Source organism: Hyaena hyaena, unplaced genomic scaffold (assembly GCF_003009895.1).
Source record: "Hyaena hyaena isolate Hyena2069 unplaced genomic scaffold, ASM300989v1 scaffold_115, whole genome shotgun sequence".
NCBI lineage: Eukaryota > Metazoa > Chordata > Mammalia > Carnivora > Hyaenidae > Hyaena > Hyaena hyaena.
The window spans coordinates 903,951-976,039 of record NW_024080747.1 but is presented as its reverse complement, the minus strand read 5'-3'; the positions used below and the strand labels follow the sequence as shown (position 1 = coordinate 976,039).

Here is a 72,089-nt window from a genome sequence, read left to right as displayed (position 1 = left end):
TATTAAGTTCCCAGAGGGTGTTTTGTTTTGTTTTTGTGTTTTTGTTTTTGTTTTTTTTTTTTTTTTAACATGGATGACTGTTCATTTACAGGCTGGGAACATTTACTGAACATCTCCTCTCCCCAGCACCGCAGAAACAGGAATAGCTGTTTCAAATGGAAGGTTTTAACAATGATAGCAAGAATTCACAACTATCACAAACCTTCATTTTCAGCTGAACCAAACACACTGTATTTTGGGTGTTTCATTCACCTCCATGGGCAGAAGCTCTAGCAGTGGCCTCAGCCAATGAAGATTTTATTCAGTCATTTTATTCAGTTTATACCTAGGACCTCCTATCCTTTTGCTTAGGCACCTGACCGGTGTGGTTCTGTCTGCATCCAAGCTGAGAGCTCTGTTTTACAGTCCACTTTTTATCTTATTATTTTATTCTGTGTGTGCAATATGATGCTCTGTTTATAAAAGATGCCTCAAGAAATTCTTGCTAAAGAGGATAGATGAATGAAAATCACACACTATTAAGGCAAAAAGGATCTTGAAAATTTATCTACCCTTTTCTGAGACCTTCAGGCAGGCCATACGCTCAAGCCAATCTAAATAAATGAGAACCCACTCAATATTTTTAGACCTCCAGCAAAAACTTCTAAATCCATTTTCATAAAGTAGTATTAATACGGCTTTGAACAACTCTGTCTAAAACTCCCCCACCAAATCTAACATGAATGTGACAGAGAGAAAACACACCAGACTGAGGACCAGAAGGTCTGCAATGGGGCCTGGTCCTGGGACCCAGAGGGCTTGACCTTGACAGCATCATTTACCCCCCAGGGACTTTATGTGCTTCATCTATAAAATTACAGGGGTTGATGAGAGGATCTTTAAGCTCACTTAGACTCAAATTCTATTAAACCTTTTCATTTGTGTGCCAGGATATGAATAGTGAGGCTCTTTTCATACAGAAACTTAACCGTATGTATTTCTCCCTTCCTCGGTTTGCCACTTTAAAGGATAGAACACAAATGTTTTCTCTTATTCTCCTGGGAAGACTTGGAGATTAGCAGCCCTGTTTGTCATAATGTTTGATCAGTCTTCATTAGAATTATTTTATAAAGTTTAAAATGCAAAAGATTTCCTCTAGGGAAAATAGAAAGATACATCAGTCTTTCCTCTGTATGGTTGATCAAAATATTTTTTTGATAGCCGGGTTACATAAAACAGGCCTTCATACATGGATATCATCTATGTTTTGTATTTTGCAGTACTGCTATCGGTTTGTGCTTGTGAGTACAGGAATTCTGATAGATTCTATGTTGTGCAATTCCTATCAAAAAAGAAAAAGACCATATGTGGAGTTTTTGCAAGTGCACGTACTGCATTTAAAAATATTCCTTATAGGAGAGAACTTCCATTTTAACTAGGCATCAATGAGAACATAATCCTCCACTTAAAATTTTTCATATCAGGTGCATCCCAAAGAATTGAAAGCAAGGTCTTGAAGAGGTATTTGCATCCATGTTCACAGCAACATTATTCCAAAGAGCCAAGAGGTGGAAGCAAGCCAAGTGTCCATCGAAAGATGAACAGATAAAGTGTGGCGAATCCGTACAATGGAATATTATTCAGCATTTAAAAATGAATGAAATTCTGACACATGCTATAACATGGATGAACCTTAATGACATTGTACTAAATGAAATACGTCAGTCACAGAAGGACAAATGTATGATTCCACTGACATGAGGCTACCTAGAGCAGTCACATTCAAAGAGACAGAAAGTAGAATAATGGTTGCAGGGACGATGGTGGCAGCGGGAAATGGGGAGACCTACTGTTTGATGGCTCCAGAGTTTCAGTTTTACAGGATGAAGAGTCCTGTGGATGCTTGGTGGTGATGGCAGCAGAAAAACGTAAATGCACTTAATGCCATTGAACTTCAAACTGGTGAAGGTGGTAAATTACGGCATGTCTATTTTGCCATGATTTAAAAAAAAAATAAAAAAGTATACACATGATTGAGGGGTGCCTAGGTGGTTCAGTCAGTTTAGCATCTGACTTCAGCTCGGGTCAGGATATCAGGGTTCGTGAGTTCAAGCCCCACCTTGGGCTTGCTGCTGACAGCATGGAGCCTGCTTCCAATCATCTGTCCCCCCCCTCCAACCTTCCTCCCCTTCTCAAAAATAAAACATTACAAAAATTTTTTAAGCATATAAACGATTGAAAGAATCATCCGGAGTAGCTTCTGGCTCTATACATTTCACACATGGTTCTCCTCTGCTGCTCAAATACTTCTAGTGTTGCTATCACTCTCTGTGAGCTCGGGCTCCACACCTTCAGGTCATGATGCCACTATGGTGGGAGGATGGCTAGGAATCACGTAACTACACAGGGAAGTCCTTGTGGTCCCCATAACTGTGTCCCGCTAAATGCAAACTAAAGGCACCCTGGGTCCAATTTACTCTTACTTGGATCCCAGAGATGCCCCACCTGTTTCACCACCATCCAACAGAAGTGGCAGCATGACACAGGGAAGTCAGACGGGAAAGAAACAGTGATCTGAACCGATTCCAATTAAAATTAGTTGCTTTTGCACACGTTAGAAACACAGAAGAACACGGAACATGTGTCTAGCCCATCTCCCGAGACGTTAGAAGGAGCCCATGCCGATGAGGGCCTCGAAGGAAGGGTACGTGTCCCTGGCTCCTTGGTGAATTCACCTCTGAAATCCCATTTCACTAAAAATCCTTTCTAGATCAGTATCTTTGCCACTGGTTTTGCTCTCACATGATATGTGAACTGCCAGGTCAACATTCTCTGCACAATAATCCTCTCGGAGAGACATTTTATATCACTTTTTATATTCTCCCCAAATATGTCTAGTCTTTTTAACTTGACTTTGCACCTATTGCCTTTCAAATATTTTATCATGCTTGTATCTGTGTGATCTGTCACAGATTGTGAACAACTTGAAAACAAGGCATATTTCTATCAGGAGGCTCAGTGGCATACTACAGACAAACACATGTCTGATAAATGTATGTGGACAAGGTAAGACATGTATGTGGGGGGCGGGGGGGAAGTGTCTCTTCTGAAAGCTTACCAAGTGTTCATATCCATCTTTGGGTGGAGAATCCAGGAAAAGACACGGAAATCTGCCCAGGGTTTTAAAATTTTGTTTTATTTTAGTGTCTGTGTGTGGGGGTGTGTGTTTACTACAAAATGTATCTACATCTGCATCACTTAGGAATTGACTTCAGCCATGAGAAGGCAGGGACCTGAGAAAAGGATGGCTTTACTTTTCTTTCTTTCTTGTGTAATAAGAAATCCAAAGGTGAGGTGCCCAGGGCTGCTGTGAGAACTCCCTGTTGTTATGGGAAACTGAGGTCACATTCAGCTCTCTGTTCTGATAGTGCTGTTCCTTCTTATACTTTTAAGATGGCTGCTAGAGCACCAGCTCTTTGTGGGTCGTCGTATCTGTATTCTGAGCAGAACGAAGGATAAATGAGGTAGGATGGCAAAAAATGCTTCTTCGAGGCCTGTCCCATTTTCAAGGAGTGTTCTTGAGACTTACACTAAGTAACTTCTGCCTGTGTCTGATTGGCAACCCTTGCTGGAAGGAGTGAGATGGGGGAAATTTAGAAACGTGTCTTTTGCGGGACACTGGTTTACCCACAGTGAAATCTGGGCTCTTGGACCACAGACAAGGATGGGTACGGGGTAAATCACCACCACCTCTGTCATAACACCTCAGGCTGCCCTGGTCCCGGGCAAACTGTGAAGAGAATCTCTCACTGCCCTTTTTGCCTTGCCTCCTACTTAGGAATACACATCCTACTTCAGAGAAAAAAACAGAAACTCATTCACATGCGGGGATAACGATCAAAGGTTTTAAATGCTACTTTTCCCAATAATGTGTGTTTTAACCATGAACAGAGCCTTGGATTCGATAAAGTTATCTTCATACATAGTCAGGTACCAATAGGTAAGATACAGAGAAGTTTGGGTTTGGGATTGGGTTTGGGAAAGAATGACTGGGGTTGGATTCTCTTGTCTCTACAAATCAGACCACACAAGGCAATGCTCTTATTGGGTTTTTTTTTTTTTTTTCCTAAGTAATCTCTATATCCAACGTGGGGCTTGAACTCCGAACCCTGAGATCAAAACTAACATGCTCTATCAACTGAGCCAGCCACGTGACCCTGCTTTTTTTTTTTTTTTCTAATATTCCTGTTTTTACTTCAGTGCCTTTCTAAGCACTAACGGTGAATGTGTTACCAACCATGAGTCCTAATGGGCTTCTTTTTTGTTATTTGCCCATATATTGCTCATCATTCCCCTGATTATAACTCAGTACTATATATATTTTTCCCTGAAATGGATGAAAGTCTTTTCCACACTAATACCAATTGGGCTTTAGCGCTGTGATGTTTATTGGCTGTTTATTATTCACACAGCCGTCAAGGAGGCATGGTGGAGAAGTGCTTTTCATATAGTGTTGTGGTTACTCGATAACAGACCTGCTTCAACACACACTTACGCGGTACACAAGAGATGGTCGGAGATTTCTTATTCCACCACGTCTGTCAAGTGGGCATTAAGCAGAAAATGAAGTTTAGTTTCCTATGCCGCGATAAAACACATGCTTTAAAAAGGAATACAATTGCCTTTGAGTTACTGTGGGGTCTTTGGGCAAATATTTCTGCAGACAGCTTTCAGAAAGGAAGGTAATAACTGACATTTGTCGAGCATGTTCTGGTTTATAAAGCATTGTCGCATTTATCGTCCATGCCAACTTTTCTCTGCTCTCAGCTGCTAGCAAACGGGATCTCAGTGTCACAGCTTTGAGATGGCTTCTGGGAGCTTTTGAGCTCCTTTGCCTCTGGAATGGATACCGGCAGTTTCAATAACGGCCTCAATCACAGGTTTCCAGAGGCAAGAGCAAACTGACCATTTCCTAGTTTTTTTCTACCCGAAAATAATGCTATTCCCATTGAAGCCAACAGCTCCCTGCCAGCTGAGTCCAGGAGGAAGTGAGGATTACAGAAAGACAGGGATATCGAAGGTAAGAATATTCCTTTCTACCTCCTATTATTCTTTCTCTGTTCTCACTCTAGGCTGACTCAGGACCGCCATAGGCCAACAAACACACTTAGGTTTCTCTGGGCCATCAATAAATCAATCACTGAACCTGCGAGTTGACTGAAAACATAAGAGATCTGAAGGCCAAACAGACAGACCTATATTCTCCAAATGGGAAAGGGACAAATTTCATCTTTTGGAAGGAGAAATAGTACCCAGAGCTGGGAGTTCCCAGGGAAGTCGGGCAGCCAGGGTCACAGATAACAGCACCTTGTTTCATCCCACCTTCTGAATATTTACATCTCTGGCTGTACACAGGCTCAAGCATCTCCCATCTTAAAAGAGAGAGAGAGAGAGAGAGAGAGTGAGAGAGAGGGAGAGAGAGAAATGCTGAAGTTATCTTCCATCTTTAAAAAAAAAAAAGTACCCTTGGATTCTAGTCAGTGGAGCCAATCACAGCCCAATACCTCTGAACCTTTTCTCTTCCAAAACTCTGCCTACAATGTCCCTAGCATCGCTACTTCCTCGCCTCTCACCCAGTCCGCAGACTATTGAAATCTGGCTTATTCGCACCATGACCTCATACCGAAGGTGCATTCGTGATCTTTTTACTGCAAGACTACAGCATTCAGCATATTGGTGTTGGTTTTTTGGTTTGGGTTTTTGGGGTTTTTTTGCTGCCATGACACCGGACTCCCCTGTCCTCATACCGCCCCGTGATTTATTCCAACACCTTCCAAGCTGCCTTTCCAGGTTCCTGCCTTTCCTTCTCTCCACACCTCCTGGGGTAGCTCATTCATTCCCTTGCTCTCAATTACCTCCCATGTATGGATCCTTCTTTAATTGGCACTGAGTGCCCATACCTCTCCCCCAGCATCAGACTCAACATCATTTTTCTAAGTGAGTTGCCCTAAAGCTAAACATACTGTCTCCCTCTAAACCGTCTTCTGTCTCTACCTCCGTTCTCATCTGATGATCCGCTCACTGGCCCAGGTTAGAAAGCCTATGCTTCCTCTCTCCCCTCCATCAGCCCTACAGCTCATCTCTGTATTTCTGGACCCATCTCTTCTCTTTACTCCTGCTGTTATGACTATAGTTCACAGCTCTGTCACCTGTTGTCGGAACATGCGGCAACAATATCCTAATGATATCCACATGTGCATATGTTCTTGCCAGAGCGGTCTGTGTGAGATGAAAATCTAAGTAAAAATAAAAGCCCAAGATCCTGACTGTGACGTCGATGTTCATGGCTTTAGTAACAGCTTCCTTCTCCAGCCTCACAGTTTTATTCTACCTGTTACATCCTTTACACTCCAGCAAAATGACATTGCTGGCTGCACCCAGGACTCCCTACATGCTGGACCCTCTGCATGGATGTGCTGTCTGCCTCTTTCTCCTTCCCCTGCCCATCATCTAGTTAAACCATACTCAGCCTTTAAAAGTGATTAGAAATAGGGGTGCCTGGGTGACTCAGTTGGTTAAGTGTGTGACTTTGGCTCAGGTCATGATCTCACGGTTCATGGGTTCGAGCCCTGTGTTGGGCTCTGTGCTGACAGCTCAGAGCCTGGAGCCTGCTTCACATTCTGTGTCTCCCTCTCTCTCTGACCGTCCACTGCTCACACTCCCTCTCTCTTTCTCTCTCTCAAAAATAAATAAAAAACATTAAAAAAAATTTTTTTAATATTTACCTTTGTGTCAACAACACACCTCAGACATTTAATAGTTGGTTGCTAAATGAATGAATGAATGAATGAATGGACAGAAATTAAGGCAAGATTAAGAAGGGAAGAAGAGGGGCGCCTGGGTGGCTTAGTCGGTTAAGCGTCTGACTTTCGCTTAGGTCATGATCTCGCTGTTCGTGGGTTCGAGCCCTGCGTCGGGCTCTGTGCTGACTGCCTGCTCAGAGCCTGGAGCCTGGTTCAGAGTCTGTGACTCCCTCTCTCTCTGACTCTCCCCTGCTCACGCTGTCTCTCTCTCCTAGAAATAATTAAAACATTAAAAAAAAAAAAGAAGGGATGAAGAGATGGGGCGTCTGGGTGGCTCAGCTGGTTAAGTGTCCTACTCTTGATTTCACCTCAGGTCGTGATCTCACAGTTCGTGAGATTGAGCATGGGGCCTGCTTGGGATTTTCTCTCCCTCTCTCTCTTTGCTCCTTCTCTGCTCATGCACATGTGTGCTCTCTCAAAATAAATAAATAAATTTTCTTTGAACACGTATTCATTTTTTAGAAGCAGAGAAAGACAGAGTGTGAGTGGAGGAGGGGCAGAGAAAAGGAGACACATATCTAAAACAGGCTCCAGGCTCTGAGCTGTCAGCACAGAGCCCAGCGTGGGGCTTGAACCCACAAATCGCGAGGTCATGTCCCAAGCTGAAGTCGGACTCTTAACCGACTGAGCCAACCAGGTACCCCAAATAAATATTAAAAAAAAAAAAAAAAAAAAAAAAGCGGTGAAGAGACAAGCCATGAATGCAGGCTGATGCAAGCTGTGGAAGGAGAAGTTGAGGACAAGGAGCTTCCTGGTTCCCTGGACAGCCAGGAGAGGGACATTAGCCAGGATACCAGCATTAGAACAAGACCATGAATCAAACTCACACAGAGAGCAACGGTCAGAAGCCAGGAGGACAAACACAGGCCTGAAGTGTGCCAAGCCCAGTGGGTAGAGCAGAGCAAAAAGTACAAGGCCGGGCCAGTGACCGTGCAACAGAGGAGCAAGACAAGCTAGCAGGAAGACAGAAACAAACAGCAAGGACAAGCAAGCACTTCCTGCTCAGCCCGCTATGGCTCTTTAGCTACAGACACCACTCCAGGGCCCAGGGCAGGGAATCAGAGCAGCCCGCCAAGGGATGGGACGCGAAGGTACACTGAGGCCGATGTTCTTCTCATTTGCACTGGTGTCCAGGGTTATCTGATTCCAAACCTGGGCATCTACCAAACATGAAATGATGACATTCTGCTGAATTCACAAAGCCCTCTTGAAAAAAAAAAAAAAAGGCATAAAAAAATTTGGATATACCCCATTTTGAGGTATTCCTTTAAAGATTTGCTTTCAATGATGTGACAATGAATGGTTATGCTGTAGTATGAAATCGGGACAGCAGTTATGTAAAGGAGGCAAAAACTGCTTCATTAAAATGCATGCAGGGAGAAGCAATGGATTATAGTATAGATCACGCTACAGATGAGCAGATTACTGAGCACCAGGCACACAAGGGAGACAGATTAATGAAAAATAAATAAAGGGGCTTCAGAAAAAAACAGCATGAAACTGAACACTGGTCTGCTGCTTATCACAGACTATCAGCCCCAACGTGTGTGGCAAATCATTTCTTTTCATTTGGAATGTTGATTTAAAAGTTAATGTTATTTGCTTCTTTCCCTATTCCTCCAGTCTATTTATTTATCTTTTGGATAATTGAAGATAACTTTAAAAACTAGGAAGCATCAACATGGTAGAATAGCGAATGCAGGTCGCTCACCCTGGAAAAATGTCAAGGACATGGTGCTGATTTCCTAATAGTGCAGATAATCACTGAAAATCATATATGAAATAATTGATCCCTCTCGTCATGGCTTTACTGTGTATTTTGCCTGAAAAACTTCCTGGGTGTTACTTTGAAGGGAAAATCACTTAAAGTATCAGGAGAAGAATGGGATTTGGAGTCAGATGACCCAGGGCTGTGAAAGCAACTCTAACATTTATATTGTGTGATTTGGACAAATCACCAAGTCTGTTCGAGCTTCAATTTTTGGCAAGAAAAATGAAACCTGCTTTAATTAACTCAGAGTTTTCAGCGCATCTCAAATGATATATTATTTTAAAAAACCAATTTGTAAAAAGCTGTACCAACATCAATTATCAATTTCATATACAAACTCCACTTAGATTTCAGCTGGGCCTGGGTTATACATAATCACCCTAGCAGATGAAGAAGAAAGCACCCAGCAATCGCCAGAAAGTCACACCTTCCATTTATAACGTCGATACTGACAGTGAAAGACAGGTAGTGATGATTTTTAAGAATGGCGTTAGATGCCAATATTTACAAAATTTGGCTAATGATTTCTACAATGTGTGAGGTTAAACAAGTCATTTCTTTTGAGTTTAATAAGCTATGTTAAGTATTTATGATAATTATATATACTTCTGAGCAAAGATATGCTTAATTAGAAGCTTGAAAGTTTTCAGGAGAGGAAAAAGAGGTGGAAAAAGAGTTGAACTCTATCTGAGAAAATGGTGATATGTCTAAGAAGATCCAAGTGGAGATGTGGGGCAGTGGGTTGCTTACACAAGGCAGGAGTTCAGGACGATGGGGTTCAAGACATATGTTATGGAGTCATCAGTCAGTAGATGGTTTTTGAGTCATGAAAGTGAGAGTAAGTATAGCTAGAGAAGGGGTCTAAGGCCTGAGCTGCAGGACTCAGGAACGTTTCAGGGCTGTGGAGACAACAATAATTCAGCGAAGGAGACTGAAGAAATCAGCCAGTGAGGTAGGAGGAGACAAGTGTTCTGAAAGACAATGGGAGGAGGTAACATCAATTGTGCCAAATACTGCTGAACAGTCAAGTAAGGTACAGAGTGAAAAGCCAGTGGATCCAGCCACTTGGAGGTCGTGGCGACCTTAACAAGAGCACCTTCAGGAGACAGGGAAGCAAATGTAAGTGGAAATAGGGACATGCTGACCTTTACATGCTCTTCCTCTTGACACTCTCATTTCCTTGTTAACCTGAGCACTTGTGTTTTAGTAAGTGGGGAGGAAACAAGAGAGAGCTGGCAGAGCCTGAAATTAAGTTAGCCCTGGTGTGGCCAACAAACCCAATCTCAAGTTTACAAAGTATCTGTAAGATAATAAAATAATTTATAACATTATCAATTCCCCCAACAGAAGGGACCTTGATAGACCCCACAATTACAATCTCCACATTTTCTGCAGCTTTTCTTTGAGTTCTGAACTTTGTTACAAAATCTTAGTCTTACACTTAAACATGTATTGAAAATAGCAAAGTTACTTAAAACCATAGATGTTCTAGGGCTGCCTGGGTGGCTTAGTCAGTTGATCATCTGACTCTTGATATCAGCTCCCGTCTTGATCTCAGGGTCATGAGTTCAAGCCCCACCTTAGGCTCCAGCGTGGAGCTTACTTAAAAAAAAAAAAAAAAAGAAAGAAAGAAAAGATGTTCTGGAAAATCTGAAGGGTATAATGGCTGTACACAGAGCTCATTTTCTTGCCTGTAGGCAGATATACATCTGAAACTTTGTGAATATTTAATAGTTAATACTGGTTTTTAACCCAGCAGCATTCAACCTAACAGCTACTGTGTGTAAAGGAGTATGTTAGGCAAACGTCCTTATCAGGACCGCCTTCAGTCACTGATCCCATGGTACAATCAGAAAGCTCCAACTCATATCCCCTGGAGAGATCTCAGTGTGGAACATTTTAATGAGTTGGGGCTTTTTGTTGAACCTAAAACTAAACCATTAAATGTTCACTTTATTTTATTCCCATGAAATGTGTCCAGATGAAATCCTGCCTCCATCCTCAGGTCTCACCGCATCCTTCACACTATCCTTTGCATTAAACTGACTGCTTGGATTTGCCCATATTCTCTTTCACCGTGTTCCCCAATATGATGGGTGATGAGGGAGCATGAGGCAAGCTGACGGGCCACAAACAGCGCCCCCCCCCCCCAAGGTAGGATATGTGTGATATTCCTCGGGCACCCCTGGCTGTCCAAGAACAAAGAAAAGGAGTAAACAAATGGTTAATCGAGAGAGATCATAGTCCTTCAGGGCCTAAGTCTCCATCACTCCTCCATAGTGATGTGGGAAACAAAGGCAGAAGGAAATGGCAGGTAGAACTGAGTTTCCTTATAACCTGCAGCCGATTGATAAATACATGAGGCTGGCAGAGTAAAACTGTTTCTCTGTGAACTCCCTACTGTCTTAATGTTAATGCTTTGCTAGAGGGAAAACAACCTTAGCTAGTCAATAGCTAGGCCTCCAGTATCCAGTGAGTCTTCTTTAACATATGAAAATCTCACTGGAAACTTCCCCTGGACTTCACCTCCCCCAACTTCGTAGTATATAACCAGCATCTGCTCATGGTCCCAGGGCAGCTCTTCCTGCCCACGGGTCCTGTCCCTGTGCTCCAATAAAATCACCTTTTTGCACCAAAGACAACTTCAAGAATTGTTTCCTGATGTTGGCTCCAGACCCCATGAACCCCACTATCACCCCAAAAAATACCCCTCATCAATGGGGACTGACAAAACAAAAGCAGTTCGCCATCCATCTATTCTCAGGGTGAAACTGCTGAAGGAGCATAAGGTTAACTGAAGGTCCAGCACAAGCTGGCACACCCACCCCCCACCCCCTCAGGTGAGATGTGTGTGATATTCCTCAGGCACTCCTGGCTGCTCAAGAACAAAGGAAAGGAAAGAAAACAAATGGTTAACTGAAAGCAATCACAGTCAAGCAGGACTGAGTCTACATCAGTTTACAAATATCTTAGTAAATTACAAGAAAAAGGCAAGCTTATCAGTAGTCCAATCTCCAGAGACCTATAGACTCAGTTTCCTGGAGCCCTAATATCACCCCTCCCTCCACAGTGATGTGGGGAACAAAGGCGAGAAGGAAATGGCAGGTAACATAAAATGTCCTTATAACCTGCAGCCCATTGACAAATACTTGAGGCAAATACAGAATCTAACATTTCCCCCAGAATCCCCTACCGTCCTACAGTCAATGCCTTACTAGAGGAGAAATAACCTAAGCTTGATGATATCAAGGCCTCGGGGATCTTATGAGTCTTCTTTAGCACATGAAAGTTCTTCTGGAGGCCTCCCTTTTGCCCTTACCTCCTCTAACTCCACAGTACATAATCAGTCAGCCGCCACAACTGCCCATGGGTCTTGTCCCCATGCTTTAATAAAATCACCTTTTTTGCACCAAAGCATTCTTTCTTGGCCATCAGCTCCGAACCCCATCACTCCAAAATTCCATCAAAATGAGTATCATTCCTGTAATTTGTCTCCATTAGTCCTTTTCTCCAACCAAACAGCCATTTTCCCCTCTCTTGTCAAATCCAGTGGGCTACCAAATTCTTGTAAAAGTCTCGCCCAACTCCTCAATGATTCGATTATTCTATAGTTCTTACAAATTCATTGTCTCCTAAAAACTTCTAAGATGTTACTTTTTAAAGTTATCATTATTTCTCTTAAAATAGAGGAATATTGCCTTTCAAGATGTCCTCAGCAAACATATTATTTGTTCCATGTACAGTTAGAACTTTTATGCTCATTTTCCTCTTCAGTGAACTACTTTCCAGAATTTCCTTTCCTCTTCCCTATAATTAGTGCCACATACCACTGATAAAGGACCCACATTATCAGAAAGAATAAAGTCATAGAAACATATTGAATATCCTCAGAGGAAAATATTCCAAACACATGAGTTTACAATATTTAAATAAGTGGCTGCTTTCCGCACAAGAAAGTAGAAACAAATATACTGGAAAGCTTGCTTCCTTTATAGACATTCATCTATTCAAGTTATTTAAGAAGCAGCCATTACATGCAAGATATGGAGACTGTTGAATGCAGAGATGACTGGTACGAAGCCCACCCGGGAGGAACTCACAGTCTACAGAGGAGGAAGTAGGACAAATCTTGTTACCCTGAAGTGGACTATAGATTAGGGATAAAAAGCCTAAAGGAGAGCAGTGAGGAGGTGGTATCTGTATGGCTCTTGGAGATTAGGTAACCCTGAGAGTAGGGTTTAGAGAGCTGAATGAGGGGAGTAATCTTCCAGAAAAAAAAAATGTGTATGAGCTTAAGTCAGATCAGGGAACTAGGATCTGTGGCTCAGGAGTGTGCGTGAAGGTGAGTAAGACACGATAAAGTTGGAAAGACAGGTTGGAGCCCGGCCTTGCCATGCTGAGGACACCAGGTGGAAGCATACAGACTCCATCCTTCGGGCAGTGAGAATCCCCCAGGGATTCTTGGAGAAGAAGAAAAGGAAGATGAGAGCATTAATGTATAGGATGGATTGGAATGAGGCAATACTGGAAAAGGGAGGCCAATTACAGGGTTTCTGTCATCATAGGCGGGGCCTTGATGAAGTCGTAGGATAGCAGGGCTGTGGAATTACACAGGAGGGGGAAGATGTGAAGATACTTCATGGAATTGACAGAATCTGGCAGTTCATAGAATGTGGAAGGTGTGGGGCAGGGAGATGTCAGAGTTCACCTCAACAACAGTGGGAACAAGCTGAAATGAGGGTTATAGAAGAAGGGCAGATTTGTGAGGGAAACTGTGTCGGGCAGAGGCTGTAGAAGATGCCTGGTGGCTGTGCTGGACAAATAAAAGTCTTTTTAGAAAGAATTCAGAGATGGAGGTAGGAGCAAATGTGGAAATCATCTGCACAGATGTGACAACCAAAGTCACGACTTTGGATGAGATTTTTAATTGGGAAACAGTCACAATTACAGTCACAATTACTATACATCACAAAGTCAAATGGGGTTTTGCTAATTATCCACTTAGGTTGATGAATGTAGACAGCCAATATCAGATCATTACAGCCTAGATATTTTGCAGACTGAATGGCCCAGTTCTGCAGTCCACATCAATCAAATTAAACAAATCATTGTCAAATCTGCCCTTGGCTTTCTGCTGTGTCAATACAGCCAGTGGGCACCTGTTCAAATTGAAATTGAAAACCCGATTCAAGACCCTCAAGTGCCAGTGCCGGATCTCCAGATCCCTGTCATGTCGACTGTCATTTGGCCATAACGCCTTACAGCAAGGGCCCACTGTGCAGTGCACAGACAACTTCATCAACAGTACACCCTTTAACTGAGGGTTCAATGCAACAGATAGGTTGGCCTCCATTTCACAGATGCAGAACTGAGACGCTCAGAAAGGTTGTAAATAACCTAGGCTAATAACAAGTGGAGGTAAAACTAAACAAGGTCTCAGACTCTAAGTGGATGGCAGGGAAGATTTTGTCGGGTGTTTGTTTTACTAAACTGTGCTGCCTGACCTTTTTTTTTTTTTTTTTTTAAAAAAATCAGTATTATGTCCTAATTAGCACAGCTGAATGGAGCAGGAGTTTATCTGTGCCCAGTGTCCACTTTTCTCCCTCATGCTTACTTCTGCCTTCAATGTATTACCTCACTGAAATTGATTGGGTGAGTAAACGGTATGCACACACGCGCGCACACACAGAGAACACATACACACCACCTTCCTCATTAATCTCAACCTAGTAGGCCAATTTAGGAGAGCTACATCTCAGGTGACATTTACGGTCAAAAGCATAGGCTCTTTTTCTGAGTGTACTTTTCACAGTGGTAACCAATACCAGCAATCACCCTGCGCAAGATGAATCTGTAATTTGATGTAACTTTCACCGATTTCAGAACATAACTTCTAAGCCAACCATCACAATGAATTCCAAATTTCAAAATGAAGGCCCCTACTTTGTATAAGAAAAGATTGGCGCAGATGAAAATCAAGGTATATTTTCCAAGTAGGAGTATGAAAAGAGCAAGCGAGAAGCAAAAACCACTTTGTGCCTTGCTCTGTGGTTACATAGCTTTACGGTATTTCTCTGTACTCTTCTAGATACTAACATGGAAGGTTTGTGACACCATACTTAGAAACCATTTTAAAAACCAATCGGACGCCCGAAAAACAAACAACCCAGTGAAGAAATGGGCAGAAGATATGAACAGACACTTCTCCAAAGAGGACATCCAGATGGCCAACAGACACATGAAACGATGCTCAGCATCCCTCCTCATCAGGGAAATACACATCAAAACCACACTGAGATACCACCTCACGCCAGTCAGAGTGGCTAAAATGAGCAAATCAGAGAACTCTAGATGCTGGCGAGGATGTGGAGAAAGGGGCACCCTCCTACACTGTTGGTGGGAATGTAAACTGGTACAGCCCCTCTGGCAAACAGCGTGGAGGTTCCTCAGGAAACTAACAATAGAACTCCCCTAGGACCCAGCAATAGCACTGCTAGGAATTTACCCAAGGGATACAGAAATGCTGAGGCATAGGAGCACATGGACCCCAATGTTCATAGCAGCACTCTCCACAATAGCTAAAACATGGAAAGAGCCTAAGTGTCCATCCACAGATGAATGGATCAAGAAGATGTGGTTTATCTATACCATGGAATACTCCATGGCAATGAGAAACAATGAAATCTGGCCATGTGTAGCAACATGGATGGACCTTGAGGGTGTTATGCTGAGCGAAGTAAGTCAGGCAGAGAAGGACAAATATCATATGTTTGCACGTATAGGAGGATTAGGAGGAACTTGACGGAGGACCAAGGGGGAGAAGAAAGGGGGAAATGGTGGGGGAAAGGGAGAGAGGCAAACCATGAGAGACTCTTGAATGCTGACAAAAACTGAGGACTGATGGATGTGGGGGGGAGGGGGGATGGGCATGGAGGAGGGCACTTGTGGGGATGAGCACTGAGTGTTATGTGGAAACTAATTTGACAATAAACTATTTGTAAAAAAATAATAATAATAAAAATAAATAAATAAATAATAAAAAATAAAAACCAATCGGAGACAAACATCCTAGTGTACCTTAACTTTGGTGTGTGCTGCCCTTCTAGTAAAAGTTGAAAGGAGAACTATTAGCCATTTCTCTTTTTTTTAAGTTCATTTATTTATTTTGAGAGAGAGAGCACATGCATGTGCATGCAGTGGAGGGGCAGAAAGAGAATCCCAAGGAGGCTCCACACTGTCAGCATGAAGTCATATGTAGGCTCAAACTCACAAACTGTGAGATCATGACCTGATATGAAATCCAGAGCCAGTCACTTAACTCACTGAGCCACCCAGGTTCACCAGCCATTTCTTAATTTTAAGAAGGAGGCTTAGTGAGACAGGTACTCAGCCACAAATGCTTCTGGGAAATGGACTGAGGAAAGAGCCTTCCTCCCCTTAACCGTCTGTATCCCCTTATTGTCACTGGGACTGAAGAGTCTCATGAGGAAAAAAAACACAAAACTTGAACCATCATACTACTGGAATTCAGCTATAAACCACCATGTCTGATGACCCCACTGAACGTCCAGTAACAAAGAGAAGCCAAGGTGCATCAGCGACAGCACAGAATCGACATGTTACAGCCCAAATTGTTTTCTACTTCCATGCAGAAACTTCAGAGCTGGCGACAAGAATGGGTGAGACATCTCTTGGACTTTTCACTTATATAAAGGGCATAAACGCAGCTGGGCTCTGCAGACTTGGGGAAAGAGGTTTTTTCCTTGGAGAGCCTATGCAGCCTTTGTGTTCCCCCATTTTGGAAGGTGGGGAATATGTGTCGCTCGTCTGCAGCCTACTGACAGCATTTCAACAGGACTACAATTGGAGAACACATGAGTTGCTGTCTGTCTCTCACTTCAAACTTAAAATGAGCTGACAAGTAAGTCAAAAAATAAGTGGCGGCATTAGCAGCCTAGGCTCCCAGATTCTGTCAAGGGAAAGAGGGGCAAACGTGTCCCATGGGCAGAAGTGGGTCACATAAAGAGTGAATTTGAAGTCAGCTCTGGTCCTGTCCCAAGAGAGTTCCCAAAGTGGGAAAGAGATGCTACTGGAGAGAAGCTAAAGATATTGCCAGGTATCTGGGGGTTACAGGAATTAGCAATCGGCCATAATGGAAATGTCTTTACTTGGGTCAAGGGAGCTTGACCCCAGTAATGAAAGGCCCTCAGGGATGGGGTGGGAGGGGCTGCTGTCCAAAGAATCAAATCTGTCAAGCCCACAGACCACAAACCCCTGAGACAGTTTGAGTCCCGTGAGAGCTTTTCTACTCCCCTTTCACCTCTCCCTCTTCTCCCACTATATTCCAGCCCTAGAAGGGCAGAAACACATTCTAGCTCCTGTTCCCCACCTCTGCCCAGGCTCTGCTCCCTCCTCCCCACCAAACAGTAGCATAACTGGGGAGGGGAGAAGATTGGACCTCAAGTTAAGGTTGGAGTGCCCATATTTTATAGGCTGGACCTTCTGAATATAGATTATGCTTGACAAACTAGAAAATTCTATGCACTGTTTGGGGGACGGGTACAAAATAAATTGGCTCTAGGATTGCCCCCCACAAACCTTGCTTGTTCACCACATCAATTACACACATTCTCCTCCCACTTAGCCGTTTGTATCTGGTGACTTACACGGGACCTGGGGGGCTTCTGGAGAGGGCCAAAACCTGGAAATTAGTGGGATTCAGACATACACAGCCAAGCTTGATGGGCTGAGGTGGATGAAAGATCGCAAAGGGGGTACTTAGGTAGTTATCCAGATATCACTTGAGGTCACCTTGTTCCTGAGAATTACATAAAATTGACTGACACTCTCCCCAAGCCGTGGTTAATGGAAACCATCTCCTCCGAAGTATCTCCGTGAGTCTCCAATGGCTCCCCTTCTGATTTCTCCCTCCCCTAGTGAAGCTCTCAGTCTCTCCAGGCTGCTCTCCTCTGCATTCTAGTTCTTTGATTTGAAGCAAACTCTTTCTCTTGATTTCCCAGAAACACCACTGGACACCGGACAGAGGCTTCACCTCAGTCCATTACCTTTCAGCACCCAGCCAGCAGTAGAACAAAACACAAACACAAAACAACCTTAATCTTGTCTTTGAACGTCATCTGGCCACTGGTGATGGTCTAACGGGTGGTGGTCAGTCAGTCTGACGCACTGCACTGGGTGGGTTAATGCCTAATTTCTCCAGGTCCCTTCTGCTTTCTCTGTTCTTCCCATCCCCTTCCCCTCCCCGCCAAACCCTTGTTTATTTTTTATCCTGATTGGCTTAGCTATCTCTTTGTTTCAATGCCTCCTTCCAAATCATGCCCTGGGGGCCTCGTCTTTGCTAAATAAAAGGCTATTTACTCCAGAGAGAAATGATGCTACCTCCTTACAGGCTGAAGCTGCTGCAGTCACTTTTGGTTTTAAATAGTAATTGCTTTATCTGTGCTGTAAGACCTGGCAACAGGGCTTGAATTTGGAGGGGTGAAGTGATTATGGTTATACATGTTGGCAGATTCCAGAACTCATTGCCACCTGAGATTTGTCCTGAGGAGAAAAGCATTCTGTGTTAATTGAAAATATATTAAGGGCCACCTGGGTGGCTCGGTCGGTTAAGCATCTGACTTCACTCAGGTCATGATCTCAGGGGTTCGTGACTTCAAGCCCCCCCCCCAGCTGTTGGGCTCTGTGCTGACAGCTCCGATTCTGTCTACCTCTCTTTCTGCCCACCCCCCACTCATGCTCTGTCTCTCTCTCAAAAATAAACATTTTAAAAAAACTTTTTAAGAAAATATATTAAAATTCTGGTGAACTCACTATGGATCCTTGTCACTTTTTCTCGTCCCCCACCTGTCCACCTCACTCCATCTACACCCTCCTCTACACACACACACACACGCGCACACACACACACACACACACACAGGAAAAAGAGTTCTCTTCTTTTGGTGGCCATCAGCTGTGGCAGCCATCAGGTTCGCTGACCTTGAGGCGCAGAGATGAAACTCCTGATGTGTCACGCTCAGGGCAGTGGATTTCAGCTTTACCATCATGTATGCATATTATATGATTGAGCCTGGCCCCCGCAGGGTCTTGGCACTGCCCTCTGCAGCTGTGAGAACTCCACCAGCAATCATGGCTTTGCCAAACCCATCCAGCAGAGCCCCCCAAAACAATAACAAAGAAAGGTCCTCTGGTGCTCACACAAACCACAATGAGTACATCAGGCCTTGAGGGGCAGCAGTTCTGCGCCATTTTGAAAATGACATTCCTTGGGGGGCTCTCCATCTTCACTATCAGCAGCCGTGCCAACAAGAACAGGGCTGTGATCAGCAGCTCTGGAGAGGGTGAGACGTAAAGCTCCAAGTCCAGACTCAGCAAAAAGTGCTGAGGAAGAATCGTGGACAGACATGGAGGAGGCGGGGATGAGGGTGGGGGTCGTCTATAAAACATTGGGCTTCCTTGGGGCGCCTGAGTGGCTCAGTCAGGTGGGCGTCCGACTTCGGCTCAAGTCATGATCTCACGGTTTGTGGGTTTGAGTCCCGCATCAGGCTCTGTGCTGACAGCCAGCTCAGAGCCTGGAGCCTGCTTCGGATTCTGTGTCTCCCTGTCTCTCTGATCCTCCCCTGCTCATGCAGTCTCTCTCTGTCTCTCAGAAATAAATAAAATATTTTTTTAATTAAAAAAAGAAGATTGGGCTTCCTTGAGTCAATAAGAAGACAGTCAAATGGGATTCTGCTCACTGCTATCGACATTTGGGGTTCAATCTGATGTCAGACTGCATTTGCAATCTGTAGCTGCTAATCCTGAGATAGCGGATTATATTCCCTAAACGGCTTCTGTCTATGAGTCTCTGAAATTCACAGAGATACTAGGCTGCATTGTGGTAGAATTATTCTGTGATTTTGACTCATTCTCCTGCCCATGTTTTCCAGAATGCCACTACAGAGATTTCTACACAAAATATTAGAATAGGAAATAATACCCAAACACCACCTACAAACATTATGTCAACTGCTTTACCTACCTTATCTCTGTCTCTCTTCTTCTCTTAAAAATAAATAAACATTAAAAAAAATATTTAGGGGCACCTAGGTGGCTCAGTCGGTTGAACGTCAGACTTCGACTCGGTCATGATCTCATGGTTTGTGGGTTCAAGCCCCTTGTCAGGATCTGTGCTGACAGCTCAGAGCCCAGAGCCTACTTCAGATTCTGTGTCTCCCTCTCTCTCTCTCTGTCCCTCCCTTGCTCATGGTCTGTCTCCTTCTCAAAAAAAAAAGAAAAAAAAATTAAAAATTATTAAAAAAATTTAAATTCCTACCACGGCCCTAACAGAGACGTGTTATTATCTCCATTTTAGAGATTCAAAAAGAGGCTCAGCGATTTTAAATAACTGAAGATCAGACAAGTGATAAGCTTTGAAACTTCTTAATCAAACAAATGGAAATAAACACGAAACTAGAGCAGGCAGAAGATTCTGGAACATACTTCTTTATGTTTAGTCCAGACTCCCTCGAAGCAAAACAGGAGACAAGGATTCATGAGCAAAGGTTCTGGGGGAAAGGTCTCCCAGAGAACACTGATAGGGGTGCAGGAAGCAAGACTGGAAATCAAGCAAAGGTGCGATCTCAGATGAAGACCCACAGACACCTCACTTCACCTAATCCCACAGAGGAGGTCCAGGGTGGAAGCTACACCTCACAGTCATCCAGGCCAACCAGAGGCATTCCCATACCTGTGGGTCAGGGCCATCCCCTGACGGGGGTAAAAAAAAAAGCCACAGATCTGGCCACTGAAAGCAAATCACATCAAGCCCACCAGCATGCACAAACAGTAGAAAGGAATCTGAGGAATCTGGCCAGAGCCCAGACATTGTCTGCTAACGCATTCAACAGCACAGCTGGCTCTCAACCACCCGCATATCCTTGAAAGTCATCCCTGGTGAGAGGGAGTGCTTCCAGAATTTGGGCTTCAGACAGACGGTGTGTACTCATAAGGAGTAAAAAGACTGAGGTCAGCCTTTTTGTTTATTGAAAGTGGTCCGTGATTTTGGGAGCCCAGTATTTTCAGGTTCCATAAGGGGAAGGAGTGTGTGGTGAAGGAGGCACGCTGATACAGCCAAAGGATCTGTGGCCTTGCCCAAAGATGAGGTATGCCTCTCCACGCATGACCCAGTGCCTGGCTCTGTGACCCTGGGCAAAGCATTTAACTATGTGAGTCTCAGTTCCCCCAGCAGGAAAGAAAAAGAAGTCCAATTTCAAACAGGTATCACAGGAGCAGGTTCAGGAATCTTGGGAAATGGCTGAGGAATCCTGGGAAATGGCAACTTCTTGAGTGAGGAAGAGATGGGAGATAATATTCAGTGAATATCTGCACGACAGTAACAATGGTCATTTAGTAAGGACATAGGCAGGGACTCTGCAAAAATTATTTGCCGTATTTGCATGATAACCCTCTCACAGATACTGTGTTAGTTATTTCCTAGGGCTACCATAACGAGAGAGCATGGCCCGGGTAGCTTCAACAACAAAACTATATCTGCTTGCAGGTCTGGAGGCTCCAAGTCCAACATCAAAGTGCCAGCAGGCTGGTCCCCTCTGGGGGCCATAACAGAGGGGCTCTTCCAGGCGGTTGTCCTTAGCTTGCGAATGGTCACCATTTTGGTGTCTCTTTACACAGTCCTCCCTCCCCTGTGCATCCCTAAGAGCCACTTTTGTGGGTCTAATTTACTCTTTTTTTTTTTTTTTTAAAGGACATGGGAGATTGGATTAGGGGCCCACCCTGATAGTCTCATCCTAACTCAATCACCTCTTTAGAGGCCCTGTCCCCAAACACAGTCACATTCTGAGACACTGGAGGTTAGGACCTCAATGTATGAATTTGCAGGGGTTGGGTGGCAGGGGTCGGGGGTCGGGGGGGAGGTGGGATACACAATTCAGCCCCTAACAAGTCCTGTGATTCCTATCTTACTGATGAGGATGTTAAGGTCTGTTGTGTAACACAGCCAGTTAATCGAGGAGGCAGGATTTGAATTTGGGTGTGTGTGACATCAAAATCTGTAGTCTCCACCCTATGACACTGCTCTGAAAGCTGATTAGTAGCACCTAGATGAAGCTAAGAGTGACATCAATATCCATATTTATGGGCCACAGATACGTCTAAAAGGTATGATCTGTGATTTACTGAGAAGCCTGCTTTGAAAGGCATAATACATATAAATCCTGCCTTTGTGGGTTAATTTACATCTTGTTCCTTTGTTACTATAGAAAATTTCTCTAAGCAACAGAAAAATCTGTAATCCACCCCTGCACAGGCACATACCTGCCCTGGCTAATTAGTTAAGACACTGTTCCAAGTTCTGCTCCTAATTAACAGTGTGCACTGCTTATGCCAAAACACAGGCCCAGTGTCTCTTACAGTTTGTCATCCATCTGGTCTCCAGGCCGGTGCTGCCAGTGTCGGGTGTGGCTGCTGTCCGAATGTCACCCCTCTTTCTGCGTAGGGTGGGAGGAGGGGTTCGTGCAGGGTAATGAATCAATAGCACTCAGCCAATCTTCTGGACTCTGTTGACATGCATGGCCAGTTTTCTCTGGTGATTAATTACACTTGCTTTTTGCAGGAGGATTAATTCACTTTTCTGGAGAGCTTTTCTGATTCGTGCTATTAAAAAGCAAATCTCAACAATTCCCCTAGCTCAGAAGGAATGGAGTCCAGTTCAGTATAGATCAACACAGAGTCAAAATCCACAGCTTGAAAGAGAGGATAGTTACACATAACGGGAAAGGTGTGTGTGTGTGTGTGTAGATGCATGTAATATGCACAAATATGAGCATGAACCTAAACTTTGTAATAATTATGATTTTTCTCCTGAAGGTGACTGTATGTCTCTTTTTTCATGGTTGCCACCTATTGCAAAAAGCCTACTAAAATAACTGTACAAGCAAATCAGATACTGCACATTTTAAGTAATAATACAGTCAAAAGAAAGGAGCAGATAATTGGAGACATATTCACAATTAGACATAACTCTCTTCAAACAAAGAAGGACCCCCAGTTAATTAATGTTTGTCAAGCACTTTAAAATCATACAATTCAACACCCTAGACATTCCCACCTAAAGGTAAGGACACACAAGGAGGGGAAAGCATCATAGACTGGCTCTGGGTCTGTCTTGCTCAGTTATTCATCAGATTTACCAGACAGGGGGCATAAAAACCACATACACACAAAGAAGCTGGAACTAAATTTCCTTAAAAGCTATTGCTCTGTCTCTACTTCTCATTTTTCTTTATGAGTGAATAGGGAATAATTCTCCTGCAAATCATTTCACAGGAGCAAGAACATCAATTCTTAATTATTAATATCACAATTTGTTATTTATTAAGCATCAACAGTGCATTAGAGGTTGTACAAAACACACACAGCTCTGGGTCTTAAATCAAGCCGATTTACTCAGAACTGTGGGTCTTTAGCCCCCCCACCCCCTTTTTTTTTTTTTTTTTTTGGATGGGATCTGGGCAGTGAGCTGGATAATGAGAAGCTGCCTGCCTTGGAGGGAAGTGTCTTTCTAGCATTAGGTTTTATCTCTTTCCAAAGAAGAGCACAGCATTTGCCTGAGAATCAAAGATTCCAAACTAGGGAATGGACCTTGAAGGACATCACAACCAGTGGCCTCTGAGCTTGCTGACCATGGGTCTACCTTAGTTTAAACATGCACCCTGTTATTTTTATAGATTCATTTATATGTTATATACACACACCATTGTACCAAAACATTGTGATCATTACAGAAACCTACAAAATGAGAAAACGTTTAAAACAATATATACATAAATGTTTGAAAATAACTTTTTTGTTGTAGTTTATTAATAGGAATGTAGAATTCTGCTCTCACTAAAAAGATGCCACAACTGGTAACAGTTCTTTACTGAATAATGTAATTGAATAGGAGTCATTATTTTTTCTTAGTTTCATATTTTGATACACAGATTCGGTTTGGCTTAACTTCTGTGACTGCCACTGCTCAAAAGATGCTTTTCAAAAGAACATCCATCCAAATGTGGGGGAGGGGGATGCATTGTTGGTTGGGCTTACTAAGTCATGGACACTTTTTCTTTTTTAAGTAATCTCTACACCCAAAATGGGGTTCGAACTCACAACGCCAAGATCAAGAGTGCCATGCTCAACCGACTGAGCCAGCCAGGAGCTCCCCTCAGTAAACTTATTTTTAAAATCATCCACCAATTATGTGAAGGTGTTTGTAGAAATTTGCTAGTCAATTTCAATTTTTTTCTGCCTTATCTTTTGTTCTTGTCAACAAATTGGAACTTAGTATATTTTTATATTTTTAACAAAGGAGTTCAAAACACACCGAATCCTTCATTTTCAAATCAGTTTTGAAATTCTATTACTACGTTTCCTAAGTTTGTGATGTTATGGTTTTTTAAAGTTTACAAACTTCTACAGCTTTGGCAAAAAAAAATAACATTAATGATGGAAACGTTTCCAGTCATTATTTTTAGAATGCATTCTCCATACCACAAGTTCTTTTAAAAAAGTAACTGATTTCACATTTTTAGATGAGCCACTTATATTAGTTGACTGATTAAAAGCTTTCACTTAAACCCCATTCTTCCATTGACTAACTGAGTGGTCTTGGGGAAGTCACTTCATCTTTCTTTGCCTCAGTTTCCTTCACCTGTCAAGTATAGTTAGTTCCTACCATCACAGACTGTGAGAAGAGTCACTGACTTAACCCGTATAAAACAGAACAATGCCTGGCTCATACTAAATTTTATAATAGGCTCCACACCCAACATTGGGTCTTGAACTCATGACCCTGAGATCAAGAGTCATATGCTCTACTGACTGAGTCAGACAGGCACCCCGAGTGTGTTTAGTTTTTCACAAATTTCTGCCAAAAGCCCTACCACCAACAGCTGCTTGTCATCCCAGAAGGTCAGTATAATTGGACACATGTCTTTCTGTAAAAGAAAAGTGTACAACTTTGACGATGCTTTAATTATTTTGACGCAAGAGCGCCCACAAACTTCTCTGTGACACGAAAGGTTGTCATGGTTATTCCCCACTTCATTCAAAATACTATAAAGATTCTCCTATTTGCAATTCTGTTATTGAAGATAACACAGTCCATACATTTCTCTACCTGGGCACAATCAACTACAATATATGGAAACACGCTAATGTGGAGGAACAAAGGAAGACACGGCCATGGGCTTCCGTGTTAGAGGCTCCTGCTCACTGCAGGAGCAGATGTGACACCTCAGATGTGACAGAGATTGTGTGGCTCACTAGACACTGAATATTAAGCTTCGTTCTTTTTTTTCTTCTTCTAGATAAAATGTAAATATGAAGGAAATGTCCTCCTTCTTCTGCCCTCCACTGTGGAGTCCAGTGATCTGGCCCAGTGGTTTCCCAACAGAGATTCTCCAGATTCCACCCAGAGCTGCTGAATCAGACTCTCCTGCTAGGCCTGCTTCTCATCCAGCTCCTAGCCGGCATTAGTCTGACAACCAGATGACTGTCTGACCTCCCCACGAGGGAGGATCCTTTACCAGAGCCTTGATAGATGGCCATCTTCTTGAACATGTCAAATGACAAAGCAGCTTATTCCTTCCCAAAGGTAGGTAGCCCACCTCAGTTTTGGGGTCCTGTAATGGTCAGGAGATGTCTTCTTCTACCTCCCTGTCATTCTACCTTGTATGATTATTTTCCTCTGTGGAGTCACACAGAAAATTATTCACACTGTCTCCACTTCCATTCACCCTATCTCTCTCACAGACTTTTCAATCAATCCCCATTTGACTTGTTCTCTGGGATATTCTTTTATCTCAATTCCCCTCCCTGGCTGCTCTCCTACTTGGAAACGTTGCTTAATATCCCTAAGGTCATCAGACCAGGCCAGGATGCTGTGGGTGGGTGACCTTCTCAGACTATTGCTGCAGTTTCCGTGGCATCATTAGGGCCAAAGGGGTTCATCATTGCCAGCTGAGGCTCACATGTTCTCTCCATTTGGGTGCTTCATATAGATGCACTACATACCGTCACTGAGAATAAAAATACCTTTCATGATTGAGAAGTATATCCAAATCCTCATCAAGACATTCCCTGTATCTTCATGCATAAAATATACTGGTCTGCAGTGCAAAGCCCTCAAGATTTGATATCGTCTACTTTGTGTCTCTCTTCTAGTCTTGTTTCATACCATAAGAAACATGGGATCTAGACAAACAGTGAACTAGAGTCAGGGCAGCTGGTATCATGTAGGCCCAGTTCTACTGCATAAATTTTAGCAAAACACGTACCCTTTCTACATCTCCTTATGCTCATCAGCGGAGTGAGAATATGAATGCCTGCCCTCCTGACCTCAGAAAGTTTTAGCAAGAATCCAATGAGTTACAAATTGAAAAAGCCTTTTAAATCGTTTAAAAGAGTTATAACAATAATAATAATAACGTGATTACTATTATGCAACCTGTAGGCATTTAATAAATATTAACAGGGAAATGAAACAGACAGATTAACGGTAGAGAGCAGACTGAATGATGGAAAGAAGGGCGGATCAGAGAAAAGATAAGACGTAACAACGATTCAATCTCTTGGCACCTTAAGTCCGTGTCTGTCGCTGATGGTAACACAGAAAGAATCATGATGCTTTAAGTCCAGGGCAGTGTTTAATAAATGCAGAGCTTAGTTTCTGGTGAGGGATCATCTCACCCTGAATTTCTGTAGCTCCATGCAGTTAATGAGGCATCTAACAGCACCTGTTCAGAATTTACCCAGGAAGCAATATAATGGGTAGGACGCAGGAGGTAAGGCACAAGGCTCACATTCATCAATGCACATTTCTGGTCTTCCGGGGACAGCAAAATATTTAACTGCTCAGCAGCAAATCCTATCTGACTGTTTAAGTAAAAGGTAATGATTAATATTAAGCTAAAAGTGTGTGCCTTTCCACATTTTATTAAATAAAATACACTAATGGCATATGTATGAAATAAAATTGCATTTTCAACAAGGTTTTCATTCTCCCGTGAACTAAGCATCACAGGATACTTGGTTCTATGGTTTAGTCACCCATCCATTTATTCGAACAAACATCTCTTAAGTGAATATTACGTGCCAGGCTTTATCCCACCCAGAGCGGGACTAAAAGATGAATAACCTTATAGTCTGAGGACTAGGGGGTGGCGGGAAGGAGAAAGAGACACACGTGCGCGCGCGCGCGCACACACACACGTATAACGTAAACGCAATACGATGTGGTAAAACACAGGCTGAGTCAGGAAGCAGTGGGCTCACAGGTAATCTGTAAGCAGCGAATGAGTCAGGACTCAGTTACAGATCAGAGAAACTATACTAGCTTGGCTTAAGTAGGAAGAGATTTAATACAGGGAATTAGGTGCTAACAAAATCATGGAAAGGTCAGAAGGAGCACTGGGTTCATGCGAAACCTGAGCAGCAGTCCCAGGATACTGCAGAACTGCACCCCCAGGGGGAGCTGCCCTCTTGGCCACCCTCAGGAAGCAGGAATCCAGAGACTCCCAATGCAATGCTGGCTCCAGAAATGCACTTCATTAGCAGCTCTCTTCAGAGATGATAATTGTGCATTCCTGCTAAATCCTTACTGGAAGACAGGAAGGAAGGAAGGAAGGAAGGAAGGAAGGAAGGAAGGAAGATGATAGATAGATAGATAGATAGATAGATAGATGTCTAAAAGACCACCAAAGCCCTTGCCATTTAACTCCATGCTGAACTTAAATCTTATATAAATCCACCTGAATAGGAGAGCCTGAAATCACATCTGGACCCCTAACTGCAAGGAAATCTCTTTGCAGCTTCGGCAGTCCAGGAGGACTGAGAGAAGGTGTGAACAGGCTTCAGTGTGCCCAACGAGCACACCCAGCCCAGCAGAGAATGTAAAGATGGACAGATCACAAGAGGGAGAAGAGGAAGGGCTGCAGTTAGGAGGCTCAGCATGTGCATGAACCTAACCAGCATTGGAAGTATGTCCCAGATGGGCTATGAATAGAACCAAGGACAGCATTTTAAATGTCACCACCTTTTTGTTTGTTATTGTTACTGACATTGTAACACTAAAGTCAAATCCACACCAGTGCAGTGTTCTGGTGGAGTAAATATGAACTCGGAGGCAAGACACGGCAATGTTCTTCCTAGCTCTGCCACTTACAGTGCTCCTGGGATGTCATTTATCACCTCTGGCTTCGTTTTTGCCATCTGCAAAATAGGGATAATTTTCGTGATCCTCTGCTAGTAAGTCAGGAATTAATAAGAAACACAAACATCAAAACTCACCATCTTGGTGTGAGTCGTTTTACACACACTAGTTGGATATTTATTTAACGGGGGGGGGGGGGGGGGGGAAGCTTCCCAGCATTTGCAGAAACTCACCTTGTGACGAGTACATTCCTTTCCTAAAAATACAGTATTACAATTTTGTTTGGAAAACGTTAGAATAATGGACACCCAATCAACACTTGTTGATACGAATTAATATGTAAGCATCTTGGAATTTGGTTTTCCTTGGAAATGCAGAGCTCTTCCCAGCACTTCTCTCGTGGTTGCTTGTAGAAACCTGCCACAGTGCTGTGCATGTTGACTGGCAAGGTAAATAAATGAGGGAGCCAGAGCTTTGCATCGTTTGCCGAGCCTTGTGTTCAGCCAAGGTGACTGCTTGGCAAGCGAAATAGTCTTCCGTTACACAGTTCTCATGAATATGTAATTCATCTGGTCGCAATAGATGTATTTCATGCCGTTTGGAAAGCCACATGTTCTTTCCTTGCAATAATGGCCGCCTCTACCCCTGTGTGGAGACGAAGAGGTTCGGCAGCTGTTGAAGGTCAAGCTACCACTGAGTTACCGAGTTACAGCACACAGACGGTGGAGACCATGTGGCACGTAAATCACCTGCAGCAGCATGGGTGACGTTAGATGGCAGAGAACTTTAAACACCTCTCTCGCCCTCTCTCTCTCTTTGTGTCCTCCCACCCTCCCTCCAGACCAAAAGGAAAGGGCAATCCAAGCAAGCTATAAAGATGATATACAATCAGATAAGCTTTTTAAAACAGGTGACGAGCAGAGAAAATACAGTGAAACATGAACTGACAATACCATTTCATTGGATTTTCTGCCTCACCATCTGCATCCATGTGACAGGCAGTGAGGATCAGAAAGGAGACTGTGTGAGACTGGGAAGCCACAAATCACCCTAGAATTAGACCCTGGTAGGTAAAATCTGGGTGGAGATGTCTTCAAAGAGAGCATCTACCTCTCCATTGTGGAAGGAAAGAGTAATTCTGGGTTGTGAGCTTTCCCCAGAAGAATGGAGCTAGTGACATAAGTCACTGCTGTATCTCTGTTTCTTCATTTTTACACACACACACACACACACACACACACACACTGCAGAAGAAAGGGAAATTTCACAGAGATGTCCTATGCCTTAACCAATTAACAATTACAAAATAAGAAATATGACTATCCTATAATTGAATAGGCCATACAAGAGAGCAATGCCAAAGTTTCCTTGTCCTTATAATGAGATTTTCCTTATATTAAATGTCTTTTATTCCATCTAGTTTATGCCAATTACTCCTGTCTTGTCTCTCAGACTAATGAGAATAACTGATCCCCACATACTTTCTATCTGCCAACGTCTTATTATCCTTTGGTCTTCCTACTTTTCCCCAGAAAGTAGATAACACTTTCAATTTTATAAAGAATCCCTTAAAATTGATTACCATTTTAAGAAGTTTCTTCTGAATTTTGGCCAACTTAACTTACTGCTATTAACAGAATGAAGTGTTTAAATGTTAAGAGTGCTTGGGGCGCCTGGGTGGCTTAGTCGGTTAAGCGTCCGACTTTCGCTTAGGTCATGATCTCGCGGTTCGTGGGTTCGAGCCCCGCGTCGGGCTCTGTGCTGACTGCCAGCTCAGAGCCTGGAGCCTGCTTCAGATTCTGTATCTCCCTCTCTCTCTGACCCTCCCCTGCTCACCCTGTCTTTCTCTCTCTCTCTCTCCTAGAAATAAATAAAAATATTAAAAAAAAAATAAAAAATAAATGTTAAGAGTGCTTGATGCCGGCAGAGCAACTGGCATGGACAGGTGATTTACATGACTAAGTTAAGCTGAGATTTTTTTGTTTTCCTCTGCTTTAATGTTTTTGATGCGTGAGAGCTGTTGAGGGTTTGTATAGAACTATGAGAAGATGGTCTTGGGCTCAGGGTGTGGTCAAAATGTGGGTATCACAGAAGAATGGCACCTCTGACATCAGCTGAAACACTGTCTTTAAAGAGTTGTTTAAAGGACTTAATAAGCGCAGAACAGAAATTGTGGGTATAGAGACCCACACAGGGATTATGGGAAAGAACACCATACAGAGCTAGGGAGCCCAGCAACATGGCCGTAGGCCTTGGGTTGAACCTCACAGGCTGTTCTGCCACCATTCTCTGGGCATCTCAGGACTCCTGGCCCTGACACGAGTGCCTTCTCTGGGGAAGACACCCTTCCTCAGCAGGCAGGAGTCATGCAGGTATGGCTTGGTTCAAGAGGATACCAGCTGGTTCTCAAAGGCTGAAGAGGAAGACTGTCAAGTTTACCAAGGGGACCCATGTGCTCTTAGTAGCTAGAGAACCCACCTTCCCTGGCTGACCTTGGGGGGGATGGATGGGTTAGCCAAATCCTTCAGAGATAAAGAAGAGAATTCTCCAGCTCCTCCAACCAACAACCGATGCAGGATTCACAGAGCGGGAGAATACCCTGGAGATCTCTTGCCTAAATATCCAAACACAACATTGTATTGTATTCGCAGTCTCTGGATAATTGTTCTGCTTTTTGCTTCATTTCGCCTGAGCAGCCTCAGTGCCCCGTGAACTGCCTGCAGCACGGGGTGAAAGCCTCCACTGAGGCAGTACATACCGGCCACAAATGACCTTTGCCAGCTGAAATTTTTCCCATTCTCTCCAAGCTGCTTACAGAAAAACAAAAACAAAAATACCTGCCTTATTAATTGTTCTAACCATTTTCCAGTTACTTAGGTTTTAAGGAAATGTTTATGTGTTTTAAAAGCACACTTGTGGGGCGCCTGGGTGGCTTAGTCGGTTAAGCGTCCGACTTTTGCTCAGATCATGATCTCGCGGTTCGTGGGTTCGGGCCCCGCGTCGAGCTCTGTGCTGACTGCCAGCTCAGAGCCTGGAGCCTGTTTCAGTCTGCGACTCCCTCTCTCTCTGACCCTCCCCTGCTCACGCTGTCTCTCTCTCTCTCTCTCTCCTAGAAATAAACATTAAAAAAAAATAAAAATAAAAGCACATTCGTGTTAAATGCCCACGTAAATGGAGCACAGAAGTGAACCGAAAGGGTGCCGTGTTCATGGAGGTGGTACTTCTTCCCCATTTCAGCGATTTCACTCTACGGACGTTAAACTATTATCAAATCGTCTTCGCTTCCAGGCCTCAAGGACAGATATAATTTTGTTCAGCTCTCAGACTTGATGGCTAATCGCAATAATGCTGAACACAACATCTGGACTCACTACAGGAAATCATTCCATTCATTTTGAGCACCAGGCGCAAACCTGAGTGAGAGGCATGGAAGAGCATCCACCGGTGCAGGGATGAGTCACAAAGGTTTTCTATGAAGTGAGGAGGGAGACTGACAAGAAACGAAAACTGAACTTCAGAGAACATCCTCCTGCCATTAAAGTGGTCATCTATTTGGAATTTTTATATTTGCAAAATGATAGGGCAAGAGACACAGAATACAGGATTTTTTGCTCTTTTTAAAAAGTAAATCACAAACACTTGGAGAGCCTGGGTGGCTGTCAGTTGAGCGTCTGACTTCGGCTCAGGTCATGATTCGAGCGTTTATGAGTTTGAACCCTGCATCAGGCTCTCTGCTGTCAGCACGGCTGTGTGTGTGCGTGTACTCTCTCTCTTTCAAAAATAAACATTTGTTTTTAAATCACAAACACTCTTAGTTTGGCCAAAATCATGCACTGTGCCCTAAAAAGGATGACAGAAAAAGTGCAAGGGAAGATTCTTAATAATAACTGTATTTGCAACCTTGGTCCTAGCCCAACAAGATGGAGAGAAGGTGGACCCAAAACCCCATGCCAGAGACTGGAAATCCAATACATCTCCAAATATCTGGGTTAGGGAGAGGGCTTTACAGTCACAAAATTATTCTTTTCAGCCTCTACCGAACTGACGTTCACTCTGAGACTTCCTGTGATCACACTTTTTATGTTAGTAGCCCTCACATGGGACCCAATTCCTTCTCAGAGACTCCACCTGTCACTTGCCCCCTCACCTCTACCACCTCTGCCAACACATGTAGCAGCAATTTCACGGAAAAGGTGGGAGCCACCACATGGCTGTGATGGGGGACAAGTTTTGCAGGCCGTCCCAACTTACACTGTAAGAAAAGCACTTGAGAACCACATTGGTCCTTGTAGCTCTCCTACTATCAGCAATTTCTTAGTGGTTGTATTCAACCTAGCCATTTAAGCTCTTACGGCTTTGCTGACTCCACTCACTACTCTCCCTTCACACCTGGTATGGGTTGAATTATGTCCCTCAAAAAGGTATATCTGAGCCCAAGCCCCACCATCTGCAGAGGTGACCATCTTTAGAAATAGTCTTGTGAGTCTCCTGGGTGGCTCAATTGGTTAAGCGACTGACTCTTGGTTTCGGCTCAGGTCATGATCTCATGATTTGTGAGGTAAAGCCTCACATCAGGCTCTAGGCTGCTGGTTTGGAGCCTGCTTGGGATCTTCTCTCTCAAAATAAATAAACTTAAAAAAAAATAGAGTCTGGGGCGCCTGGGTGGCTTCGTCGGTTAAGTGTCCGACTTTCGCTTAGGTCATGATCTCACGGTTCATGGGTTCGAGCCCCGTGTCGGGCTCTGTGCTGACTGCCAGCTCAGAGTCTGGAGCCTATTTCAGAGTCTGTATCTCCCTCTCTCTCTGACCCTCCCATCCTCATGCTGTCTCTCTCTCTCTCTCCCCTAGAAATAAATAAAAATATTAAAAAAAAAATAGAGTCTTTGCAGCTGTATTCAAGTTAAGATGATGTCATTAAGAGTGGGCCTGATCCAATTTGACTAGGGTCCTTATAAAAAAAGAAGAGGCACAACGACACACACAGAGAATGCCTTAAGACCACAGGGTAGAGACTGGAGTGACGCAGTCTGCAGCTGCAAGCCAAGGAACACCACAGATCGCCAGACACCACCAGAAACTAGTAAGAGGCACAGGCAGATTCTACCCACAGCTCCTCCCGAGAATATGGCCCTGCTGACACCGATTTCACATGTCTCAACTCCAAAACTGCGACAGAATAAATGTCTGTTATTTTAAGCCCCCCAGTTTGTGGTATTTTTGTTATCTCAGCCTTAGGAAAATAATACAACTCCCCCCCCTTGTGTCTCTCTCCCTTCCGCTTTCTCAGCAGAGATACTTAGCATGTCTTTTCTTATCTTGACACCTACCCAACTTTGACCCGTGTGCAGCTAATGAATGTATTTTCTTATTCAAGGGCAGCTCCCTCCCAAAGGTGCCAGAGGTCAAGAAAATGTTGTTTTCTCCACCAGCTATAATACATTTAGATTATAAAAACAATCCAAGTGCTCCCATTAGAGTTGGGGGTCAAAGCAAACTAGCTGCCGCAGACCTTTTTGCTTCATAATCATCGACAGCTTTCTGGTGTCAATAGGAATGAAGACCTGCATGCTTACGGGAGCCTACAAAGCTGGTGTGAACTGGCATCTCCTTCCCTCTGCTTCATCCAGGTCTGCTCTCCTACTTCCACTCTTCGCTTTGATAATACTGGCCTCTTTCAGTTCCTTAGTTTCCACCCAGCATTGACTTTGCTGTTCCTGCTGTCTGGAACTCCTTTCTCCAGACCCCTGTCCCAGCCCTTCTCTAAGCAAATGCCTAATTACTCTCTGACCTCAGCTCAACTGTCATGTCCCCTGAGACGCCTCTCCTGATGCCCCGGGACTGAGTCACATCCCCCAATTACGGACCTTTATGGCACCCACTGCTTTTCCTTAGTGATGTTTTTTAGTTTTTAATTACAATAGAAACTCTTTTAATTGAGCTCCTGGGGGTGGAATTAACTGATGTTTTCAAATCCATCTGTAAAAGGTATTGGCTGATGGCCCAAAGCATGATAGATGCTTGTGGCTTATACCCCCATCCCTTCTACCCCCGCCAACTCAGGGTGGCTGGTTTTGTTCCCTAACCTGTTTATGGCAGTTGTACTTGATGACTGTAATTATGTAGTTTAATTAAATACCACATCAACTAATCAAAAATGAACATTAAATAGAGAGTTGCTATTTCTATGAGAACTAACTTAAGGGGCGCCTGGGGGGCACAGTCGGTTAAGCATCCAACTTTGGCTCATGTCAGGCTCTCACTGTTTGTGGGTTTGAGACCCACATTGGGCTCTACGCTGACAGCTCTGAGCCTGGAGCCTGCTTCAGATTCTACGTCTCCCTCTCTCTCTCTACCCGTCTTCCGCTTGTGCTCTCTCTTGCTCTCCCTCTCTCTTTCAAAAATAAATAAGTAAACTTTAAAAAAAAAAAAAACTAAGTTAAATGCTTTAGGAAGGCTTGAAAAAGCTGAGGGGAAATTGCTCTTAGATTAGTGATAAGTAAGACAAGTGTAAAGGACCAGATTAAAAAAATAATAAAAATTTAAATGAAGTCAAGTTATTTCACAAGTGTCTTTAAGTTCTCCCTCTACGTTAAAGTATCTGAAACTGAAAATGTAGATGATCTACATTTGAGTGGACTTTATACATGAAGGGTGACCCTATCAAATTTGGCAAATAAATGTTCATTTATGTATTTTAAGTAAAAAATAAAAGTTTATACATATATACACACACATACATTTACAATGTGTGTATACACATATATGTATACACACACATACATTTACAATGTATGTAACACACATATATAAGTGTATATATGTATATATAAACACAGCTGACCCTTCTTGAACAGCATGGGTTTGAACTGGGTGGGTCCACTTATATGCAGATTTTCTTTGATACAGGACAGTACTATAAATGTATTCTCTCTTCCTTGTGATTTTATTTTTTTTTAATGTTCATTTATTTTTGAGAGAGACAAAGTGCAAGAGGGGGAGGGGCAGGGAGTGGTGGCGAGAGGATCTAAAGCAGGCTCTGCGCTGGCAACAGAGACCCCAAAGTGGGGCTCCAATGCATCAACCGTGAGATCATGACGTGAGCTGAAGTTGGATGCTTAACCAACTGAGCCACCTAGGTGCCCCTCTTGTGATTAAAAAAAAATTTTTTTTAATGTTTTATTTATTTCTGACAGAGAGAGAGAGACAGTGTGAGCAGGGGAGGGTCAGAGAGAGAAGGAGACACAGAATCGGAAGCAGGCTCCAGGCTCTGAGCTAGCTGTCAGCACAGAGCCTGGTGCAGGGCTCAAACCCACGAACCGTGTGATCATGACCTGAGCCAAAGTCAGACGCTTAACCAACTGAGCCACCCAGGCGCCCCTCCCTTGTGATTTTTCTTAATAACATTTTCTTTTCTCTAGATTGCTTCATTGTAAGAAGACAGTATATAACACATATAACATACAAAATATGTGTCCATCCATTTTTATGTTATCAGTAAGGCTTCCAATCAACAGTAGGCCATAAATTAGTTAAGTTTTGGGAGAGTAAAAAAGTTACACATGGATTTATGAGGTGTGGGTGCCCCTAGCCCTCCTTGTTGTTCAAGAGCTAACTGCATATGTACACACACACACACACGCACACACACACACACACACTTTAATGGTTTCCCACTTTAACTGCATTTTCCAATTACCTAATCATCTACTAGTCTTGTTCTCACCAGAGCAAAGGCCTCCTACTGTATGTATTTACAGTTGTGATCATGTGGTTCACTTTCATCTCCCCCACTTGACTGTGAGTTCCATTACAGCAAGAGGCATGTCTGTCTGGTTCAACCTCAGAGTCCTACTGCCTAGCACTGCCACATAGTACATACTCAGGAAGCACCGTTCTGAATAAATAAGTGAAAGATAATTTCGCTTAATTTTGTGCTGTGCAGATGTTAACAGATAATATAGCAAAATATTTAAGCATATTTAGGAAAGCTGCTCAAAGCAGTGAAAAAAAAAATGTCCCTCAGAATTTCTCAAAGTGGTAAATGTTAACTTCAGTTCTGCGGAAGACCGTCCAGAGTGTTGGGGCATATTTGAAAACAGTAGTGTCTTTTTTTTCTGATAGGTAAAGTGACCGCCCTCTTTTATCTGAACAGGACTCTGCAGATGGTTATGAATCGGAACCAGAGAACAAAGGAAACACATTTTACTCTTTTCTCATCTCTTTATGTTGTGAGAAATCTATCCTCCTCCATGATCCAGGCTTAGTGAAAATAACAGATGGGTTTAATCCATAAAAATGAAAACCTTTTCCCATTTCAACTCCATTTCCTGCTTTTCTAGGTAAAACAAAACTTTCCCTCAGGAAATGATGTAAATGCACTCACATGTTCTGAAAAGATCCCACAGAACACAAAATACTGCAATGAACTACACCATGGTTTTTTTTCATTTATGTTTAATAAAGTAATATGAATGTGGTAGTAGGAAAAACTACAGCTAGAAGTTAAGTAGTGCTTTCCAATCCCTGCTTCATTGTGACTTTCCTCTCTTAGCTTCAATTTCCTGGTCTGTCAAACGAAATTGGTAAAAATATACATACCCTAACTAGTTTACAAAATTGTTGTAAAGGATTAACTTTCATAATGTACATGAAGACTTTTGAAATACTATAAAAGGTGATACAAATGTATACTGTCATTACCACTCTAAGGTCCTGTGCCATATTTACTCAACAGCTCGTGTTCCTGTTATTGCACTTGACTGTATGATAGAGGTTACTGATTTGGAGAAGATAATAATCATCCTGCTCCAAAAAACCTCCTGGGAAAATCCATGGGATACTCAATCCACATCTCTGCCTTGAGACTATTTCTGACAGATTTAGAGAGGGAGCATAAGTCAAGACCTCTGTTAAAAAGCACAATTTCATTGCCAGGATGAGTTTAAACTTTAACAGCTTTGGTATCCATCTGTAAAATGTCACCATCCTAGCAGCTCCAACATAGAAAATCACAAATCCACCTCCCTCAATAAAATATAAAAGTCTAGCATGTCTGCATAATATATGTGCGCTCAAGCTAGACTAATCTATTCCACAATTACTTCTATTTTTTAGCATTTTTATTTGGCTCTTATCCTACATAATTAATGATGTTTACATGAAAGGTTCTCTAATGTAAACAGCATAAGTGGATTACTGAAGAAGCCTTAAAACAAATAAACATTTGTCTCCTTTTGAAATTTTCTTCACTCTCCTCTGGCACAAGAGCAGAGTGTTTTAAATGTCAAGGGGGATATAGAAATCAGGCTTCTGAGGTCCATTCTCTCCTGGTAAGACAGGGCTTATAATTCTGTTTCCTGTAATGGTTGGCTTGGGGGGTTCAACAGTGACCCTGCTGACCCAACACATCCAGACTCAGAAGCCCATCTTTTCTTTGGGAGGTTGCCACTGTTTTTCTCCATGACCTTAAACATAACACAATATCTGGCCCTTACAGATCGTTTCCTTCAGAGTTTGCAGTGCTGGGATGAGACACTCAGGAGATAAATAAACAAGCTCACTATAAAGACCCGAGAAAGGCCAGGGGAGAAAATCTACCGGGTTTCTAAATACTTCCACCATCACGATTACATCAATATTGCCCAACTGTGGCTATTCCTGGGACTGTCCCTCCTAGTCAAATTTCAGATCACAATGCTTTTTCAGTAGCAGTATGGAGACAGATTACTGTAAAATAGAGGTGGAATGATAGTCACTACCTGTCAGGACACGTATTATTTTTTTTAAGGTATTCTCAAGGAAAATCACTGACATCTAAAGCCTTTTCTTTACTTCTGTTCTCCCAGAGGCAAAGCCCAGGAGCTGCGAGTGAAGATATCTCCCTCCACACCACACACCCAGCCCTTAGGAGGCCTGGGGGAAGCCTGGATCCTCTGGAAGAAAGGGCGACGTGTCCTCTAAAGTACCCTGCAAGTTATCTCTGGAGCTGCAGACCAGACAATAGCAGCAGGCTTTCTTCAGAGCAGACTTTAGTCTCAGGAATGAACATAGAATTGGCAGAGCCTTGAGATCCAAGAGAAGAACTCAGCTCACGTGAGAGATCCTGATATGAGTCCTATCCAGATTCCCAGGGCATAGCTTGAAACTGAAGCCCAGACCTGGAAGATGATAGGTCAGATGCCTCTGACAAGCATGTTTTGAGTGAACATAACTGTACAAGACCTATCGCTATACGAAGACCTCCATATTCTCTAAACGCTCTTACTTGCACACCACATCACTTCCGACATGTTAAAATGTATACACATTCCACATTTAATTATTTTGATATGAAGAATTTTATAATTTTCCTTTTGAAATTATTTGGCTAAAGTAATTAATTTAAAATACGCTGTGATTTCGGGGTGCCTGGGTGGGCCAATCAGTTGTCTGACTTTAGCTCAGGTCATGATCTCATGGTTTATGAGTTTGAGCCCCGCATTAGGTTCTGTGCTGACAGCTCAGAGCCTGCTTCACATTCTGAGTATCCCTCTCTCTCTCTGCCCCTCCCCCACTCATTCTCTCTCTCTCTCTCTCTCTCTCTCTCTCTCAAAATAAATAAACAGTAAAAAAATAAAAAAAAACATATGCTGTGATTTCTCAACACTCATCATGTATATTCAGGAACTCTCAGCTGGTAAGAGCATCTCATCTACAAACTATTTTCCAATGTAATGAAATTGTTATAGGCCACAAATCCAGCAATTAATGAAGCTGACATACTATTATATTTTGTGACCGTTTAATAAAAGTTGTTTCGGGGTGCCTGGGTGGCTCAGTTGGTTAAGAGTCCGACTTCGGCTCAGGTCATGAGCTCACAGTTCGTGGGTTAGAGCCTCGCGTCAGGCTCTGTGCTGACACCCAGCTCAGAGCCTGGAGCCTGTTTCAGATTCTGTGTCTCCCTCTCTCTGGCTCTCTCCTGCTCTCTCTCTCTCTCTCTCTCTCTCTCTCTCTCTCTCTCTCTCTCAGAAATAAATAAAACATTAGGGGCGCCTGGGTAGCTTAGTCAGTTAAGCGTCCGACTTTTGCTTAGGTCATGATCTCGCGGTTCGTGGGTTCGAGCCCCGCGTTGGTCTCTGTGCTGACTGCCAGCTCAGAGCCTGGAGCCTGTTTCAGTCTGTGATTCCCTCTCTCTCTGACCCTCCCCTGCTCACGCTGTCTCTCTCTCTCCTAGAAATAAATAAAAAACATTAAAAAAATAAATAAATGAATGTTGTTTCATTTTGCTTTGGCAGTTTTCATTTCTAACTTTGGAGACTGAAGTTTCATTTCTAACTTTTCCCAACCTGACTCCAGACTTTTCCCCAGGCACAGCTCAAATGCTGAGCACTGTTTTCCCTGTGTCTAGAGGCAAAGCTTGTCCCTTGGGTTTGTGGCATTCAGTCAAGCATTCCTGAAATGACTGGGCCTGGAGTACAGTGAGTTCTCAGCCATTTCATAGAACCTGCACCCTCAACCAAAACAATCATGTGGAGGTACCATACTTTGTGCCATTACCTGAACAACTTCTGAAGATTTTTGTGTATTTTTGGCTCCTTACAGAAATTTACCCATAGTGAATGCCATAAGACTTTGCTGTTGGCCTTTGGTGAAGTCATACTTTTCCTGCAGTGTGTGAAATCTGGTTTCATAAATCCAACTCATTTTGTTTTCCAATAAGAAATGTGATATGGAAGCTGATTTGGAGTTGCACTCCTAGGAAGCTTTTCTGTCACTCTACAAAATGCGAGTTATGCATGTTCCACCAAGGTGTTTATAACTAGACTCAAGATAACTTCTTTAAAAATATTGTCTCAGCAACTGTGTGGTAGAGTGTACTTTGTAGATTGAGGATATTTCTTCCCCTGGAAAGGGAAAGGGATGGATTAGGTCTTATCAGAGTGTATCAACTCAAAAATAATCATAAGTAGTCTATTGACAGTCACAAATTGCCGTCTTTTGCTATCAGCAAATGCTGGAGTGATAAAGCAAAAACTTGGAAACTCTACTTTCTAGACGTGTCCTCCAACAATACCACATCATCAGTGTGGTTTGTTTAGGGGTTGCACTCCCAACCTTGGTTTGTTTGTTTTTTTTCTTTTTTTTAATCACTAAATCCATATTGCCTGTATAGCGGGAAGCTCATGGTTACTGGCATGACAGGATGAGATGGAATCCCACGTCGACCCTCTGAGAATTAGGGCAAGTTATTATTTTTTCACCTGCAAAATTGTCCCAATAAGGCTTAAAAGGATGGTTCTCAAGCTTAAACAAGTTAACGAGTGTAAAGCTGATGTGAGCAATCAATGTTGGCTTTGAGCATTACTCATTTCATTTTCTCACTATTTAGATTACCACCAATCAAGTGCCTGGCCTCAGCACTGGACTATGTAGGGGCCTCCCGTCTTTCCAGTCTGTGCTCTGTTCTCAACTACCCCAGTCTCTTCTCATCTCCTTCCAAAAGATGAGTGAGGCTTTCGTAGGGAAAGGCAGTCAGTTCAACTCCCTTCCCACACACAAACAAAAACAGGGTGAAACAGAAATTCCTCCAGCTGTCCTTAGCACGAAACTGAAAGAAAGGCCCTATGCATGGCCTGGTTCCTGCCTACCCTATGCAGCCAGTTTTCACCTGTCTCCGCACTCCCTCTACACCTCAGCCATACTAGTCAGTCTTTGGTGCACTGCCCGTTCCCGGCTCCCTCCAGTGCCACCCTGCCCAAGGAGAGCTCTGCCCCTGCCCAATGTGGCGCTTCACGGGTCCCTGGCTAAAATCTACTTCAAGTAGTCACTTCCGGCTTTTCATAGGTGCACATTCCTTCCCTGTCAATGTATTTAGCTCACTGAACGCATGGCCTATGTAAAGAATAATTTCCTAAATGTCTGACTTGCTTACGTAACTTTAAATTTGAGAAAGGTACAGCTGCCAGTTTCATCCACCATCTTGTTCCCCATAACCTAGGTCGGCCAGGACCCACGGGAGGAAGGCAGTAAACATTAAATGAATGAGTGAACAAACGCCAAGCATGAGTCAAAATAGCCTTTCAAAAAGTTGCCTTAAATGGTTCCCAAACAGACTGGGTCACTCTTCCGTGGCCTTTTTCTGTTTTGTCTGTCTATGTGTTTTTCACAGTTTGACCTTGGTTTTTGCCTGTCTCTTTTCCCGCGAAACAGCGAAACAGCCGAGCCGCGGCGATAAGCCTCAGAAGAGGTACCCGAGGTGGAAGCGTGAAATCCGAGGGGCTGCAGGCCGGGGCGGAAACGCAGGGCAGGGGGCGGGCGCCGGGCCGGCTGGGGCGGAAGTGCCTGGCGCGAAGCGGAAGCGGCGAAGTAGGCGGCGGGCGGCTCAGGTGGGTGCGGGTGGCCGAGCTGCTGCAGGTGGGCGCTCACGTCCCCGCCCGGAGCCCGCACGCGCGCGGGACGGAGGCGGGGCACGCGAGCCCTTTGCTGTGCCACACGCTGCCGATTTCGATTGTTATTAGGGGGATTTTAATTAAACCGGAGCCGTAAATGCACGAGCCTCTCCAGGGGAGATTATTGGCTTGTGCGCGCGCGTATGCGTGCGTGCGTGCGTGCGTGTGTGTGTGTGTGTGTGTGTGTGTGTGTGTGTGTGTGTGTGTGTGGGCGCGCGCGCGCGATGACGCTCTGGGAAGTCAACAAAATAACGAGCGGGAAAAGGCAGCTTTTTAGAGAGAGCAGAAAACATCTCAGCTTCACTCTCTTTCCAGTTTTTCACAGATGCCCAGTCCCGGGTTTAAGTGAATTCAGTGAACTGGTAATATAATCTCAATTGGCAGCCTGCTGAGATGACTGCCTTTTTAAATAAATATTTTTGAGCAGCCACGTTGACCTTTAATTGAGGGTAAAAAGGTTGAAAGGTGCAGTAGGCAATGTTGTGAGCCCCAGGGCTTTTTGGGCCTCTCAGCTTTACTGGCAAAAGCTGTCCCCTGGGAGGTGAACAATGGGAGAATAAATCAGAGATTGTGTAATTCTCAACAAATACTTAGCCTTGTCGGTCACCCCTGATGAATACCACCAGATACGATTTTTTGTTTTTTGAGGGAGAGGGAGGGAGGAGAGAATCCTAAACAGGCTGTATACCCTGGGGGTGGGAGTGGGGGAGAGGGGACCCCGGTCGTACAACTGTGAGATCATATCTTAACCAAAATCAAGTCTTATGCTCAAGGAACTGAGCCACCCAATTGTATCTCATACAGTTTTTTAATAGGTCCAGAGGTAAAGAAGTCCCAGTGAAATCACTAACATGAATAGGCAAGTGCCTGTTTTCTAATGCTGTCTTTAACAAGGTTTTTCCCTGGATGAATTTTATTCTTGTTTCTTAATACAAAGTGTTTCATATAGTACTTTATATTGTAGACCACTTAAATATATATATATATATGAGTTGCCTGGGTGGCTCAGTTGGTTAAGCCTCTGACTTTGGCTCTGGTCATGATTGCACGTTTCGTGGGTTCCAGCCCTGTGTCAGGCTCTTTGCTGACAGCTTGGAGCCTGGAACCTGCTTCAGAATCTGTGTCTCCCTCTGTCTCTGCCCTCTCCCTGCTTACACTCTGTCTCTCTGTCTCCCAAAAATAAATAAACATTTAAAAACTTTTTAAAGAATAAAATTAAATTTAAAATATATATGTATATATTAATTATAATGTAATATAATGTAATATATATTATATATATAATATATATATTCACACATACATACATACAGTGTGGCCCAACTTGACCCCAAGCTATAAGCTCCTCCAGAATAGGAATAGTGTCTAGGACCTGTTAACCCCCCAACACTTTCTATTTCTAGCACTTCCCAACATTTAGCAGGGCTCTTTTAACTACACATTGCCCTGGTTAAGCAGCAACTAGTTAAGACATACTGGAGCCATGTCTCAGTGTGCGTGGTGCTATACAAGTTGAGGTAGCTATTACAGGCCACAGTCTTCTCATTTAGTAGTTTTATGAGAAATAACTTATGAATGTGCATATGAAGCTCCTTGCTCTTTATTTGGAGTTGTATACATTGAGATTTAAAACACTTGGAAAGAGAGGTGTCCCCTGGAAATACTGAGTGATTATAGTAATTCCAGGGTAAGGCAGGACTAAATCCTGCTACTGTGCAAAATGTGATAGCCTAATAACCTGGGTTCTGTTCTGCTGAAGAATTGCCTGGAACCAGAAGGGTCTTGTGGTAAAAATTAGGATTGCTGGCACTGGTGCTTTAGACAGGCATGCTCCCCAGATTTCCTTTCTTCATGTTTGCTGTGGTCAGTAGTAGTCATTTGCTGAGGAAGAATCAGTTTTTATTTATTTTTTTTTTTTTTGTCTCTTTCATTAGAGGAAAACGTTGCTATGCGGTTTTACTTGGATGGATGGATGGCGGGGAAGGTATAGAAATGAGGATTTTCCAACTTGGGAATTTATTAAATGGTACTTCTAGTTTATTCCAGATGCCTGGCTTTGTTGTACCTTTAAGTACCCAGAGGCAATGTGGAGATATGCCTTCAAAATAAGTTATTTTTTATTTTTAAAGTTTTTGTATTTCATAACATGTGCATAGTCTAGCTGGCTGATGCATTCAGTTACTCTAATGCCAGTTTCACACGCAGCAAGACCTTGAGGTAATATGGTACAAATAATAAGGATTTTTATGTTCCTTATTTTAAATCTAATTTCGCCATTGCTTTATTCAAGGAGTGTACGTCAGAGGAAGCCAAAAGCCAGCTGGGATAGTTCCTGCATGCAGTTTTAATCTCGTTTGCAATTATTTTGAAGGGAAGAAACCATCTGGATTCAGGGATCCACACAGGTAGCGGGACTAGGCAAGCTTCCTTGGTCTGTCCCCATAGCAAGTTCAAGGGACAAAATCATTTGAGAAAGAATATGCAAAATGTGATGTCTTGGCTATGTCTCTCATAGATAATTGTCCCACATCTCTAACATCCCAGTTACAAGAAACTGGAGTTCTAATCCTTACCAAAGATGGGGTTTCCAGAGCAAACTCAAAATACCTTTACTTTGTAACAAAGTATCCATCTCCCAGGATTTCAGAGCATCTCACCAAGAGTCTCTAGTAACAACCGTTTTACTACTATAGGCATCATCACTGCAGTATTGTATTTTGTAAATCTTTCTTCTGCCCAAGGTGTGAGGTCCTTAAAGGCAAAGAAGGTATCTTGGCACTCATATTTTTAGTGCCTGACACGCTACAAACACTCAGTACATGCTTTAGAAATGAAAAGACAGTGTCCCTGAAGAGAGGTTGGATCTATAACATCATTGGGAACGCAACAGGTAGAGAAAGGGATATAAAACAGTAATCTTTCAAGAGATTACTAGATGCACTTGTAAATACTGCAGATACTAATGCTTTGATGAACAGCTTGGAGTAGGGAAGTGCGTATTTGAGAATCTCTATGTCTATGTGGTCACCAAACTGCTTTCCAGGGAGATAGGACCTGTTTAGCTGCGGGGCCTTGGTTGTGTTGAATGGGGATGCAAGCTGAAAGGCTCCAAGAGCCCTGTCTACACTCTCCATCCAGCCTGCCATGCTCCTCACCCAAAGACCCCTTGAGCAAATATTTGAAGAGTGTCCTTTTGAAGGGATACTAAATTGCTAGCTTACCTAGGGCACTAATATCTTCGTTTTGTCCTGCCTTAAGGATAGAGGATCTATGTATGGTCATTATTTTAAGGCTAGTTTACCCAAGAAACACAGAAAGAAAGCCACAATCATCTTTTCTACTTTGCTTACGTTCCCAAGGAGTTGCAAGTTGACTGCTTTTTGTGTGGTAATGGGGCAGGCGTGTGGGATACACTGCTCCCTTCTGTTGCCCAGGGGATTGCCGCAGAAACCAGAATGTTACTTCTGGAAACACACGAACTTCCTTTCTTTGTTCCTGTACTTTTTCCTGTACTTTTTTGTATTAATCATGAAATCTTGGGGAAATGGCTTCTAGTTTAGTCAGGAGGAAGGATATGAGGTTCAATGATTTGATTTTTAACTCTTTACTTTTTATTTATTTTCTTATTTTTAAATATTTTTTTTTTTTACTCTTTACTTTTTAATATACGTAGTTCTTCCAGTCAGCCAAGAGGAAGGATACTGTTACTTAATAGAAATTCAGTCAGTTGAGGCAGCCTAGGACCTAAGACTGGGGGGGGAAGGAGATCTAAGTTCAGCTCAGTTTCTCCAGGTTCAAAAGTGAAGTTAATCTTCTTAGATTTAGAGACCAGAACCTCATTCTTATAATAAAAGAATTCTGCTGTCTGAAGCTGAGCCTTTCCTCACTCTCCATCCTTAAATTAAGGCTTAAACAAAATGAGGTATCTGTTATTTGCTATAGTTGGAGGATTTATGTATAAAGCTTTCTGAGGTTTTGGGGTTCTTTTTTTTTTTTTTTCCTTTGGAAGAAAGGAGGTTGAACTTGGAGATCCCTTCAAGTTCTGAAAATTCTGTGTTGGTCTCATTATGTATAAAAATAAGCCATTGTTCAAGGAAGAAAGCATCGAGAAATGAACCGAAGAAAGCAGTGTGAAAGGCTTCAGTTAAACATTAGTTTCTTTATCCATAAAGCAAGGGGATCTTCAAAGTCACCTCTCAGTTCCAAAATATGAAGATAATCCCATGATAGATGTTGTCACAGAGTAGGAGTCAGAGGATTGTAGACTCTTCTGTAACTGAGGGTTGTGGGAGCAGGACCTTGTGGGTACACTGATCCCAACATCCAGAATGAGGTCTAGGTATTGTCAGAATCTCAAGTCCAAGAAAATGCTGGATTTAGTAAGTCAGAGTTTCCAAAGTCACTTGCTACAAAATGGCTAAAAATGAATGAAACGTCTTTTCAGGTCTTGTGTGGTCATGAGGATAACTTTGCCTCTTTGGCAAGGTGAATTGGAAATGGTGTAGTATTAGTGATGAATGGAAGACATTGCCTGGATGGATGGATTTTGAATTGCAAATAGTTGTTTTTGGAAATGGGAGTGTGTGCTTTGTAAATAGTAAGGAAACTGTCGTTATTAGCTGGGTACAATAAAACTAAGATACTTTACTGAAATTGCCTTCTTTCTGGGTCAGCCTTAAATATCACAGATACCTTCAAGGGGAAATGGGTCGTTTTGGTTAAGAAGGATAATGTGGAAAGGAGTCAGCATAAGTCCTTATGCACTTTGTTCCCATCCTAGAATGATTGTGCCCTCATCTTAATGCCATCTTTATGGAATGAAGGAATTTTCAAATTGGTTTTTAAACTCTATTAAGCCCTCATGTATGGTATAACCCAACCACATTATTCAGGTTTTCTTGGCTTTCAGGAACAGCTTTGCAGCCATTATGTCGTAATTGTACTGAACATTGTTGCACACTCTGAATTCAGAGTATGCCTCTCTGGCTCCGGGCCAGACGCTGACTCAGTGTCTTTCGGAGGAGAGGAGGGGTACAGTGTGTGCTAGCCCTATTGTGTTAACACGAATTAGTCCAGAATCCCCTCTGGACTTCTGGGTGCTAGGGGGAATGTATAGTAACAGTACACTGCTGTTTCTGATTAGCATCTTTGTTTTGATTTTCTCAGCTGAATGTTTCTCTGCAAACCCTTCCCCGACATTTTCATGTGCACCAACCCCATTACCAAGCAGACTCCTCTAAAAGCAATGATCTGGAAAGTGTGTCTGCTAAGGTCCAGGGATTCTAAAACAAACTCTTGTTCACATGAAAGATTCCTCTCCCCTTCTGCCTCACATTTGTCAGCTTGCGAGGCAAACACAAGGGTGCTTCTGGATGGGGAGAAGAGTGCAGAGATGACGAGGGTCTGTCATTAAAAATTACTTTTTAAATGTGTCAATTAGTAAGAGAGAAAAATACATTCTGCCTCTTTGGAGGCACTTTTCCATCTCAGCTGCTCAAACAGTTGCAAAATGAGTGGCTGGCAGCACTAATGTCACCTCCTCTGCTGGGTCTTTTCCAATGCCAAGGCTTCTTGGTTATGATTGAGGAGCTGGAGAAGCCAGTGTGCAGTGAGCAAGCGCCTTTACACTTCTCCCTGGATCTCTGTGGGAATTATGGTCCTCTTTAAATGGTCTAGTTGAAAACTACTCTAGCTTCTTTGTTTGGGGCCTTTCAAAGCCCCAGGCTATTGCCATGCCCTTTCTTCAGTGTGTGATGCCTCTTCTCTGATCAGTAGGACATTTGATATCACAGCCTGTGGGCACAGTTTCTCTGTCTCTATAAATGAGATAACAGGACAAGGGGTCGCATTTATGTTGTACAGCTGATGAATCTGAAGCTTAAACAGATGAGGAATTGCCCAGCATCTCAGAGCTAAGACAGTTGTCTGTCTTCAGGATTTATATTTATGAAATCCTCACCCGGAAATGCACCCAGGAATTCAAACATGCAGAATTCCAGCTGAAACTCTCTATGAAGAGTGATATTTGAAACTTTAAATGAGGAAGTAACCCATTTGTGCTGATGATTTAGTGGGAGCTGTGTTATTTACGTGTATTTTGTCCTAAAATATTCAAAATTACTTTGGAACAGATTTCGTCTTGAAAGATGATCAATAAAAATCTAACTTTGCCGTTTCCAAGCAGCTTGTCTGATGTATGTGCACTGAGCACATCACTGGTTAAAAATAGCTGAATTTTTTAACCTTTGAAAACATAATGGCAAGTATCAGGAAAAGCAACTGGAAAGGAACTGGCCTTGGTCTAAAACCTATCAAGGGGAAACCTCAACTTCTCAAAAACTACATTTCAGTGCCCTATTCTGTAATTTTCTGAAACCTGAGGAAGCTAAGAGCTCGAGAAAGAAATCCAGTCTCACCTACCTGAGCTTTGTGACCTGAGTAGAAGATAAATATGTTGGTTCAATCAGCGATATCCTGCCTTAGAAATTCCTATTTAAGTAACATCCACAGTCTAAAGTTTTCAGCTATTTCTGAAATGTTTTTTCAGTTTTGCAATTTCCTGTTTCTGAGACTGCTATAGTAGAAGTTTAAATCTTCCTATTGAGGCCAGTAAAAGCACATTTTAGTCAATAGAAACAGCATCATAATTTTTGGTAACAATACCTTTTAGTATTATTTTAGTAATAAACTTAAGGCTGATTTCTCTATTCTGTTTTATAATTTATACAAAGGTTTTTTACATTTATTATCTCTTTTGAAGCTACCCAATTAGTGTTTTCCTTCACTCTTCTCCAAACCACTGCCTCCGTCCTCACCAGAAATATCCACTTTTAGTTAAGATGTTATTTTAGGCAAAAACTAGACAGGTAGTTCATCTTAGGGGTAGGCCTTGGTTGGAAGATTTCACTGCTTTGGAGCAACATCAGACCCATCCCATCTGATTTGTGGCAGATTTCTTTCACTACACCTGTTCTCATTCAGGAAGCACTTTCTCCCCTTGGCCTCTGTGAGGACACACTTCTCTGGGTACCCTTGTAACTCCCCAGCCTTTCCTTCTGCTGCCTTTGCTGGCTCCTCCTCTTCACAACTTCTGCATGTTGGACTGCCTCAGAAGTCTGTCCTGGGCCCCCTTCTTTTTCTGTATCATTCAAATAATCTAATTTCTAGATTATTTAAACAGATGATCTCATCCGTTGCCATAGGTGTAAAAACAGTCCCATAAGTGACAGAATCCCAAATTTTTTTCTTCAGTCCTGGCTTCTCTCCTGAATACCAAACCTAGATGGTGACTGTTTCCATGAACTCCAACTTGTCCCTAACAGAGGTGTCAGTCCCATATACTCCTCAATCTGTACCTGCATCACTTTTCCTTATTTTAGTAAATGGCTTGCCACCCACCAGAGGCTCAAGGCCAAAACTGGAACTGTCTGTACCATCATCTAAGTCCTCATATCCAACTCATTGCCAAGTTCTGTTGGCCCAATTTCTGTCCTTCTCTTACCATCCTTTCTTACCTTGACTTCTGCAGAGGCCCCCTAATGGGGTCCCTGACCCCCAACCCCCATCCATTCTTTACACAGCAGCTAAAGTGATCTTTTAGAAATGTATATAAGATCATGTCACTTCTTTCTTCTAAATCTAATTGTAATTAAAACTTTAAAATAGCGCCTGAGGACATAGGTGATCCGACCCCACAGACTTTTTTTGAGCCCTGTCCCCTCCCTTGTTTACCCTGCTTCAGCCGCACACTCCTATTTGTTTCTTCCAGTACGCCGAGGCTGTCCTCAAAGCCATTGCACTTAGTATTCCTCTCTCCAAAGTATGTCTCCTTCAGATTTTTGCACCTTCTCAGCCTTTAGTCTCAGCAAAACCGACCCCGGCTCAGAATACTTACATCAGGGACCTGCCTTAATTACCATCACATCACCTTGTCTTATTCTCTTTCTTCTACTTGTCACTATCAGATATTGTTTGACTCCAGCATCACTGGAATATGGATGCCATGAAGGCAGGTACCTTGCTTTCCTGGTCACCACTGAACCCAGCCTATAATAGCATGTATCATATGGAAAACGTCATATAATTGTTGAATAAATGAATGACTCTCCTCCCACACCCAAGCTGTCACAAATGACCTCTAACTCTTTCTCGCCTCTGTCTGTCCTCCTTTCCTCTGCTGTCTGTCTGCAAGCTGCTGTTAGATCACTCTTCCAAACACTGCTTTTATCACATCACCGTCTCGTTTAAAACCCTTCAGTGGCTCGCATCAAAGAGGCCATGACATTCGTATCACAGTGCCTTTGTGTCTAACCCCAGCTTCGGGATGTTTCCCCTTTTGTGTACGTATCCAAATCCTAGATGATTTAGGACCCTCTCTAGTGAAGCCACCTCTGATCTCAGCCCACAGTACTCTTCTCTTCTTTTCCCTCACCGCATTTAGAGGTGGCCATTATATGTCCCGGTTGTAATCCCTTCTGTATTTATACTGTTTGAGAATTTAACTCCCTTCTCCTGAATCCACTGAAGTATATCCCTCTTTTATTCTCTTTGCTTGTATCTAGTGTGTGGAGGTGACTCTGCCATGTAAGAGTTTTACTTGGAGGGGAAAAAATGGGCTAAACCAAGTAGGATGAAGAAAACAAGCCTTACTTTTCCTGAGAATTTGAAGGAGGTAGGATACGGGGACACAACGCTTGTACTAAGTGGTGGGTGTAAATACCTTCCGTGCAGTTGTCATCTTACTGTACTGGCAGGTCCCACACTTCAGACAGTTAAAGCCAGAACAGTGTGCTGAATGCAAATTAACATAGCACCACTGAGTATAGACCGTGGGATGGAGACATCCAGATACCCGGAAATCCCACAGTCATGGTAGTAATTTGAAGAGGAAAAAATGGGGTTTTGTCTCTAGGCACTCATGTGACCAGTCATTCCTTTCTGGGACTGATTTTCTACTGGCTTCTCTGGCCCCCCGTGTGGTGAAGCTGTTGGCAGTGAAATCTGGAAAAAGAAGCTGCAGGAAGGGAGGCGGACATGTGGTGTGAGAGGCCGCTTCTTGTTCCCCGGGTCTGGGGATAACGGATGGTTTCATATGCCGTGTGGGCTCGAATCAGCAGTCCTACTGCATGGTCAGAAAGGAGCTGTGCTGGTCGTTTCACAGTAGAGAACACATAGCGAATCATTAGTTTGTATGCCTGAAACTAATAAAATGTTCATTGTACCACAATTCAAAAAAAGAAGAGAAGAAGGGAGCTCCACGTGATGCCATGTACAAGTGGGCCCACGGGCAGGTGGCCAGCTCAGACCTTTATCGCGACATCTTGCCTCAGCTGGCTCCACGTCATAGGCAGTTCCCCTGGCCGGGCACTCTGACTGCAGAGGCTGCGGAGCTGAGCACCTGCGGCCCCACCCGTGTCAGTGACGGAGGGCCCCACTCTCTGCCTCTATTCTGTAGCCTCATTCTAGCCCTGCTTCCCCCCTTGGGCTTGATGCCTCACAGTATCTGCTCCATGTTCAGCTTCAGTTGCATCCCTTTATGCTGCCCGTCCTTGTCACCCAAGATCCCAGGCTGGGCTCCCACTTGTTTGGGAGAGAAGGAGGTTTTGACACAGGTGACACAGAGGAGTGCTGGTGAGGCAACATGTGGCCCTGTTTCCCAGGTCGAGCCCAGTGACCCACATGGGTCCCCTCAGAGCAAACGCATCTCATTATATAAACTTTCAGTAATCTGAAATGACGGGCTTTTGTTCCCAGTAGAGGTGTGTGGTACGCGTGTGTGCACGCGCATGCATGGGTGCGTACACGCGTGTGTTTCTAGTTATTCGGGTAAAAATAGGAATGTTTTACTCAGGTGGTGATGAATGCGAAATGAGGAATTAGCCTCTCCTATGGCAGAAATGACTAAATGGAAGCCCTGAGCCCCTCCTTGTGGAACACACGTTCAGCAAGAGCTGCTGTAATCGTGTTTGGTTAATGTCAGCTCAGCATTAAATTTACATTATACTCTTGCGAAGAAGCTCCAGCATTACCTGTTAATAACCAAGGCAGTACCTGGGCTTAGACAGACTTTTCCATTTTGCACATGAACTAACACTGCAGCCTGCTGATGAGGGATCATGTGAGCATGGAGATTTGGCTGTGCCAAAAGGATTCTTTGTACGAAATAAAAATTCTGGTCAGTGAAGGTCAGTCTCTCTACTCAAGTGAGAACAATGTTGTCCCTTCTAATCAGACACATGCAGTGTTTGAAGAATCCAGGGACCCCACATAAGTGATACACAGCCCTGGTCTGGGCAGCATCTCATGCAAGAAATGAATAATCCTTAATAAAGGCTCAAATGGCCCTGGCTTCTTTCTGCACTGTAATCAGTTGCTTTAATAGTATGCTCTTGAGTGCCTCATAGGGAAAATGCTATAAAGTTAAGTTATCTTCCTTATCCTGCTTCAAGGAGGACTGAATGGGTCCAATCAGCCCTCCCCCATGTTGTATTTGATTCTGCCAAAAAGACCACTGGAGTCAGCCTCAGTTTTTTGAAAAGCTGGCATTCCCTTTCTCTTTCAGGGTGATCCACGCCTCTGAGCAGCAGTGGACTTGAAACAGCAGGAGTCACCCTCTTTATTGTTAGGCTGTGGAATTTGTTTTAGGCACATTCTAAATCCAGTCTTATGCCTTTTACTTTTTTTTTTTTTTTTCTGGTCTGTGACAAAGGTGACCCAATTGTGCTTCTTTGATATTATGAACACAGCTCGTTTTGCTCATATCACAGAGGCATGTAATAAAATACAAAGGATAAAATTGTGCCTGTGTGTAGTAAGGACACAAGTTTCATGACTAAATTCAATGACATAATCAAAAAGGTGCTGTCCTTTCCCAGTCATGAGCCAACAGATGGAGACTGCCTTTCACAGTATTTTTTTATAATGCTGAGATACTGTTCAAAAATAATAGAGCTAATGAAAATGTCACATTGACAGAGTAGCCTGTATTAAGATTTTACTTCAAGAAGCCATGATTCAGTGAGTGTGACATTGACAGCAAGAGTATTAGGGTTTACAGAGTGAGTAAAATATTCTAGGAAGAGTATTATAGAGTTCCGATTGGAGTATATCAATTTGCATTTATTTCTAGAACTAAGTGGATTCCAGTGTTCAGAAGTTCGGCCTTAAGATCTATTATTTCTGTCTAGGACAAGTATAGGGAACTTTGTTAATATCATACTCTAATATTCTCATACAGCGCATATAAAGAAAAAAAGTTAATTTAACAATGTGGTCAAATACATGTGCCTTTGGACATTTGGAAGATATGCAGGTAGTTAAAAGGACATAATGCTAAGGCATTTCCCAGCAAACAAATATGCCATGTTTAAGTGATTAAGTACATGAGAAAAGTTAGAGATGGAGACAGACAGTGGAAAGAGAACAAATTTTTTTAAAAAATTTTATTTCTGAGAGAGAGAGAGACAGCGTGAGCAGGGGAGGGTCAGAGAGGGAGACACAGAATCGGAAAGAATCGGAAACAGGCTCCAGGCTCTGAGCTGTCAGCACAGAGCCCAACACAGGGCTCGAACCCACGAACTGTGAGATCATGACCTGAGCCGAAGTCGGACACTCAACCGACTGAGCCACCCAGGCGCCCCGAAAGAGAATGAGTTTTGAACAGAATGGTTGCAGCATCACTGAAGACTGGGCTCTCTGGGTTTGGTGAACAAATATTTCAGCAAATCTGGAATGAACAGCATCTCTGTTTACTGTGACAGGTTTTATTTGTCTTGGGTGCAACCAAGACCACATGCTGTGTTCTGTCGTGTTGGAAATACTGAAGCAGATTTCCACTGTGAATGTGAATTTTTTTAAAGCCTTAACACCTCGACTCAGCTAGGTAAAAGCAGTAAACTCTCTCTTTCGTACCAGCCAGATTTCCATAAATCTTAAACCCTCCACAAGAAGCATGTAGGTACAGTTCACTGTCCTGGTGATAGTCTTAGGTCACTGACACAGGAGGCCTGATCCTTCTCATTTCTGAGATCTGTCATTCTGTCTTTAACAAAACAAATTTTGTGTTTCCTCTCTCCTTCATAATAGCTCAGCTCAGCTTTTTAAATTCCATTCCACAGGAAGATGTGTCACTGTGGGTAGAGGGCCTTCTCAAAACCAACGAGGGAGAAACTGTTCCTAGAGTAAACATGGCTAACAGCTACCTCCCCCTCCCCCCCCCCCCCCCCCCCCCCCCCCCCCGATTTATGTCCTGTGTAGACAAATCCATGCTTGGAAGTTGTTGTTTCCAATCACATTTACCTACTGGAGTTGTAGATTCTGCTGAATTTATGGAAAATGTGTATGCCAGGCCTTAACACTTGGTGAGGGTAGCATCCTGTGAACTTGTTTAGATCCACTTTCCATCTTGGAATAATGCTGGGTAGCAGATCCTTGCACAGTGCTCATCACATTTTCTCTTAAGCATTACGGAGGTCACTCACGTAGCCGGGAGATCCAGGGAAAAGTGGAAGGCTACCAGTTTAAGAGTGAAGGAAAGGTTATTGTTTTCACAGATCAGAATCCAATCTTTTTGTCCTCTGGTCTTTATATTAGTTTGATATGGGATGATATTCTTCTCCAAAATCCTATCATTCTATTTGAAATGAATTTAAGACTAATCTTACACCAAGAAGCCTAGTCAGCAGTAGAGATTAGCACATAATTAATAGAGTCGTGCTCTGCGGAGCAGAGTAGGCAGAGATCTGAGTTGGCAGTGAAGGGGTTGGGACCATCTGTAGTGCCCATATTCTTGTGGGCAGCCTGAAGAACACTAGTCTTTAGTTGTGACATGTGATCTGCTCAATTAGTGACCACTGTGCACACTGAATGCCTGATCAGGGTTAGAAGTGAGACTAAAGAGGTGGAGAAAGGCTCACTCCAGTACTGTAAATATTTGATCAAATATAGGAACACCTACTATGTACCGAGCTAATTACAGATGCTTGGGGACAGTGGGGTGAACAAGCACCTGCCCCTATGGAACTCACATTGTAGTAGAAGGGACACAGAGGAAAATAAATAGTTTAAGGCAGTAAAAGATGAAAGAAAACTGGGGCACTCAGGTGGCTTAGTCACTTAAGCGTTTGGCTCAGGTCATGATCTCACAGTTCATAAGTTCGAGCCCCATGTCAGGCTCTGTGCTGACAGCTCAGAGCCTGGAGCCTGCTTTAGATTCTGTGTCTCCTTCTCTCTCTCTGCCCCTCCCCAGCTTGCACTCTGTCTCTGTCTCTCTCTCTCTCTCTCCATCCCTCTCTCTCTCTTTGTCTCTCTGTCTCTCTCTGTCTCAGGAAATGAATAAACATTAAAAAAAACCAAAAACTGTAGTGAGGCAGTGTGGTGGGCTAGCCAGACTTGGTAAGGTAGTCACTAAGGCATGACCCATGCCAGATGAGAAGCTACTTTAGAGCTTTTCCTGCAGAAGGACTTTGAGTCCAGAGATGCTGATGAAGAAATGGCCTTTGGGTATTCAAGGAACAAAAGAGAATCTTTGTGGCTGCAGCTTGCCAAGATAAGAGAGGGGAACGTAAGGTGAAGTTGGAGAGAGAGAGTAAAGCAAAGTTGAGAAATGGAGATCCCAGGAATGAATTCATCTTGAGAATATTGATTCATGATAAAGTCAACTGTGCATCTGTGTTTTAAAAGTGAAATTACCGTATTTTGCAGTTTTAAGGACAAAACTAGGGGCTCAGTAGAATAACTAGGAATAAGTAGGCTGTCTTATGTGGAGAATAGTAGCAAAATGGGGGAGCTTCAAAGCCTTGTGTTTGACATGCTATTACCAAGCTGTTCATATTGGAGTATTGCCAGTAGTAACACCAGTACATTTATGTAGGCTTTTAAAAATGATGGCAGACTCCTTTTAAAATACTGAAGGAGCTGAGTAGATCTTTGTTGCTGAGAAGTCAACTTGACCGAATTCTTAATTCTCCCCTCTGCTCCTCTTCATACTGTTCTGTGCTTCCCTATCTTTTGTGGCAGAGGGGAGCATGGATCTCCTAAAAGACAGCCTTAACCTTCATTTGGGGATTTGTGCTGCTTAATTACTGTTTCCTTTCCCATGAAGGTGGCTGTGTGTCTTTGAATGCTTGCCTATAAGATAAGCTATGTCTGCAAATAAAAACCATCTCAGGAAGCCTCCCCATTTTAGGGAATCATCAGGATGCCGGCACAGTCTGCAGGTGAAATTTAATTTTGTATTCAAATTAACAAACCCATGCAGTTTGCTTGGAGACACCAAGTGATGGGGCACACAGCTCAACCATAAATATGGATATTTTCCCATTTCAATTCTGTTTCGTTTGGAATACAGTGGATATTGAGGCATCGTGGAGATGTGCCAGACATCTGGGCCTCTGACACTCCTGGACTCCAAGAAGTTCTCAAGTCTTTAAATTCCATCAGAGGCCTGCAGCTTACTGTTCATATTATAAACAGCAAAATCTAGGGCACATAAGTTTACTGGTCTTCTTTTCTTTTGGCAGAGTTAAGATGCTCTGGTTTCAAGGAAATAGCACGCAACTTGCCAAATACTCCTTTCGACTCCTCTTGAGAAATCGTTCTGCCTCTAAGACTGTTCTGCCTGTGCTGACCTTATTTACAAAGGTACAGAGTGAAAAAGTAAAATGACTACCTCAAAAACAAAAAAGTATTATAATGTTGGATGAAGAGAGTTGTACATTTAAGAAAGGAGAAAAGTTGGAAGAAAAGCAATGGAATAAACTTTCCTCACACCTGCTCCTCCATTTTTTCAGATCCACTTACAACAGCACTACTCTCTTTTCTTTTCTTTTAATCATTTGTTTATTTTGAGAGAGAGAAAGTGTGCATGTGCGAGCAGGCGGGCAGAGGGAGAGGTGGAGAGGGAGGGGGAAGAGAGAGAGAGGGGGAGAGAGAGAGAGATTGACACAGAGAGAGAGAGAGAGAGAGAGAGAGAGAGAATCCCAAGCAGGCTCCATACTATCAGCATACCCTCTTTTCTACCCAGATACCTCACTGTCTCACCATTTCCAGTTAGGAAACTAATATATTTAATAGTCATTTGATCCCTACATCAGAAGAAAGAACTATCAGAATAGATGGGGTTTATAAATATGTCACTTAGAAATACAGTTAATTATTATCATTTGTGGTAGTTCTGTTCTATAAAGTCACCACAAACACTGAATTAGCAAACACTAAACTGTTGCTACCAGGGGAAATACAGGTTCAATTCCTGTGAGCTTCTGGCCACAATGTTTTGGTCAACTGATTGATACATAACCTTGTTTAACATATGTTTCTGTTTAAAGACACTTAGTATATATTGTTGATTCATTAGCAAATGCATGGCCAAGGGCTCCGTATCTGATGCCTGAACAAAGTTTATCTAACACAGTATTTTCTCTGTAAGGCACATCACAGCCTTCTTGTGCTTAGAAACACTAGAAAGCACTTCAGCAGTGTGTGGGGGGACGGTTCTAGATAGCAAAATCAACAAAAAGCACAAACATGCAAAAAGCATGGCCATCAGTAGATCATGAAAAGGCTACTTGGTGACAATAGGAGATCTGAAACAAGAGGCAGATCATTGTCTTGTTTGACCTCAGCTGGGAATGTACACTTTGGGTAACTCAAGTTTTTCCCTTCTCTGTGCAAGTCCTCAGATATCTGTGAATGACTGCAGAAGTACCACAAGTAAGTTGCAGTAACAGGCAACTCTGCAAATACCAAAGCCACTAGTAACAAGGATTGACATTGCTTGTTTTCTTATCCCTAACACTAGTTTGAAGCCATCACTGTTTAAATTTTTAAGAGCTTTTTCCCCCCCTGAAATTTATAATACAAACATTACTGAATTTCCTTTTGCTAGTTAACATTTCTTTGTGTGACCTATAATCAAGGAAAGAAATAAAGTACAGGGTGATAGACTTAACTTTAGTGAATAATAGTCCCGATTCAAGCAAAAAAGCTCTCTTGTTTATTAGGTTTTTCAGATTTCAGGCATTTTAGCAACGTACAAATATCTGATGGCTGTCAGATCAAAGTTTAAGTCATTTTTAAAACTGATTTTCTTGGGGCGCCTAGGTGACTCAGTCGGTTAAGCATCCGACTTCAGCTCAGGTCATAATCTCATGAGTTGGAGCCCTGCATCAGGCTCTGTGCTGAACGTTTGCTCAGAGCCTGGAGCCTGCTTCAGATTCTGTGTCTCCTTCTCTTTCTGCCTCTCCTCCACTCATACTCTGTCTCTCAAAATTAAGTAAAATAATAAAACTGATTTTCTTGGTGAGGCTAGTTTATCTATAATACTCTTCATATCCATAAGTATACATTGCATTGTTGGAAAATATGGAATAAAAATATTTCATCTGTGTCTACAGACGAGAAATGTGTATGAGAATTAACTGCAAAAATAAAATAATCCCTGAAGGTTAATGGTGCTCAGTCAGCCTAACAATTCTGCATTATTTGTCAGTTTGAACAACAGCCAAGTTAGCCAAAAACATTTGCAAAAGAAAAGAAACACACTAATCTTCCATTTAGCTTAAAATTTGTATTGAATCCTTGATTTGAGTCATTAGGCATGTAATAAGATTGGCCAATCCCTGAGCCATTCACAGAGAGGAGGGACAGGATGCACTGATGGACTCACCCTCAAGTCAATAGGGAAGAGGGATAGGATACGCTGACGGACTCAGCCTGTCGTGTTCCACTCTTTTTGTTCAGGGATGGAGTCAGCAACTGCTGAGAGTGGCCTCTGTGAGGTAGAATCACAGAATTCCTGTGATACAAGAAAGGCTAGTGGGACGGCCAACCGAACAAATGTCCATCTGTTTCAGGGACAGAGTGAATAAGTGCTCGTTTGGTGCCATGGAAATCCTAGAGAAAAATGTTTGAATGGTCCAGACCACTGGTCTTTTTCAGTTCATAGGCCTCTTTAAGATCTGATGAACCTTTCCTCATAAAAATACATAAACACATGATAATTTGCACAGACCTCCATATTTACAAAAACAGAAAACATGATCTAGGTTCTACCGAAGTTTTTTACTATAAAAGCAAAACGTTGCTATAGTTGGTCCTTCTGTAGTTTAGCTTGTTCCTGTTTTGCATTTGCTCTTAAAATCCTTGGTTGGGGGGCACCTGGCTGGCTAGGTTGAGCATCCGACTTCGGCTTAGGTCTTGATCTCATGGTTCATGAGTTCAAGCCCCACCTCGGGCTCTGCGATAGCATGAATCCTGCTTGGGATTCTCTCTCTTTCCCTTTCTCTCTGCCCCTACCCAACTTGCATTCTTGCTCTCTCAAAATAAATAAATAAACTTTAAAAAGAAAATAAATAAAATCCTCTGTTGGGGGTGCCTGGGTGGCTCAGTTGATTAAGCATCTGAATCTTGATTTCGGTTCAGGTCATGGTCTCATGGTTTGTGGGATCAAGCCCCACATCAGGCTCTGCATTTATAGCACAGAGCCTGCCTGGATTTCTCTTTCTCCCTCTCTCTCTCCCCTTCCCCCACTCATGCAAGCTTGTGCACTCTGTTGTTCTCTCTCAAAATAAATAAATGTAAAAAAAAATTTGTAACTTTCTCAGAAAATTTCAACATGATTATCTTGAAACATAACAGACTTTTCACAATCTGTTTATTGATAATGCTCATAATAAATGATGGACCTAATTCTCTGAAGCAGGAAGTTAGGGCCAGAAAGACCGTTCTGAAGAAAAACTGCCTTTTGAGGATCTGGGTCCTTATTTTAAAACACGCTGGGAGTGAAGCTGGAGGAGGGGCCTTTCTTTTATATAACAGCTCACCTCTTCCTGTCATGTTAAAAAGCAGGTTTTATATAAGCATCGGTGAGTCTATTTTGAGCTCATGCAAGAGAACCTATAGCTAGTCACTGTTCACAGAGTCTAGGGCTGAGAAGATTCTGAAATCTGCCAGAGATCCATAGCATTCTCAATAGATTTCCCCACTAGGTGGTTAAAGAATACAAACAACAGGCACTAAAACCTGTGTGCTCCTCGGGTATAGAATCAACCTGGGAAGCTTATTGCTGACGCTTGTCATGAGAAAACAGGCAAACCATTAAATAGAGCTGGTACAGACATGACTCGAAGTAAATAGAGATTTCTCCCTTTTTGAAGGTGGGGCAATCACTATCTAACTCCATCTCAATGAGTTTATTCCTGTGGACTGATTAGGAAAGTCAGGCAGGTGACTCAGACGCTCGGCTGTTCTGGTGATGTCAGCCAGGCCAGAAAAGTGCTCCTGACACAGGAAGGACAAAGCCCTCGGACTGGAGTCAATGAAAGATAATCTTCCCCAATATGATTTAGATAAAGCTAGTAACAAAAAAAATATAAGCATCTAAATTTATGGTGTGTCTGTGTATATACACGTATATGCTAAATCTAGATGCTTACTGTGTTATCCATGTATATGTGATACGTACATAGGTGTATATAATGTATACACACATACATGTGTAACAGATATAAGCATCTAACTTTAGTATATATGTGTATACCTTTATGTATAGGTAGATTTATTTATCGTGAAAAATCAAAACCACTAAAAAAGTGCTGACAGCCCATTTACCATGAAACTCTAGCTATTTATAGGATTCTATGGCAATGTTTTGCTTTGGAAATAAAACAGTATAATTAACCTGGTAAAAAAAATCCTTCAAAATAAGCATAATCTGCTTCTTGTGGTTTTTGTCAGGCTACATGTCATTCTTTGGATTTAATGGCTTTATTTTTTCCTTCCTGTAGGATCCATGTCCCCTTTGTGATGAAGCCAAGGAAGTTCTGGAGCCTTATAAAAACAGGGTAACACCGGTTTTCCCCTCCGCTATCTGAAAGTAGAGCATTCCTATCCAATCTTCATAAGCCGAAGTGGTTGAAAGCAAAGGAGCAATTAACATTAATTTATGTAGAAAAATTTTTTAGCATTCCGAGACCCAAAAAATAACCTCTCTCAGGCTTTCCTGATACTTCAGGACACATCTTGCTAATGGATGCACAGAATAAGCCAAGCTAAGGCACAGATGCTCACAGACACAGTTCAAAGCTCTAGGGACTGGATGTTGAGATGCTGCACACAGGTTCTCAGGGAAGGAGCTTGGCGGTGCCACTCCCGCTGCTCACAGTGCGCCATGGCTCTAGAATGGCCAAACACTGAACACTGTTTTCACTTTTCACCTTCTTTCATGAAAGCAAAAGTCCCATTCTGATTGGTTTTCTCAGTTAGCAAAATGGGTACTAATGTAGGTCTTTCATAACAGCCAAGTGGCCTGATGCAAACTTTCAAAAAGCAGGGGACACCTGCCTAACAGAGTGTGGCTTTATGTATATGGGATGGATAGTGTAGGTAGTACAGAGTGTCTGCCTGGACCCTTTCTTTAGGAAGAGATTAAATGATTTTTCATTTAAATTTTCTTTCTACTCTTCAGAGAGAGATTTCAGTGCTAATTTCTACCAAACTCATTACCCCAAAGTGATTTCCTCTGAGCAGTGCTGGTTTTCTTACTCTCTTAATATGAATCAAAGCTAACGAGGAGGTGCAATGTTTATACTTTCTTTAAACTTTGGTCCCCATTCCTTTTATCTTACTCTTTCATTTCTATGGAAGTGTTTTCCTGTAGCAAACCATGACACCTTTCGTGTTCTCACATGCAAGGCACATCTGTCTTGATTCTCAGCTTCCCGGTTGGGATATATTTTATTTCACTGGAAATGGAGTGGTGACCTGATGCTGAATGTTAATAGGTGTGACAGAAAAATAGCCAAACAGAGAATTAAGGAATATAATGAAATCAATTAAGATGTGGAAATCAGGAACATGAGATCACGTGGGACCTCAAACAGACCACAGCAAAACCCTCCACGTGAGAGCGAGTCTGGGCATCAGGTTGACACTGTGGCTGTTGTATCATTCTGTGGTCTCCAAAATTCAGAGCTTTAGTCTGTCTCTGTTTCAGTTTGTTTTACAGGAGGTGGACATCACACTTCCAGAAAACTCTGCTTGGTATGAAAGGTATAAATTTGACATCCCCGTCTTTCATTTGAATGGCCAGTTTCTGATGATGCATCGAGTAGACATCTCAAAACTTGAAAAGCAGCTCCAGAAACTTGAGCAGCAAGGTTTATGATCCTCCACCCTCTCTGTCCAGATGGCATCTTCCTGCAGACACGATCATGGCTTTTCACACACCCTACCAACGTTCTAGACTAGGTGGTGGCCAATAAATGTGACCTTGCTTTTCCAACTGGTGGCAGTACTGATGTGGGAATGGTTTACCTGTGGGCATTTTATAAAATGAGAGGAGTGTATGGCAGCATGAGGATGATGGAGGGTGGAAGAAGTCTGTTTTATTTATTTTTCCCTTTTGTATTAATATGGAAGCATTTCACATTCACACTGGACAGTGCAGTTTATAGGAAGGCTCTGCATTCCTGCTGCTGCCCTAAGGGCTTAACTTTTTAATGAAAGAATAAATGCTCTTCCACTCAGTAGATAAAGTGAAATGTGAATTGTTAATAACTGTGCACAGTCAATAAAGGGATGTTTTAACAAATACATCTGCATGAAGCCTATTTCAGTGGGATTTAATAATACCTGTTTAAAATTAGAATTCTTTTTTTTGGAGGTAGAAGAGAATAATTATCCTAGTGAAAAAGGCTTCATTTGAGAAAAACAAAAAAAGGATATAAATTTCAAAAATGTATATAAGAATCTCAACATGTTTTACACGTAGTCAGTGAATTGATTCATAATATTTGAGGGCTGCCTTTGATGGTTATTCACTCATCATCAATGGAGTTAATTCAAATTGTAAAACAGTATCAGGTTTTAATTTCTTGGAGAAAATTCACTTCTGAACATAACTGGACAGACATGTCATCTAAAGACAATATTCTTCACCATTTATGTAAAGTATTAAAAATGTAGTTGTGTACCCTGCTTTATATTTAGGCAGGTTCGACCAATATAGCGATGGCTTCATTTTAAAACAAAATTGCCTTTTTCTCTTAAAATCACATCACTGTAATTTCTTCTATAATGAAATTCTTTTGTGAACTATTTTAGTGAATTTGGATATCGTGAGTCACTTGGCTAGATTTTAATTTGAGCAGTATGATTTAGTCTTAGAAATTCCAGAATATTAGAGCTGGCCAACTTTATACATGATCTAGTCCCACCCCCTCATTTCACACACAATGAGAAATCTGACATTCAGAGAGTTTCAGGGATTTAGCCTAAGGTAATCCAGCCAGTCAGCTACCAGACCAGGTCTTGCCGCCCAGCCTGAATTCCCAGTGCTACCTGCACTCACTGTAGGGACCTCCTTATGTTACGTCACATACAACATCCTTGACCATTCTGTACTCAACACAGATTTGGGAGCAACTTAAAAGGTCTCGCAAAGTGACAAGTGGGGGGAAAAACCTACAATTGATTAGCAGTGCTTATAATTTACAAATTTCCGTAACACATCTTATTTGATAGTATTCATTGAGCCCTGTGGCAGGCAATATTCTAGGATGATCCCAGCAAACCCTCACACTCATATAACCCCCACCCCCTTTGAGTGTAGGTGGAACTCACTGAATATGATGAAATATCACTGCTGTGATTATGTTACATCATATGGCAAAAGGAAGATTATCCTGCTTGGGCCTGATCTCAGCAGGTGAACCCTCTCAAAGCAGAGTTCTCTCTGGCTGGTTGCAGAAGAAATCTGTGATGTGCTCCAGCTAGCCTGGAAGGAAGCAAGTATCAGTGTTGTGGACTGCCTAGTGAGGCCACGTAGCAAGAAGCTGTGGGTGGCTACTAGGAGCTGAGAGTAGTTACTGGTCAACAGCTGGCAGGAAAATGAGGACATGAGTCCTACGGCTTTGAGAAATGAATTCTGCCAACAATCCAGTGAGCCTAGAAAAGGATCCTGAACTCCGTGTGAGAACCCGAGCCTTCAATAACACCTTGATGTCAGCTCAGTGAGACTCAGATCAGAGAATTCAGCCTCATCATACAGAACTTCTAACCTGCGGAAACTGAGATATTATGGGTACCTGGGTGGCTCAGTCGGTTAAGCGTCCCATTTCGGCTTAGGTCATGACCTCACTGTTTGTGAGTCCGAGCCCTGCACTGGACTCTGCACTGGACTCTGCACTGACAGTGAAGAGCCTGCCTGGGATTCTCTCTCTCTCTCCTTCTCTCTGCCCATCTCACTTCCTCTCAGTCTCTCTCAAAAATAAATAAACTTAAAAAAAAAAAGAAAGAAAAGACACTCAGATGAATGTGTGTTGTTTCAAGCTACTAAGTTTGTGGTCAATTGTTACACAGCTATAGAGATCTAAGAGAAGTCCCCATAACAGTGATGCACGATGGCATGTGGTAGGAGCACAATAATGAATGAGTCTATGTCGTAGACCATCACTGTCTCCTGGGGAGCAAGGAGAGGCAAGTTAATAAAGCAGTGATGGCTGGAACTGAGACATGTATAAAATGGCACAGCAGCCCCATGGGGAAAGTAGTGAGAAGTCTTCACAGAAAATTAGACCCAGGCTTTGATGTTTGACTAGGAGCAATAGACTGGGGCTGGGAATAAGGAGGATATTCCATTGTGAAGGAACAGCATGTAGAAAAATGAGAATATGCAAGGGCATGGCATGTTTAGAAAATTGCAGGTGGTTTTGTGCGGCTGGAGTAAAGAACACGAAACCCAAATAGACGGGTCTACACTATGAAGGACCTCGGGTAATATGTTTTTTGCCCTCTTGTAACCATGTCCACCTTTACTTCCTGTCCTCATCTCGAGTAAGCCCTTCGGGTTCAGGATACCTTCCAGGGTATCTGGCCTCTCCTTGGTCCTTGGAGTCCTCAAACATGCTAAGCTCAGCAGTGCCCCCAGCAGCCCTGCAGCACATTCACGTCTTCAAGGCAAGGGGAGAGGGGGCCATAGGCAAGACGGCCCATTGGTGTGTCTGGGCATGCCCTGTTCCTCCCCGCTGCAGGCATCCTAAGAACTGTGTGTCCCCTGGGTCCTAGGGTTACTGATCCTTCTCCTGGGCCACCAATTGTAAGAGTTCCAAGAGTTTAGAGTCTGCTGAGGTAAGAGAGAACCCATGGGCTGGTCAGAGACTCTGGAAGTTTGTTCTTTCCAAGCACTTTCTGCCTAAGTATAGGCATGTGTTTATAGGTGTAGAGGAAGTACAGACACTTCTTCCAAACAACACATTTCTGACATGAGAATTTCAAACAAGTAGGGCTGCCTGGGCGGCTCAGTCAGTTAAGCATCCGACTCTTGATTTCAGATCAGGTCATAATCTCACAGCTGGTGAGATCAAGCCCTACATCTGCCTTTTTGCTGACAGCAAGGAACCTACTTGGGATTCTCTCACTCCCTCTCTGTCAAAATAATAAAAAACATTAATAAAAAAAGAATTTCAAACAAGTAAATAAAACCCCACAGATACTTACAGGGTGTTAAAGTGTTGGCTGGAGCACCATGAAACAGTAGGTGTTACATTCCAAAGGAGTTACTAGATCTCATAAAGACTACTAGAGACTGAGGAGACAGGATATTTGGAGAATTTTTTTCTTTCTTAAGAATAGTGTTCTCTCACTTCTCACCCAAGTAAAAGGTTGGGGTCACCTAATGTCAAGAGAAAGGGATGTACGTGGGACTCATCAGAAAGCCTGATGTGTGACCCAAGGTAGGGAGAAAGAACACGGTTGTCTAACTTCTGGCTGGCGGGTCAGGTGAGAGATGGGCTAGCGAGCCACTACGGCTGCAGAGTGAAGGAGACCTGCCATTGCTCTGAGCTTCTCCAGGAGAACAGATCAGAGGTGGGCCCAGCGTGAGAGAAGGCAGGCTGGGGGAGCCTTGGGAGAGACGGAGGGGTAGAATCCTCGGTTCCTAGGGGCCAAGGAAGCAAGCAGCCATGCACATGGAGATCACATTTGCCTAAATAAAGGGAACTGCAGGTGAAACATCTCCCAAGACCCCATAGAAGCCTCTGTGAAATGTCTGCTTTAAATGTTTACCAGGCCCAAGAGACAGGAGGCCAGCTCACAACTTCACTGCTCAGCGACAACACTCCTGCCCCTGACCACATTTTCTGCCTTCCCCTACCCCAGTTCTAGAAGAACCAGAGCTTCCAGGAGCAAGGAAAGAAAGGTCTTCCCCTTCCACAGCTTCCCCCTGGCCCATGGCTTCACACAGCACTGCAGGTAAGACAACTAAAGCATGTTCTAACTTTCAGTTTGTGACACAGCAACAGACAAACTAATCACAGTTTAAAGTGAACACAGTGGGACACCTGGGTGGCTCAGTCAGTTGAGTGGTTGAGCGTTCCACTTCAGCTCAGGTCATCTCATGAGTTTGTCAGTTCGAGCCCCGCAATAGGCTCACTGCTGTGAGCCTGTGAGCACAGAGCCCAACTCGGATCTTCTGTCACCCTCTCTCTGCCCCTCTCCCGCTTGTGCTCTCCCAAAAATAAATAAATATTTAAAACAATAAAAATAGGGGCGCCTGGGTGGCTCAGTCAGTTGAGCATCCAACTTCAGCTCAGGTCACAATCTCACAGCTCATGGGTTCGAGCCCCTCATCGGGCTCTGTGCTCATAGCTAGCTCAGTGCCTGGAGCCTGCTTCAGATTCTGTGTCTCCCTCTCTCTCTGACCCTCCCCTGCTCCTGCTGTCTCCCTCTCTCAGAAATAAATAAAACATTAAAGAATTTTAATAAATAAAAATAAAACAATAAAAATAAAGTGACCACAGGACTTTCTGTTGGCTGAGAATACTAGGAAGAATCCTGACACTACTGATTTTCATTTTTGCCCTTAACAGAGTAAGAAATTCCACCAATGATACATTGTCGAAGGCCAGCAGGAGACATAAATAAAGATGCTCTCTGATTGTATTCCATTTTCAGAGTATTGATTGTATGTACCTAATGTTGTTTTTTTACCGATAAATCTTTTGTCAATCTACTTATTAATTCACATTTGAGAAAGGAATGTGGTCATGTGACTAAGAATCCTGGAGGCCTTTAGTAATCCCTCTGTTTCAACAGCTGAAAAATAGAAAGGTAGATATCTAGAAACACGGCATCTAAAAGATAGTTTGACTATCCCACTGTTGCTAAGTATCAGACAATGTTCAATTATTATAGTCGTTTTTATACTCTTCCTTTCGTAAATCACATTTGCAGGCATCAATATGTTTTTACATAAAGACCAATTTTGACTCAAGAAGCTCATCATAACGTTCCCCCACTTTGAAGGAAATAATAATATAAACTTCTCTCTTTTTTTTCCTAAGCTAATGCTTTAAAAAGAAGTGCAAGCACCTGGGTAGGCAGGCCTCTAATTCTAATCAATTAGGCATCTAACTTCAGCTCACGTCATGATCTCACAGTTCGTGAGTTTGAACCTTTCATTGGGATCTATGCTGACTGTGCAGAGCCTGCTTAGGATTTTCTATCTCCCTCTCTCTGTCTATCTCTCTCTCTCTTTCCCTCTCAAAATAAATAAGCAAACATTTAAGCAATAAAATAAAATAAAATAAAAAGGAGTGGAATAAACACTGAGTTTGGGACTGCACACTGCTGCTCTTGGTTACAGTGCTGCTTTCTTCCAGATGTCTCATATAGCATTAAAAGGGCTTACTGGAAAACATATCGCTTTGGCCAATTTATTGCAGGAAGCAGGGGCTCACTCAGACTAAGGTTTTTCTGTTTGTTTATAATAGATGCAGCAACTCATGGAAGTCTGACAATAGGAATCACCATGGGGCTGGGCTGCAGGAAACACTCTTGGAGAGCCACAGAAATGGAGGCAGCACCCTTGACACAGTGCCTCAGCCTCTTTCTTTCCCTTTCCCCTCCTGACTCACCAGCTCCCCTACTTACTCATAGTATCCCCTTTCTCATCACTGCAGCTTTCCTGTGCCCACCATTTCTGCTGATCCTTGTGCTCAGCAATACAGTGGTCTGGGTCTCTCCATTTTGCTATTCTTAAATTCTGAAAGAGGGATTTTACTCGGCTTGTATTTTACTACCAGTCACCCAAGTCATGTTGGCGGATTGGAACTATGGCAGAAGCTACCCTTAGATCAGGTGCCCATCCTGGACCCAGTCAACTCTGGGAGCCAAGGTGAGCTGGTAAGCAAATCAGTCACTGCCCACTCAGCAGAGACTGAAAGCATGGCTAGCAATGATCAATAGCTCTTGTACACACGCAGAAAGTCTGAGAGCATGTCGCTCCATCATATTCAAGAGAAGTCAAGAGGAGCAGTTTCTAAGTTGATTTATGTCCTACTCATGGGAGTAATGAGGACTTGAACCGGGGCAATGGGAGTGAGACAGAAAGAGGTATCAAGACTTATTTCAGAGAGAGGTTGACAAAACTTCAAGACTGACTGGAGAGGTGTTGGGGAGAGTTGAATAGAGGATAGCATGAAGTCTGAGATGACTGCCAGCCTTCTTGCAGTGGCTACTGGGTAAATCCTAGTACTTACTATTCCTTGAGATGGAGAGTATAAAAGGAAGGGGAGGTTAGTTTTTGGTTGTGCTTGGTGGATGGGAAAGGTGGGATGTGGTGAATTTGCCATGCCTGTGAGATACCCAGTAAAGATTAAAGCTGAAAATTCCAATCAGAGGTCTGGGCTGGAGGCACAGATCTGAGAGTCTCCAGAATATGGCTGGAACTGCATCCATCTAGCACAGGCAATGAAAAGTGGGCTAGGAATAAGCCCAGGGAAATACTCAACTTGACCACATGGCCAGAGGAAAAGCCAGGGAGGAAAAACAGTAAGAGGAGTGGAAAAAGGTCATCCAATTTGTATTCTTTGCAGCCTTTGATTATATGATAACACCATGCACTATTCTGAGCAGTGAGGACAGAGCAGCAGAAGGACAGTCACGGGTCCTACTCAGCGTCTTGCATTCTAGGGGGAGAGATAAGCAAGAAAGCTATCACATCAATGGAAAAGAGCCATTTCTGGAAAGTTAGAAAAGGGAATTTTTCCCAGAGTAGTTGACAGTATTTAATGTCAAAAGAGCGAGGGAGAGGAATTAAGAGAAGACACTGGATTTGAAAATTAGGATACCAGTACTGTGTTAGGCTAAGTAATGGCCCCCAAAGGTATCCAGGTCCTAATTCCCTAGAACCTATGAATGTTACCTTATACACAAAGGGACTTTGCAGATGCCAATAAGTTAAGGATCTTGAGATAGGGAAATGATTCTGGGTTATCCAGGTGGGTTCTAAATGTAACCACAAGTGTCCTTATAAGAGGCAGACAGAGGTACTAGAGAAGAGGAAGCATGAGATATGACAACAAAGCAAGAGGCTAGAATGATACAAGAAAGGGGTCACGAGCCAAAAAATGCAAGTGGCCTCCAGAAGCTAGAAAAGACAAAGAAACAGATTCTCCCCTAGAGCCTTCAAAAGGAACATGGGTTGCCAACATCTTGACTTTAGCCCAGTGAAAGTGATTTAGGGCTTCCTCTGGCCTATGGAACTATAAAAGAATAAACTTGTATTGTTTTACACCACCAAGTTTGTGGTAATTTGTTACAGCAGCAATAAGAAACTAATACAAATGGTAACTCGATCATCTTGAGAGCAATTTGGTAGGGAAAAGGAAGAAGATATAGCCGGAAAGAAAATCGCATAGGATGGTAAGTGGAAGGTTCAGAAAAGACTAGAATATCTATCTTTCAGAAAGTTTTCAAACATATCTTGTTTAAAAGAGACAATTAAGAGGAAGAAAAAGTGTTAGAAGAGCTGAAGAGTCAATTAGTCAGTTAGCTCAATACCTGACCATAACCTTTAGCTTATCTTAGAAGAGCTAAGCATTTGGGCAGCAGAGTTCAGGGTCTTCCAGAGTGACCATGACACTGGAGAGTAGATCACGGCAACCCATCCTCATCCACAGATGCATGTACCAGACCCAGGGCTCTTGATCACCACAGAAACCAAAATATTTTGACACTGGGACCCAGAATCCTGCACCCGCCAGAGATCTCCTATCTCTCTATTAATTCAGAAATGCATGATGAATACTGAGGCACTGTCAACAGAGAATGGTCTCGTCTGACCAGTCTTTTATTTAGATGTGGATGTTCAGCATTTAACCTCCCCTCTCGTGTTTAAAAAGAATGAGTACCAAAGCCAAAGTAGTTTGGAGTTATAAAGACCAGAAGGACATAAAGCTTCGGGAGAAGGGGAAAACATTAAGATCACACAAAAGACAGAGAAGAAAAGCTCATAGGAGCAGCACCAGCCAACAGAATAAACACAATAAGAAGAATCCAGCCATAGGCCCACACTGAGTGTCAAAGGCATCCTTTCCTCATGACAAAATGTTACATTTGAACTATTCCTGATGGAAAGTTTTCACTCTTAGAAATAGGGTAGACCTAATATTAATCTCAACTTTTCTTAATAATTCAGAACCACTAAGAAATAGAGAGGATACAAGTTAAAGGCAAGTTCAGCCTATGGCCTCATTGTGCTACACAATTCAACAACACAATCCAACTCCTTTGGGAAATGCTGATGGGCTTTACTGCAACACAGAAGACCCCCAGCAATGATCCCAATTTTTTTTTAATTTTTAAAGTTTATTTATTTATTTGTGGGGGGGGGGGGTACAGAGAGGGAGAGAGAGAGAATCCCAAGCAGGCTCTGCACTGTTGTCAGCATAGAGCCCAGTGTGGGGTTCAATCCCACAAACTGTGATATCGTGACCTGAGCCAAAATCAAGAGTTGAATGCTTAACTGACGGAGCCCCCCAGGTGCCTCCTCTACCTCAAGTCCTCTTGACAAGGTCAACCCATGCCCTGCCCACTAAGGGAAGAAAGAGAGAAACAGACTAAAGAAACCACCTTCCTCAAAACTGGGCTAAAATGTACAAGTGCATCATGGGACTAAGTTAAACTGGCAGCTGAGAAACTCCCTTATTCCTTGAACAGCCAAGGGAGGCACTGTCATCTGTTTTTTGTTACGAATGTAATGCTAAGAAGTGAAAATGGGCGTCTATTCATGAGCTGGTAAAAAAGGAGGTATTAGAAGCTGGGAAAGAACTGCCAGAGGAGCCAAGTTTCAGGACTTAACTCCACCTCCCTCTATGTTCTCTGTGTAAAGTTATCCCAAAGTAAGGCCAGCATCACTCTTTTAAGGTCGAAGGAGATTAAGACATTCAGAAATCAGATTGTGGGATTTATTCCCATTGTGATTGCTGACTTCTAGTATCAGCCTTTTGTTCTGCATCACAGCTCTCATCTTGCAAACTAGCAAGATTCTTGAATTTGGCAAGGATCCTGTTTTGTGAAGCATTTTCAAGTTAGAGTTTTTAGCATTGTCACATTTCTCTAAGCCCTTAATAAAGGAAAGGTTGAGAAGGCAAGAGAAGCCATGGAGTTCTCACCTACCAGCATAAAACAACTTCCCAGCTGGCAGGTACAGGCCAACATGTCCAGAGGGATCAGTCTTTGAGTTACCAAAGTTTTTTTTTTTTTTTTTTTCCTTTAAATCTCTTTACCTTACCAAGCAACTATAACAGCTAAAACATAATTATCTATTCCCCCCTTTAGCTTAATTCCTTTAAAATGGTATTTTCTATTTGTATATGTGTGATTACACAGAAAATGCAATATTGCATTTCTTGATGTGTTTTATAACCTAAACACAAAGTGAGACCAAAGGATGCCTTCAACAGAAATAAAGGACACTACTGTCATTCTCCATAAATTTTCCAGGAGTAAGCAAGAGCAGAACATAAAATTACAAATACTGAGGAAGAAGCATCACTTTGCCAATGGTGCAGAGCCTACAATTATGTGCAATTCTCTACTTAGACTTTTTACTTATGCTGAACATTGAAAAAAAGATAAATGATTGGGAGGAGAAAAGGGAAAAGGGGAAATTCAAACACTGAATGTAAGGGCTTCATTTAAGTGAGATGTCGCCTCACCCTAAAGGGGCAGGTAAGAGTCTAATAACCCCATGGGCACCCTATTGTCATTTTTTAAAACCATGAATTTGGGATCTTTATAAATCTTCCTTTTTGTTATGAAGTCAAGAATGACTTCACAAAACATGATCACTTTTCATTGGTATTTTTTAGTGCTCTGACTGGTTTTGCATATCTGGAAAAGATACATCTTCAAATGTTGGAAAGAAATCTTCTTCTTCTCTGCCAAGTCCAAGTCCATAATATGATCCTTTTCTGTCAGTGCCAGCACCATCAGATAGGTAGACGTGCCTTGCTTGGTTAGAAGTATGCTGAGATTTTTAGCAGGAACAAGAATGTAGTTAGAGACCCGGATTAAAACAGGTTCAGCACACCTTACAAATTCTCAGTTCTGTCCTGGAAGGGTCCCCTTGAACCCCAGCCTGACTGTGGGACTCATTCAGGGAAGACATCCTCCTAAATCAGAAGTCTCAGGAAAGGGAGAGAGGAAGCCTTTAAGACAGACTACAGTAGGTGACATTTAGATAAGACTAGAAGGGTGCAAGGCTTTGGCCTCTTGAGATTACAGGGGTCTTCTCCAACCCCTCAAACTAAAGATGAGTTTCCACCAGAATGAACTGGGGAGGGGGAGGGAGCAAATCTGAAGACGAGCAAACCATAGTACCACTCAGAGGCATCAGCAACTAAAGTCTGAGGGGTGTCTTGGTGGCTCAGTTGGTTAGTGGAAGACTCTTGATTTCAGCTCAGGCCGTGATCTCATGGTTCGTGAGTTTGAGCCCCACGTGGGCTCTGTGCTCACAGCGCAGAGCCTGCTTTGGACCCTCTGTCTTCCTTTCTC

General features: G+C 42.8%; 1 protein-coding gene across 3 annotated transcripts; it reads left to right on the top strand.

Moving 5' to 3' along the window:
* Positions 1 to 41,145: 41,145 nt before the first annotated feature.
* Positions 41,146 to 61,839, top strand: CUNH5orf63 (chromosome unknown C5orf63 homolog). 3 transcript variants are annotated; one of them, XM_039236704.1, is made up of 4 exons: positions 41,146 to 41,189; positions 55,772 to 55,892; positions 60,038 to 60,094; positions 61,258 to 61,839. In XM_039236704.1, the coding sequence occupies exons 2-4, from the start codon at positions 55,779 to 55,781 to the stop codon at positions 61,414 to 61,416; spliced, it is 330 nt and encodes a 109-aa protein (XP_039092635.1). In that variant the 5' UTR covers positions 41,146 to 41,189; positions 55,772 to 55,778; the 3' UTR covers positions 61,417 to 61,839. The 3 variants fall into 3 exon arrangements, with proteins under 3 accessions (XP_039092635.1, XP_039092632.1, XP_039092633.1); XM_039236701.1 differs by having other exon boundaries at positions 61,246 to 61,839; XM_039236702.1 differs by lacking the exon at positions 41,146 to 41,189 and adding an exon at positions 49,871 to 49,923 and having other exon boundaries at positions 61,246 to 61,839.
* Positions 61,840 to 72,089: the final 10,250 nt, after the last annotated feature.

Coding starts and splice junctions, on each gene's coding strand:
- CUNH5orf63 (XM_039236701.1), top strand. CDS start 55,779: ATGCTCTGGTTTCAAGGAAATAGCACGCAACTTGCCAAATACTCCTTT. Junction 55,893..60,037: donor TGCTGACCTTATTTACAAAG/GTACAGAGTGAA, acceptor TCCTTCCTGTAG/GATCCATGTCCCCTTTGTGA. Junction 60,095..61,245: donor TGGAGCCTTATAAAAACAGG/GTAACACCGGTT, acceptor TCTCTGTTTCAG/TTTGTTTTACAGGAGGTGGA.